This window comes from Tetrao urogallus, assembly GCF_951394365.1.
Source record: "Tetrao urogallus genome assembly, chromosome: 10".
NCBI classification, from domain to species: domain Eukaryota; kingdom Metazoa; phylum Chordata; class Aves; order Galliformes; family Phasianidae; genus Tetrao; species Tetrao urogallus.
Window position 1 is genome coordinate 4,619,049 of NC_136823.1, and position 72,089 is coordinate 4,691,137.

Genomic DNA, 72,089 nt, shown 5'->3' on the forward strand with positions numbered 1-72,089 from the left:
AAGAAGCTGTCACCTTTGCCAAGACCAATTCAGCATTTTACCAGAATATTATTTTGCACTAAACACTGACTGCTTCCAGATGAATGCAATTCACTACAGCAGAAGAACACGGACTTAGGCTTACTATTTTCAGATAAAATTTACTAAGTGCTCATACTACAAATTTTTGAGCTAAACGTGTAATGGAATTGGTTTCCAAATGCTATGTTATTTTTAGAATATTTGTGCTTCTACTTACAATTGAGCCCAACTCTTCTTACATGAAATTGATAAAGACGCACTATAACGAAGGGCTACAACACTGATCCTCAATCAGTCTACCATAATTTGAGTACACCTCCATTCCAACAGTAAAAACTCAGTTATTCATGTTTAAATTTAATAGCATTAGTACATTTTTAAAGCGATATGAAATGACTCTCACTTAGCTGTATCCATATGGTAAAATACACGTCTTGTTAAATACATACACTGTCACTATACATTTCTTATATGGCATTAAAAAAAATTCAAACTGAAGTATTCCCAGGCAACGTACATAATACTGTTTTTTCGCCTCCAATATACCTGCTTAAAGGGGGGCTTTCATAAAAAACATCATAGTGCTTTTTAATGCCTCACCTCCTCATTTCATTTCTTCTTCATATCATTTCTTCATTTCATTGAATTTCTTCTGCAATTTCACACTAGTTGAGCAATACAACAGAATCCCTGTCCTCGGATGCTTTTCAGACTTGGCCAACAGAGCCATGACCCATCACACCAAGGACTGGAATTAGCCCCGTTCTGAACAGAAGGCTTGACAATGTGACCTCCACGGGTTCTTTTCACCCCATATTTCTAGGATTTCTCTTTTCCAACTGTACATAGCACAGAAAGCAAACCTGGTGCCATCAGTCTGATTCTTACTGGCAAAAGCTGCTATTGAGAGACTAGGGTGCAATATTCAGTAGTTCAGTCAACTTATACTTGAAAATGAATGAGGAGTACAGGGTACAGACTTTTCTTGCTCTAGAAAGCTTTGGATGCTTGCAAGTCTTCTTGCTGGATAATTACATGTAACCTTTGCCTTCAATAGCATCTTTTCCTATTCCGGACTTTAAGGATCATTGGAGTCCTTTTTTTCTTCTTGTCATGGTTTTATGATTTTTGGTTATCAGTATTCCACACCATAACATCATGTAATGCACTGGGGGGTTTGACTTCTGTTGCTCGAGTTCCGAATGTTTGTCCAACGGAGAAGAACTACATTTCCCCAGGAGGCTTTGCGGTCAGCGAGGAGATATAACTCAGTGCAAGGTCACCTGATTCCTCTTCTTCTTCGCCTGCTCTTCATCGTCTGCTCTTCGCCATCTGTGCTTCACCATCTGCTTTTCTTCATTCACTCAACTGGACTGCACTTCTCACCTTAGCATTGTGGTGAGGCCTATCTACCATTCAGACCAACTCTCTCTCTCTCATTACACTTTGCTAATACTATATTTAGTAAATCATTTGTTCCACCTCAGATTATTGCCGTTGTTTTCAATTATTTTGGGGTCCCCTGTTTCCCTTTTCCAGAGGCACGGATCCGCAGGTCCCTCCTCCCTGCTGGTCACAGAACCAGGCCGAACCAGCCCATAAATCATTGACACTTTTTTTTTTTATGTCTGACATTTCAACTGTTGTGACATAATACAGCATTTTCTAGGGCTAGAAGCCTGTCTTTTATCTAGATTGTTTTATCTTTACTGCACAGTTTCTCTAACAACTTCGTTTTATCCAGTTCCAGAATAAATCATCTATCATAAGCATAAAGGAAAATTGAACTTATTTATAGAACAGAACTCATTTGCCCCTATCATGGAATGTGCCTGTCAAAGATACTGAATCTACAAGAGAAAAATCAGGCATTTTCAAGGATCTGCCAAGTTCTCAAGTGTTTTACAAAGTAGACCATTTTGAGATTTCCAGGGAAATGTCTTCACTACAAAGCTTGAAGACTGTACACATCACTATTGGCATTATTTTTTAGGTACCTGAAGCTATCTTTCTGATGAAAAAGTGCTTGGCCTATAGATGAAACAAGCTGATCCCAAACGGACAGGTAGGATTGCCATGCCTATCTCATTTTCCCTCAGCCATGAGCAAATGATGGAAAAGATATGGGTAGAAGAATTCCCAAGAATTTTCATGGAGAAGCATCTGTAGCTCCAATACAGGCCACACAGATGTTTCTGAAACTCAGATTTCTCTTGCATCAAATATGCCTAGCAAATATATGCAACTAAACTAAAACAGCCCATGCAAGTGTCTAGAATTTTTCAAGACACATTTACACCTCTGCTTTTGCTATGCAGCAGATGCTGCATTTAAGACTAGGGAATACAGGTTGAATTGTTCAGACCTAAATAGTAATTTTCATTTCACAAGCACGGCGTTTCAAGTTTATTGTGCCCTGTGAGGAATGGCCAAAGTTTCAAGCACTGGATTCCTTTGAAGCCAAAATTAGGCTTCATATGTCTACACCTTAAGTACATCCACACACATACAATGAATGAGCAACGTATTTTAACTATAACTTCCAAAATTTTTGTCTCTGACTATTGCTCATTATTTCAGGTTAGGATGCATGTAACTGAGTTCTGCCTTTCAAATGACAAGAGAAGCAAATTGTTGAGATAAATCAAGCAGAAATATTTTCACCTTTACAAGTCATGTTTAGGCCCTTAATCGCAGATGGGAGTACATGATGTCAGAGCCAACACAGTTCAGAAAGTAGAAACTTTGCAAACGGAGCACATCAGAGCTGACTTTGCAAATTTTGCTGATGACTAAAAAAAATACCTGCTCTGAATCAAAGTCAAGGTAGAACTTCCCTGTCAAGCTCATCTACATCTTCCCAAGGCCACTACAGACAAAAAGACAAATGTTCAAAGCAATTTTTTTCACAAGTTCACAGGAAGAACATGCTGTCTGATGCCACAAACAAGATATACAGACTATTACAGCTTCTCACATCCACTGAAAAACTTCTGTAATATCTGCAAACATTATCAGCTTACACACAAATTCCCCCATCATGTTCTTTCATCTGGATGAAATGGTCTAATATCTCTTCTTTGATTGTTGATAGTTTGTTGTTACCTGTGTAATTTTCACTTTCTGTCTGCTTTTGCTCATTCATTACTCATAATATTTCAAAACTGTAATTGCAGTGGTTACAAAATGAAACTTTTAGACTGATTATAAATGCATAAGTCCTTTCCCTTGGTAAAAGCTAACTGTTTCTAATTACTTGGCTTAATTCAATGCATCGTGACAGTGTTTTCTATCTGGTCAGAGTGAAACTTCAGTGTCATCTACCTGGACTTGTGCAAGGCCTTTGTCATGGTCTCACACCATATCTTTATCTCTAAATTGGAGAAATATGGATTTGAAGGGTGGACTGCTCAGTGGATAAAGAATTGGCTGGATGGCTGTAGCAAGAGGGTTGTTGTGAATGGCTCTATAATCAGACGAGCAGTGTCCCCCAGGGGTCCATCTTGGGATCAGTGCTGGTCAACATCTTTATCAATGACTTTGACTGCAGGATTTAGTGTACCCTCAGCAAATTTGCTGATGACACTAAGCTGAATGGTACAGTCAGTACAACAGAAGGAAGGGATGCCATCCAGAGGGACCGGGACAGGCTTGAAAAGTGGGCCCATGAGGACCTAGTGAGGTTCAAAAGCGCCATGTCCAAGATGTTGCATTTGGATCGGGGCAATCCTAGGTATGAGTACAGACTGAGAGACAAACCTGAGAGCAGCCCTGCTGAGAAGGATTTGGGGGTCATGGTAGATGAAAAGCTGGACATGAGCCAGCAGTGTGCTCCTGCGGCCCAGTAGGTCAGTGGTATCCAGAACTGCATTAAAAGAGGGGTGGCTAGTAGGGAGAGGGAGGTGATTTTTCCCCCTCTTCTGTGCTGTTGTGAGGACCCATCTCGAGTATGAATCCAGGCCTGGGGCCCCCAGCACAAGAATGATGCAGAGCTGTTGGAGCAAGTCCAGAAAAGGGCCACAAATGTATGCAGTACTTCTCCTATGAAGAAAAGTTAAGGGAACAGGTTGCCCAAGGGGGCTGTGGATGCCCCATCCCTGAAGACATTCAAGACAAGGCTGGATGTGGCTCTGGGCAGCCTGGTCTAGTGGTTGGCAACCCTGCACACAGCAGGAAGGTTGAAACTAGATGATCACTGTGGTCTTTTTCAACCCAGGTCATTCTGTGATTCTATGTTTCTATGATTCTATGAATTGGGATTGATTCACTGAAGGTGGTGATAGACTGGATTAGTTTAGTAGTTTATTCACTGGAATTAGTTTACTTGGCCTTAGTTGTCTAAGATAAACCTGAAAATGTTATAAGTTACATGAAATCTAATAATTTGTAGAATTAAAAAAAGAAAAGCAAAACCAGTTGTGGCTACTTAGCAGACACCTTTAAGTTAATTAAGAACTAATATAAAGATATGCTTGTGCAATTAGTAGGCTGTTGCTCAGTCTTCCCGAGTTAAAACTAATGTTGTTGCAAATCACTATTGTTCCATATCACAACAAATACCCACTTGGTTTATTTGAAATTCTATCTGTTTATTTGAAAGGCTGTCTCTAACAAGTCTTTGACAAAAATACTTTGAGAAATGTGTAATAACAGGAGGCTTGAAAAGCCTGCCAAGCTTTGGAAATTGTAGAGTCTTACATGTATTTTATGAAATTCTTCTTTTAAATATCCTTTCACTCCTGCCAACTTACTGGTAAACATATATTACTTATAACTTTTCCTAGCAAGAGAAGAGGTACAGTTTCAAACGAAGTACAGAGATATGCAGCATGATGCAACTGCAGCACATTCGCCAAGGTCCTTCTCTTGAAAATTCTAGTGCCCTCAATCATGGCATCTTGCTTGAGCAGCATCCTAGCCTCATTTTTCATCTGCAACACTACTTATAACAAGGGATAATTTATATTTAAATCCTTTTTTAAAAAATGACACGTTCTACCTTCAACATCAAAAAAGGCACAGAAATTCTATGAGAAGTTATTTAAGAACTGTTCAGAACAAAATAAATTTATTAGCTGGGAGACAGAAACATCATACAGTAATGCTGCTGCGGTACTTTAAGGCTCCCCCAGGCTACCTATGCAGGGAAAAAAAAATGTATAGCGGTGGTCAAAAGTAGGGTAATCACAGAGAAGAACTGCAACTGGGTGTTAAAAGGAATTATAAACATTTCTGACTTCTAGTGTTTTTCCAAAGGGAACAGCATCAAATCTATCTGCATATAACAAATTGGTCAAAACAACAGGGGACTGAATGTGAATTGCTGCTGATGCAAAACTGTTAGTAAGTAGGTTACGAGTAGCACATAAGTTGGTAGCCAAGAAACTGCTCTTTAAGTGCACAAGTGTGAGTATGAAAGGGCCTTGGTCTCCTGCAAAACTGTTTTCCAGCGGATAACCTCTCAGCATGTTCAGGTGCTGTCTGACACTAATGAGGTGACAATTCTTGCACAGGATTGCTCTGACCACCTGAAGGACTAAAATTCTACATGAGAGGAAAATTTTTAAAAGGCACAAGCATACATTTGTTAGGAAATTGTTTTTATCATAATGGAATATTAAAAAGATTCCTTTAGTAGCATCAAGAGGTTGCTTACACTTTATCTCTCACTGAGGTGTGCTTTTTTTGCTACTGATATTATCCTCCAAGACTTTGTGCAGGAATGTGGGTATTTCTTGCTGTTTTACTGGTAGTTGGTGGGGACTCCAAAATTATCAGCACTCTTCACCAGTTCTACAAACAAAACAGTTACTAAGTGCCTAACAATGCTGTTTGCAAAAACATCATTGCATGAATTCTTTATGACTTACACAAGATACAATAAAATATTCCTTTTGAATTCCTTACAGTTTTTTTGTGCAATACAATCACAAACAGGAAAATAATAAAGTGAGGAAAAACAGCACACTTTTAAAGAAGAGTGGAAATGGATAATTTACCTTCCACAGGTTGAGAGAGAGGGAAGGAAAAAAGAAAGAAGATGTGTATTATTAAGACAAAACAGATACAGTGGACACATGAAAGTCACAAAAAAGTCAGTCCAGCTAAGATATGCAAAAATGTGTTCTAAATTTGAGATTTTTCAGGTCTTAAACTGTTCCACTCAAAGCAGACTGTCCCATAGTGAGCTACTTAACACGCACTGGTTCTCAGAAGGAGAGCAATGACTGTGGCTAAAGCAAGCACGAGGGTGACTGCAAATATGGATTTGATTTCTGTTGCTCCAGAGTGCTGGCATTACTTCAGACAAATGAATCTCTTCACGTCTAAGAGCAGCTTTCCTTCCCACTGTAGATCACCGTAGACAACACGCCTCTCAATCTCCGCTTATACCTCAGGATTCACACCTACCAGCAAGGATCTTCAGTTTACGTCTGGGACGTCTTCTCGAGGGCTCAATATAAGTGGCCGGGGTTTCGTCTGCTCTTCTCGGGGTGGGGTACACCGATCGCACCGAGGTCCCGCTGCCCGCCTTGGGCAAGGCTTTCCTCGTGTTTTCATCGTCCAGAAAGACACGGCGAACCAGAATCAATTTGTTCTCGGTACGGTGCGAATTCCTGGCAACGACGCCTTACCGCCCGCTCCCGGCTGGGCGGACCCTACGCCGGGCTATTTCTCGGGGTACCAGCGCCCTCGGCCGGCACTCGGTCCGAGGACGGAAATGCCGTAGCGAACAGAGCTGCAGCGCGGAGCGCGACCCTTCCGAGCGGGGGCGGCCAGAGCCCAGCTCTTTCTCGGGCTACACCGGTCCTGAGGAAGGGCGAGCCTCGCTCCGCGGTGGGAAGGACCGCTGCCAGCTCCGCACCCCCGGGGCGGGACAGAGCATCCCACCCAAGGAGCGCGACAAGGAAAGGAGGAAAAAGGGGAGCCCCCTCCCCATCTGGCCTCGCGGTAAGCGAACCAGGGCACGGCAGCGGGCGGGGGAGAAGGGAGCGGCGGCACCCTGCGCTCGGGGCTGAATGGAAGGGATTGCAGCAGCGCTAGGAGGAGCGGCGTGCGGGTCGCGGCTCCTCGGCCAGCCAAAGAAAGCCACCGAAACACATGCCACCACTCTGGATCTTAAACTGCCCTTCTCGAGGCACTTAGCTGAAGTGGATACTCCTTATCCGATCTTCCCAGCCGGCAGCTGGTGGCGTTCCTCCCTCAGCACTGCAGCCTGGGCAGGCCGGAGTCCCCGGGCAGCGGAGCGCTTCCCGTACGAGCGGTATTTAGGCTGTACGCCGCTATCACTCAAACTGATTGTATCTTTTCGAGCAGAAAAGCGGGCAGCAATACCGGCAGCTCAGCCGGCCCTTCGTCTGCCATCAGCTGCCAGCCGGATGAAGAGCAATTTGTTCCTCAGTGTTACACCCCACAACTTTCTGACAGCAATCAAACTTTTTCAGGGAAAAATTCTAGATACGTTATTTTGTATCCAGAGCGTCCGGGTGGGGGGGGAGGGGGAGGATAGTGGAAATGGGGGTGTACTGGGGCCATAACTCACTGCAAACCTGTACTGTAAGCAGCTGTTCGTTTTGTCTCCCCAGCCCTTCCTGTGCAGACACTGAGTGGGAATGATGGAGAGGAACTGGGCTTCTTAGATGAGCTGCTCCTCATTTATTACGTTTATCTGCAAGACACCAGGCTCCCTAGCATTAAGAGGCCTTGGGCTCCACCAGTTCATTTTAACTATCTGTATAAGATCTAACAAGCAAATTATGACTGGAGAAGAGTGGGAGGTAGCTAAACTCAGTGCACCAGCTATGCATCACTGTCCCCCCATCCCCCAAACAAGGAAAAGGGGTGACTTTGAATGTTAAATGGGTTATTGCTAAACAACGAATTCCTTCATGTATTACTACAGTAAGGTTACAAGATGTTTAAAAAGATTAATAGCTCAATATCTATTCTGAATTGGAGGCTTCTCTACCCTCTCACCCTCTCCCCCTCCCACCTTTCCCTCCCCCCCCCCCGAAGGTACCCAAGTGAACTGAAACTTCGCCTTTCAGTAATAGGTTTTAGCTTAAAAGCACTAAAAGTTCATTTGAATTGCAATTTAAGATCATTTTGGTGAATCACTAAATACTGGGGGAGTGGGGAGGGGCAGGTGGTGCAGAGGAAGCGGTAGGAGGAAAATTCACGTTTTTCATCTGATGCCCTAAGGGATTCAGTCTCTTTTATAAAAAGTGTTAAGATCGCTACTCTGAGACCTTCTTTAAATAAAATAAAATGAATTATATGTACTATAAAGAAATTTCCTATTATGAATTGCAATATTGGCATGATCACAAACTTGACTCTTGTCTTCTGTCTTCACTTATCCTGACTAGAGCCTAGCTCTGATAAGAGAGGAATTCTAACACTTTTCTTGAAAAGGAGCAACATTAAATTCTTTGCTATGTATAGTAAAACTAGAGAAAGAAGAGAATGCCTCGAAGGATCTGGTTCAAGTAAATATTTCTCGGAATTTAGTGACTTCCCCGTAAATCAGTTCTCTCCTCATTTCCAGTATTTCCTCAGAACTCAGAGAAGTTATTCATAGATGTCTATTCATAGAGTCTTCACAAGCAGCTAACACTGTGTATCAGACAGTAGAGCTTCCTTTATCCAAACCTAATTCAGTTAACTTAATCCAGTTAGCTCTTCTGGTTTCAATGTTTGCAATGAAATATAGGCCCACTGCTAAAGAAGATTGATCAAGAATGCCAGCCAAAACTGGAAAAAATCTATCATCTCCTGATAATTTCAACCTAAGACACATAGACTTCAAAAATAATACATTCTTCTTCTTTTTTCCCCAAAGAAATATGTTTTATAGTATAATAGTATCTAGAAAATAAGTTGTTGTTTAGACTACTGAATGCATGTGTACATTGACTACTCATATTTGGGAAAGTTCAGTTTTACAATATAAAACTGAATGGTCAGTCATCAGAAGGCAGCAGCACTATGGAGCTGGGGGTGGTATAAAATAAAAACATCCAGACTTCCAATGGGTTTCCAGGTATTACTTCATGGACACGAATCATTTTAGATGTTTGATTATAATATTAAAAGTAACTTGATCACTTTCAATTTTATATGCTCTACACAAATTCACCATTTCATTTGTCAACTCAAGAACCATTCTCTGAAAAACAATACTGGTGTGCTTGAGTTTCCTCACCTTCTTTTGTTCAGTTAAGCATCTCCAGGGATAATTTCTTTGTTTTTTCTTTTTCTAAATTGTTTTCAGAATGTTCCTATGTCAACAGCACAGAAGCCACTGTATTCATTGGTTCTGCTGGTAAGTAATGAGCCTGCAACTGTGTTCCTGCAAATTAAGGGTCTCCAGACTATGAACCACATCCAGGCATTTTTTCTTTTTGAATAAGCAGTGTTTCCCTAGCCAAGTTTCTGTCAGTAATTGAATGCCAGGAGATGTTTAGCAATTAGTTCCTGATACTATTCCTGTAGCTCCTATTAACTGTACAGGCCAGTATTACTTATTTTCCCCTCTCCTAAAAAAGCAGGTAAGGAGCAGGTAAGCAGCAATCAGAAAAGATTGCTGAACCTCAGGGAAGCTGGGGTGAAAAAGGAGAATATAGTGGCTGTGGCACTAAGATGTATAGAAATGCACAGGAAAATACAATCCTGTACTCTTCCCCCGTTTTCAACTATTAAAATATATCTCTAAGCATTACAATATATGGTTTTATTTGCCTCAGTACTGAACAAAATGAGAATTCAGCAGAATGTGTTTTGAAATATACCAACTCCAGAGATAGCAAAGACGTATCTGCTCTGTCCTTAATTATGCATGGAGAAATAATGCTTTCAAAAAGTCAATCCTAAGTTAAATTGAAAATCCAAAATGGAGTTAAGAGCCCAGAAGAAGGTAATGAATTAACAGATACTGGGTAAGCCTCAGTAAAAACTCTAATTCTTGTAGGCTTTCAACACTGGATTTTAAGAGAAAGAAAAGATATGACTTTTAGTTAAGGAGTGTACCATAGTGTACCATAAGTACACTAGGGAAAACATTTAAGGGACTTACACATGAACACTGTGTGAAAGCACTGATAAAGTGTTTATAGGCACGAGCATTTAGAGAATAAGGCTTGCATGCCAGAAATTGTAACCATTCTTTACAGAATGAAATACTTTGCTCCTCCACTATTACTCATTAACTTTTGAGCAGTTACAGAATTTTAGAAGAGCATTTCAACCCATTCTATATAAGCCAAACCAAACTTCACAGGTCTGAATTTAGTTTTGTTTTCTAGCTTCTATTCTGGTATGGTCTCTTCATATTAAAAGTATTGATTAGTAGAAAATTATATGCTCATCTATGGAAATTAGTTAGGAAATACACCGGTTTTATGTTTGTACAATTGAATCCAACTACTGCCAGTATTTTCTGTTCACATAAGGATTTCTCCACTCAAGAAAGCATTTTAGATGTACATTAAACTTCAGTAATTTTCATAGGACATTTTACATTTTAAATTACTCATTATATAAAATATTGTAGAAATATGTTGTGTAGGGAAGACCTAAAAGGGAAAATGATAAGGACTGCAGAGATTGAGCGTATTTCTTTTCTTTTCCAGAGTTCCAGCATTAAAAATTACAAAGCAACCCAACACATTGTCACCCAGGAGTGTAAATCAAGATTGAGTTTCCAAGTCTGGGGCATCTTCTCTGATTTTCATTCTCTGCTGTTGTACAAAAGATGTCAAAAAACACAACAGAGAACTCAAATTACACTCACATAGTTCTTCTAGGTTTTTTCCTAGCTAGCATTTCACTGGTCACTGTTGTCATGAATGTATTAGTATTATGTGCTGTGAAAACTGAGAAGAAGCTGCAAACAGTTGGCAACTTATACATTGTTAGCCTCTCTATTGCAGATCTTATCGTTGGTGCAGCTGTTATGCCCCTTAATATTGTTTATCTCCTAAACCATGTGTGGACTCTGGGCTTAACAGCATGTTTGTTCTGGCTGTCAATGGATTATGTGGCCAGTACTGCATCTATTTTCAGTCTCTTCATACTATGCTTAGACCGTTACCATTCCATTCAACACCCCCTGAAATATCTCCAGTATAGAACAAAAATGAGAGCATCACTGGTGATTTTGGGAGCTTGGTTGCTCTCTTCCTTATGGATCATCCCAATCCTATGGTGGCGTGATTCTGCCAATGATGAGAAAAGGAAAGGAAAAACAAACTGCGAAACTGAGTTCTCTCATGTCACTTGGTTCAAAGTGTTGACAGCCATTGTCAATTTCTATCTGCCCTCTATCATAATGTTGTGGCTCTACTGTAAAATATTCAGAGCTGTTCGAAAACACTGCCAACAGAGAGAAGTCGTCAATGGATCATACTGCTCTTTCTCTGAAAACAAAAATGTAATTCATGATAAGGCAAAGGCCAAGCAAAGTATTTGCCTCCGAAAGCAAAGCATACATGAAAACACAACTCATAAAGACAAACAGATGTCGTCTGAGTGCAGAAGTATGGCAGCAAAACCGCTTTTCAGTAAGGCTGACAAGTCTTCAAAGGCTTTTGTTAGCAGCAGTAACAGCAAAGCCTTTAAATCCAGTTGTTTGCCTCCCACCACTGCCCAGTCTGAGCCAGATCTGGATAAAGCAGGAAAGAAGAGTATGTGTGTAGAAAAGGACAATAAACATGAAGAGGACCCTCACTCACAGGACAGCGACGTAAGTGCTGCATCAGACAGCGATACTTTCACAGACAACGTGCCTTCTGGAGAGCAGCCCAATCCTAATCCTGATAGAGCCTGCATTCCTCAGGAAAATACAGAGAACAGGGATTTCAGAGGACTGACTTACCTGAGGAAAACCTGGCAAACCCTACATACTCATTCCAGAATACATCTTCGAATACAGCACGTGAACAGGGAGTGGAAAGCAGCTAAGCAGTTAGGGGTCATAATGGCAGCCTTTATGCTGTGCTGGATTCCCTATTTTGTGTTATACATGGTAACTGTTTTCCAACACCGTGAACAGTTTTACAAATTACATATGTTCACTATATGGCTCGGCTATGTGAATTCCACCTTAAATCCATTCCTGTATCCTCTTTGTAATGAAAATTTCAAGAAGACATTCAAAAAGATCCTTCACATTCAGTAATATCACACTGGCTTTTTTTCTGAGCTAAAAAGCAACCCATAAAATCAATCAAATGAAATGTTCCAGTTTCAAAGGCAAATACTGTGATAAATTAGAAGGCTTTGGAAAACTAATTTATAAACAAGTGTTGGTAAAAGTGGGATATGTTCATATAACAGCTTCAGCACGTTTGAAGAATGAATTCTTATCAGGAATCCAAAAAGCTCATTAGCCAGTCTCAGATCTGTTACACTATTGTAAATATTTTATGATTTGAGATTCTCTCTTTTGTCATATAGAACTAACCTGAGTGTACAAAAAGAGATCATCAGGGATTATAAGTTATTCAGCTATGGAAAAGGCAGAAAGAGAACACTGTTTCTGTGACCGGTCAAAGATTTTTTTTCTTTTTTAACTTACTGCTTTGAACGGGGAACACACTGCTTGTGAAGAGAGGTCTTCTGCAGAAAGAGGTACTTTGCACAGTTAAAAAAGAAGCTTCTATTGTTTGAAGAAATCTACACTGTTTATTTATAGCTTTCTCCAAGTCATACACTTGTTTGGAAGTCATAGTTTAACCTACAGTATCTACTTAATATCAGGCTTGCTTCATTTATACCAGTACACTTCAACTTCACTGAAAAGAGAAGTATTGTTTGTCCTACACATTTTGCTAAGACGTTCCGAACTCAAGATAATATCAAGAAGGGTAGGCTGTTGTCTCTGACAACATATATTCTTTCAGAATATACCTGATTGTGGCCTATATGTATTTTATTCCTCCTATGACTTGGCAAATAGCCTAAGCATGCAGAAGCAATGCTAATGCATATTTTTATGACAGGCAAACTCTTCTCGCTACAGTGAGACAAAGTCATAAGCAGCAACTCAAGCTTGCAAAATAGGAAATAAAATACATGAAGTATTTTTACCTTTCCTGTCCTTTACTTACGTAAGTTGTGCTGTAAACACTGTTAAATATTTTAGAAGAAGCAGAATGATAGAATACTTATGGTTGCAAAGGGTCTCAAGAAGCCACTTAAATGCAGCCTACAACTCAAAGCTGTGCTTTTGCAGTATCCTCAGGGCCTCATCCATTCAACAACACATTAAAAGGGCTTCCTTTGAAAAAGCTGGAAGGCAGCTTTGACACAGAGGTTTGCAGGTTTCACCCTAGTAGCTCAAGTCATTCCCTTATTAAGCCATCCATTTCACTGTTTCTAAGTATGAACAGCGCAGTGAGGTAAACCCTACTTTCCAGTCAAAGGAAGAAAACATAGTTCCTTAGCAAAAGAAAGCAGTCACCTACATTACATGAGCTGATGATTTAACAGAACAGTTATATCAACATAAACCAAAGTCTGCAGATTGGGAAGAAAGATGCAGAATTGAGGCCAAGGAGATCTCTGGTCCTGTATGATCCAAACACGTCAAGACTGTACATTTGTGGTACACAAGTGAAGCATTCATTTCTGTACTGTAATGGAACTAAGCGAAAGAAACATTTTGAGCAAACACTAAATCTGACCTCTGGGGCAGAATTGCTATGGGACTCCAGTCAGTTTTAAGAAGACCAGAACCAGGGGGGCTGGACTCGATGATCTCTAAAAGTCCCTTCCAGCCCCTACAATTCTGTGATTCTGAGATTCTGTGATATCTTCAGCAGCAGATGTCATATTCGTATATAGTAATGAATTGCATTTAATGGTGAATGTTCCATACATTTTATGAAAGGTGACTGGTGAGGCATCCTGAAAGTTCACTGTGAAAAGAATATATTCTCCTTTGTGGGGGAAGATTAACTGTGAGCGAGTCACCAAAGAACTTACCAGACTCTTTGATAGACCTTATCACTGTGAAACCTCGGGAGACCAGTGTGTGACAGAGAGCAAACTGTCTTTTTGCCTACAAGGGTGAACAGGAGGTTCTTTTCTATGCCTTGTTAATCTTGTCACACTTAAGAAACCTTTCCTCCTTTATCACTGTTGTTTGGGAGAAGTTAGGGTCGATTAACTGATTAGAGGAACTGTTGGAGGAACAGGAATTTCTTGTTTGTAAATGAGTGGTATATAAGATGTATGTTGAACACAATAAAGTACAACTATTCTGATGCTAAAAGAAACTGTGAGAACTCTCTAACTTGACTGAGCACCGACACTCATTGTCCTTTTGCTGTGTTGATGTATTTACCACTCTTAGAATGTTTACTTGCTTCTGAGAACAGCAAAGGTCTGACAGAACCGGAGCTGTTTTAGCAGAGTGCTGTCACGTGTTTGGTGGGAAAAGTGAAATGGATGTGCTGTGTAATATCTTTTTGCATCAGAAGAGAAAAATGGGAACAGTTGCAGGAGCAATTCTCAATTCTATGTTCTTACTGATCTTGAGCTACTTAGAGTCTTTCTGTGCCACACATGCCTATTTTGCAAGTGAACGTGACAAAACTTAGAACAATTAAACACTTAAGACATTTGCATCATGCTTATAATTTTTGGATGCAGTACACTAAATAAATGCAAAGTATTATTATCCTTTCCGTTTTATATCTGTTAAATACCTGAGCGTCAATAGATTTTTTTTATAGTACTTAACATTAAATGAAGGCCTAGTATCCACAGTTTTCTAAGTGGTCAGCTCGATTTTGGAAAAATGCACTAAATTAATTAACGTAGTCAGTGTATCAAACAAGGTTCAGAGATTGATTAAATTTGGTCTTAAGTAGTATTCAGCAACGACTGCAATCAGAAAACTCTAATGTAGAAAAAAATATGCCAAAATATACAGATTGTGTGTGTGTGTATATATATATATAAATTAGTAACATTCATTCAGTAATTCTGGCAACTTTTGCACTGCAGGAACAGTGTCTGCGCAAGTAATAAAACAAACCTTTTAGACCACAGAGCAGCAAATTTTGGAACATACGCTCTGATTCAAAGCCATTCACAAACTATTCTTAAGATCAATAGCCATTCTGCTCTTTTTTTTCTTTTTTTTTTTTTCTATTATAATGTGCAACAGCAATTCTATATAAAATAGATGGTAATTCAGGTGTGCACTAGGGAAATAAAAAAAACAGGATAATGATTCAGCTGCAGTTACTAATGCATAGCAGTAGAACATGATAACCCAGGGGCTACCTAGATTATCAAAAAGCGTTGATTGTGACAATTGCCTTTTCTGACTTTACAGCGTGTTAATAAATGAAACAGCAACTATAACAAAACCAGTGAAATAAGATCACCATTAAAAATCAAAGCGTATTTCTGGTATGATTAAAAACTATTCAAGTACAAAAGAAAAAAAAATTAAACAAATAAGCTGCCTGGATGATGATGATGATGATGATGATGATGATGATGATGATTTAATGTCCTTTCAGTTTTATCCATAATCTAAATGTGCCAATTACAAAGATGGGGAAAGTTGTCATAGTAGACTTCTCTGATGTGATAAATAAAAAAATAACGAAACAGGAAAATTGGAGACTTCCTGTCTTAAGCTTCCAATTAGCAAAGTATGTAACAGGATTTATCAGTTTCTTCTACTGAGAAGCAGAGAAAAGCAAATCAGGGTAAGGAATGAAGAAACCTACTGCCACGTGGGGCCAAGCCTCCAGGCGTGGTTTCCTGCAAATATTTTCAACATTTTCCAGTTAATAATCAAGGTCAGAGGACTCACAGTTTTAAGTGGACATAATGAATTTCTTGGACTGAAGTTCTACTTTGTTGAGGGTGTGGTTAGAGCAACCAATTTTAAGAAGCAGAAAAATACACTCACCCTTCCACGTTTCTTTGTGTCAGTGAGGACATCTAGAGGGAAATGAGAAGAACTGTGGGATTCTGTGTCAAGTACGAAGTGGCATGCCAGTTTATTAAAGGAGGGGTGCAATTTGTAAGTGGATCCTGCCATCTAGTATATGTTTCATTCTCTGTATTATTTAACTCCTGCAAAGCTGCCATCCAGGGAGTCCCCAGCTCACAGTGATGTAGCTGGTGGCATGCACAGTTAGTCTCTTCCAGGTACAGATTTCCCATTTGACGTGTCCTTGCTGGCCTTGGTGAGCTCCTCTCAGCCACAGCAGGGTGTTGAGGCTCCTCGCAGAGCCCAGTCCTGCAGCATTTCAGCTGCTGCCCTCACTGTGGTGTCATCCAGCCTGGTAATAGGGGTGTTAAACATTACCAGCACAGGTCTCAACCTGCCTGAAAAACCAATAATCCTCTGCTGGCTGTTTTTTTCTACCTGTTGAGCACAGCATTCTGTGCCCAAAATCTGGGTTTTAAGAAGCTTATTGACCACCCATTGAATCCATTCCTTGCTCAGATTACTTCTCTTGCCAGGTCTCATTGAAGGTAAAGGCTTCAGAGACAATGCTTGTATCATGTTAGGGACTACATATAATGGCAACAGCTGCAGCACCGAGTGTCACAGATGGCATACCTGGGCTGAGGACATTTGCTGACATAAAACTGGGAACGTCTCCAGTATTCAGCCAGCATGCTTTTATATCGTTTATCATTCGTATGATTCAGCTGACTAAATATGCTTGATAAATCTGGAATCCTTCAACGCTTCACCAGCACATCAGCACCTACTCAAAGCATAGCTTCCTTGTGCAGGATGGTCAAACAGTCATAACCGCAGAGGAGAGGGTGGGTTGTAAGTCCGTATTACTTCACGAGCCGTAAAGCGAGCGCACTTTGTATCTTCTCGCCTATTCATGCAGTTGTTACAGCGTGTGCACTCTGGACGGCACAGAAAAGAACCTGCAGAATCGGTTTGGGCTGGGCTGCCGCGGGCACTACCCCGCACCACGCCGCGCCGCCACAAGGGAGCAGCGCTGCGCTGACTGACATTCCCGCCTCAGGCGGAGCCAACGGTCGGGCGCGTGCGCAATGGACGCTGCTCCGCTGCACGCCCGCTCCCTTCCCGCCCTCCTCGTCACGTGATAGAGGTACGGCACCGTCACGCTTCGCGTCAGCTGGTAATGCCGGAAGTACTGCGCGCTGGAGCCGGTGAGCGGCCGTGCGCGGTTGGGGACCGTCTGGCGTGAGGAGGCGGCGGTGGCTGAGGGGCACTGAGGGCGTCTGCTGCCTTCAGGCTCCCGGCTGCGTACCCCGAGCTCGCCGTGCTCCGGGCTGGTCTCGCTTCCAGAGCGGGAGTTAGGGTTCTGTCACGGAGGGCGGGAGGGAGTTCGTCCCTTGCGGTGCCGCATTGAGGAGGCGGCGTTCCATTGCGGGGCTGTGCGGGCGGCGCCTGCCGCGCTCAGGGCTGGCAGCTGGCGGGGCAGCTCGTCTGCAAGGCGAGACGGTAGTAATATTTCCTGGAGGTGCCCCAGGCCGTGGAGGAGCCCTGGGCAGCCGAGCTGGGGGGCAGCAAGCCCACAGCAGGGCTGGGGACTGCGAGGTGCCTTCCAACCCAACCCTGCTGTGATCCTGGAAATAAGGAAAGCTTTCCGTGCTCCAAAAATAGGCTTGATAACAAGCATCAGATAAGTTCAATGTCTGGCTCAGCTTTTCTGAAAAAGCACCTTAGGTAGTGCTTTGCCTTTGCTCATAGAAAGGAGGTCTTCAGAATATTCTCTGTTCTGTAACACAGAGTGGGGTTTTATAGAAAATGTGGGTTTTAAGGTGTTTTTGTGAATCTGGTTTAAAACCTGTAACATCATGATGGTTCCAGAGGATGCGTGACTGCTAATCGTGTTCTTATGGCAGATTACGTCCTCCCTCAAGGACAGGACAGGTGTTACTGAAACAGCTGCTCTGTGGTTTTCTGGACATATTTTGCAATTAGACTCATCTGAATACCTGTATGTTTAACTGCAGATGCAAGAACTTGTACTTTTTTTTCTGGCTGTTGTTGTTCATTGCACTTGTTAGATTTCCTGTCAGTTACAGAACTCAGGAGTTATCTCTAAAGTGTATTGGTAAACCTTCTTGCTTCAAGCTCACTTTGCAGCTGAACTCTTGTGAAATTCCAGATTTCTGATGTCTCTTTATTCCTCACATTCTCCTTGTGACTGTTAGAAGCCATGGGTTTCTATCTGCAAGTTCTACAAAATGTACCTACAACACATTTAAATGTAACTTGTTGCACAAAATTTAACGTACTGATCTTGTATAAAAAAGCGCTTGAGTATTTGCATGCAAATGCATAAAATTATATTTTCAAAAGTGTCAGTAGATCAGAAATGATTGTCTATTCTGTTCTGTTTACACATATATAGCATAGTGTTTCTTAACAACAGCTCTTTAGGTACAGGAATAGTGGAATTAAGTAGGGTCTTGAAGTTCATTTGCAGTGGATGCTTTTAGGCTAGTATTTTCAGCTCCTGGTACGTGGCTGCTTGGTGTTGGCGTCTGGGTTCTTGGTCATTTAAAATATTCGACAGTACAGTTTGTTGGGTGTGTCACGTCCCTGTAGTTAAATAAAATGGAGAAGGAGGATAAAATGAAAGCTTATTCCAAAGGCTGAAAAAGAACAAATAATTAAAAATGAGTAGATCTCTCGTTATAATAAAGCTTGTCTGGTGGAGTAGGCATTGACTTCATGTTGCTTTTTGTTATAAATTGGAAGAAGTGCTAATTAATACTTTCCTGAACTTGCTTCTGAAAACAAACCAGTAGGAGGAGAAGAGAGTGTTTATGGATTGGTTTCACTAGCTGCCTAATCAAAACTCATTAAAAGTTTTATTATAAGCATTTTGGCATGACATGCATTGCAACCTGACTCAGTTGTTGCTAGTGCCTTTGTGATGCGTGACTGTTTGCTTGTCTTATGATGAGCAATCTGTATTTTTTTTCCTAGTATTTTTTCTTGAAAAACAAATGCTGTAGGGTTTAATATTTATTTATTTATTTAGTAGTGAAATTTAAACTAGCTGGTTATTAATACGTAAGTATATGTGACTTTTACATCTTCAGTGCAGGAAAAGCAAGTCTTATTAAAATGATCAGAAAATGCCATGCAGCTAGCTCTACTTTGTACAGCCATTGTATAGTCAAGTTTTCAAGAAAACTTTCCTTATGCAAATAGAAGTGATATGAGAAGATATTTTTAAACAAGCTGTGAAAAATTTATGATGTCAAAATTCTAGTTATTAAAAATAAAAAACTGGAAAAAAAAAAAAGAAAAATGAAGTGAAATTAAGCAAGAAGAAATGTCACCTACTCTGTTTAAAAGAAGACATTGTGACAGAACCATGTATCTACCATGATGGAACACATCAAACGTGTAACAGAAAAATACATTTCACAATTTACCCAGAAATAAGGAAAGTCTTTAAGGTAGGAAAAGGAGATCATGTCTATACTCTTAGAAACAGTAACATGGATTACGTCCAAATAATTTGCTTGAGGAAATATTGTGAAAGGAAAAATGTTACTGTGTCTTTCTGATTAATTTGAGAAATTCTTTCAAAGAAGAAGCTGGTCATTTGGTTTGGCAGTTATTAAGAAATTAAAAACATCGTTTTCTTTTCCCCTGTTCCAAAAAGCATGAAGAAAATCTGTGAAAGCTGTTTTCATTGCACCAAGCTTCTTAAATTTTCAAGGAATAACAGTTTTTTTTATACTTCACATAAAGTGTGTGTAGTACATAAGTGTATTTAAAAGAAACTTGAAGTAGTTAAGTGTGACATGGTCATTGGAGAATATACTCAGACAGCTTATCTGCTTTTACAGAATTCTCTTTGCCTGTATGTTTAATAGTGAACTACAGTCATGGCAGCAGTCAGCAATGAGTCCCACCATCCTGTGGATCCTGGAAGTTCGAAGCTGCAGTTTGCTCCCTTCAGTAGTGCCTTGAACGTAGGATTCTGGCACGAACTAACCCAGAAGAAGCTCAATGAGTACCGATTAGATGAGACTCCAAAGGTTATCAAAGGGTACTACTACAATGGTAGGTAGAAACTGAATGTCTCTCTTAGTAGTTTGGGTTTCTCCTGTTGTTCCTCTGAATATTCATTTAATGTGTATAAGGTATTTTGCTGAGACATTGCTAGGATTAGGAGCACTGCTGAATGAGATGGGAATTCTGGTGTGTCCATGGGTGTCTTATAACCCTAGATTAGTTTCTCTAACTTTAAAACATATGTATTGTAGTTTAAAAGATGCATGTTGCTTCTTTTTGGCCAGGCGATCCATCAGGTTTCCCAGCTCGTTTGACGTTGGAATTTAGTGCCTTTGACATGTAAGTATGTATTATGCTTTACCCTAATTCATATGTGGAGAAGCTTTCCTTGCATAACAGTAATGCTTTTCCAAGTATGACTTGGAAAAATTCTATAAGAGATCAATTCATTTTCTCATGAACTTTATAACTGCGGAAAGAGTATTTGTGCCTTGGAGTACTACTCCCTGTTTTTGAAGCAGTGTATTCATCTGAAGGGTCAAGCTTAAAATACACTGACAAGTCTCAGTTTCACTTAGTGTTTATATGTGTTTATATAATACCCTTTTTTCCCACATTTCATAGACACTTTTGTCTAAATAATGATTTCAGTCATCTGATTTCTGGTTAAAGCTTTCTTAATATCTTTATAAACTAAATATTCTTCCTTAGAATTAAGATCTCAAAATAGCTTTTACAATCCTGGTTGTTACATTGTAATATCTTTGAAAGCAATATTTAACCTTTGACTGAAATTTCCTAATTTTGCTTTTACTCCCAAGGTGAAGCTTGAACAAAGTTGTTCTGTGTACACAACAAAAGTGAGATGAGAGGAAATCTTTTTTTCCATCCAGTTTTCACTTTGAGTTAATTGCCTAAATTAGTATAACTAACATAGGATCTGGATAAATGCCTTCATAGTCAATGCTGCTTTTCTTTTTTTTTTTTTTTTTTTTTAGTTGATGGATCACAAAGTTGGAATCTCAGAATCTCAGAAGCGAATTCTCAGGATCTTAGGAGTTCTAGCAAGGCATAGTGTTTTTTGAGATAATTTCACAGGACACAATTTTTATCTAAGAACTTTTTGATGTTATACTGAAAGTGTTTTCAGCAAAGTGCATTTGGAAGAAGGCTGTGATATGGAAACATCAAAATGATCAGTTTGGAAGAATGATGTTAAAGGAGTTAAATTAATCAGGTCTATAAAATTAGCTACAAAAAATTTTCCATTATAAAATAATGGAAAATAATCCAGCTACAAATCCAGCTGATGTTACAAACTAGGAAAGACACTCAGGCATCTGTCCAGATTAGACTTCCTTTGTGGTGTCCTTTTCAACTTAGTTTTTTTAACTGAGTATTTCTTTATGTGTATGAAGTATTGACGTGTAAAGTTCAGTCTTAATTCTTTCTTAGTGTAAATCACGTTCATCATTAATTGTTTGAATTCACTTTTTAAAAGTTTTCCTTCAACCTAATTCAGTACTGCCTTGCTAGAAAAACCCAGATTCCTCATGAATTTTGAAAGCATAATGTGGATGCTCTCTTCCACAGGTTCTTATGACAATCCATATTTAACAAAGCATTATGATCAGAAAAATGTTTTCAGTGTTGCTTTCATTAGCTTTTGTTACTATGCCTCATTGTTTTCCAGTTTCTGGACAATTTTTCCCCATAGGAGAGCAGTTGTTACTACTATTGATCATGCTGAAGACGTTAGTACACAATTCCCAGTGTTCTTTTGTTTTTAATTCAGGAATGCTGCAATACCAGCACGTTGCTGTCCTGCTTTTGGAACATTGTATAATACCAACACTTTCGAGGCTTTCAAGTCCTGTGATAAAAAATCACTTTTGGAAAAAGAAGCAAATGAGGTAATGTTAAAATCAAATCAGCTGGTTGAATGGTAATTGTTGAGTCAAAGCCTGAGCCACTGATTGAGCACCTGGGGAAGGGGTCTGATGAGCCCTGGGAGCACAGGTGAAGGCAATTCAGCTGTGTGTCAGGAAGGGGTGGAGCCTGGCTGCACCTCTCTTAGACCTCACTGAAGGGCTAACTGCCACTGGGGAGGGACCTCTGGTAGGAGACCTCTTCCTTGTGGGGTTTTCCCTGTGAGCCTGGATCTTCAGACATGGGTGAGCACTTTTCCTTTCTTTTTGTAACGCATTTTCATTCACACTAGTCCCTTTGTCATTACACCTTCTGTATCACCATTCCATGGGGTTGATCTTTCTGATTGTTACATTGGTAAAGAGATGGTTTGGAAATAGCCGGTGAATTGCTTTACAGTCTCTGACCCAAATATTAGAGAGTCTGTCCAAATTCACCCATGTGGTTTGGATTTAACTTATTATGGTGGGAGTTTGATACTTGCTTTTTTACCATTCTTCGCAAGAGAATAGCAAGTTGATAATTATGCTTGGAGATCTTTTTTTTTTTTTTTTTTTTTCAGGCTTCTACAAAGCTGTGCTTTAAATGCAGTATGTACTAGAGCTGCCAGTGACTTGCATTCTATAGATCCAGTTTTTGATTTGTTACAGCATCCAGAAATCAGGAAGTGTCTAGTTTAAACTGAATTACTGTAGTTCATCTATCAATGTGACAAAGTGATGGGAAACAGCCAGAAGTTTGAGATAAGGCAAGAGAAAGGTGACTGCCAAAGGAAGGGGCTTATCTGCTTGTTCTGTAACCAACTAATTTAAATGTTATGGTTTAGGGAGAAGAGCAAGTCTAACAAAGGCAACCTTTTTATTTTTGAGGTGCTATACTTTGACTGGTCTTTGATTCCTTGGATTAGATTTATTGGCTGCCTGCTGTCTGTGGGTAACAAAGCTTTCATGTATATCTTTGCTCAAGGCCTGGTGTGGTGTAGTACTTCCAATTAATGACAGGCACAATGCAGTTACTTTAACTGTGTTCAGAGAGTTGAGGAACTCTTAGAGGTCTTATACTCTTTTTCTGTTTGTTTCTCAGTCCTTTCTCTTCTTTCTATCAACTATCAATTACAGATATGGGAATCAATAAAATCTGGAGCTGCACTTGAAAACCCTCTGCTCTTGAACAGGTTCCTGCTGTTGACATTCGCAGTGAGTAATGATAATGTATCTCAGAGCATTGAAATGGAAATGTAGTAGTTTCTTCTTAGGAGAACTTGTGTATTTGTAATACCATATTCACGTTATCAGGGTCATTCTCAGACATTTTAAAATATCTCAGAACATTTAAAAAAATTCTGAGGCCTTTCTCATGTACACATGTAAAAGATTTTGTAGTGTATTCTTTAAAAAATGCAGGTATCATCTCAGATTGCAAAATGTATCTGAATATGACTGCCTTGCAAGTATTAGTAAAAGCAGAGCAGCTCTCACATTTAACATATTTGCAATTTTAGTGCACAAAGCTCTAACACTGAAGTATTGTACACAAATTGTCTGCTGAAGTCCTGATTAGAAGGATATGTAGAGGAAAGAAGTCTAGTATGCTCGGTTTTCTTTCAATTCATGACAGTGACTTGTCAAGTAAGAACTATGGTTAGTACAAATAGAAATTTCCTTTAATTTGTTTGTTATCTAATCTTGGTTTTTTGTTTTTGTTTTTTTTCCAAGGATCTGAAAAAATATCATTTCTATTACTGGTTTTGCTACCCTGCTCTCTGCTTCCCTGATGGAATACATATAGTTCAGAAACCGGTGTGTCTTGGTGACCGGTTCTCTTTAAATCAGGTATTCTAAATACCAAGTGTTATGAACTCTGTAGCACTGAGTAGATTTCTTGCCATAAAGCTTAGTGTTTTTATTAGCATGTACTGGATTTTTAAATCTAATTCCTTTTTAAAATCTTCTCTTTTCTTATTCTCACTTGTAGTTTACCCCGTTTTTTTTCTGTACAAAATCTCAACATTGCCTCAGCTTTAAGTTAGATGCAGGCATGGCAGACAGCTCTTGAGGGGAGGTAGTTACATGGCTGTGTGTATGGGAACTTCTGAATCATGGCCTGAACCACTGATTGAGCACCTGGGCAAAAGACCCTGGGAGCACAGGTGAAGGCAATTCAGCTGTGTGACTGAAAGGGCTGGAGCCTTGCTGCACCTCTCTTAGACCTTGTTGAGGGGCTGACTGCCACTGGGGATGGATCTCTTTCTGGAGATCCCTCCTTGGTGAAGCTTTCCCCTGTGACCTGGAATCTTCTGATCCAGGTGAGCAATCTTCTTTTCTTTTATAGCACCTTTCTATTGTGCTGGTCCTTCTGTCATTGCACCTTTGTTGTAAGGCCTTTTCCATCGTATTTATCTGTCCAATTGCTACACAGTATTTTTGAAACTGACCATTGTTTAATGAAAGGTTTTAAAAGAAACATTCTGTGAGTGATCAGGAGAAATGACAAAATTCTTAATAAAATGCATGATTTGACAAGAAAAATGTTGATAGGGAATAGTTTAGAGCATCTGATGATGTTTTGCAGTTTGTTTCTTATTTCATTGTGAGAGGACAAAAAGTCAAATTTTTCCAAATACCTTTTTTGACTGTGACAGGAGTTGATGTGAAATTTGGAGTGTTTTTTTGATGTTGTAGTAGTCCATGAGAAACAGTTTTCAGTTCTTTTTTTCTCCAGTGGAAAATACTTGCCTCATTCCCAGAATGCCCTTATGTTACTTCTGTAGTAATAAGTACTGTAACAGTATTGTCATTTTCCAAAAAAATTTGGCTAAATGTTGGAAATGGATAACAAAATAAACAGGGTGGTGAAGTCTCTATGGTGTAATAGTGTGATTGATGTTTGCTAACACACAAGACTGCAAGAGTACAGGTCTTCTACTTTGGAAACAAATCAGAGAACTTTTGCTAATAATAGAGGGGGTAGACTTACTTGCTTATCAAGCTGTTGTAACTATTAGAATGAGCTTTCATTTTATGGTTCTGTTTTTTTTTCTGTTGGTAGATCAGTTTGCTGCAATGGTTACAGTGTACCTGTTTCAAATTTGCGTTGACAATTGCAGCTTTAGCAACTCACTTTTTAATCTATTATTGTGGTAATGATAGACTTTAAAATTTCAGAATACACTGTATTCTGTAATAACTTGGGTGAGATAGCATTCCTGAATTCTGTAGCAATTGCACCGAATCATAGAATGAATCACAGAATGCTCTGGCCTGGCTTTGAACGCTTCCAGAGACGGAGCATAAGGATACATGTCAGTGTTTCCTTATAGGAGCGTTACAACTATTGGTTTCAATTCTTTTTGCTTTTAGATTCAAGCACTTCAGAAAGCGTATGATGAACTTTGCCAGTCAGAAGGGGTTACAGCCTTTCCTTATTTTTTAATCAAGTATCATGACAATTCAGTGGTTGTATCTCCACTCAAAAAATGGGATGGTTTCTTTCAAGACCAAGAGGGAAAGGTAATGAGTATTTTGCATCTGTTTATAACTTGCACGTACTTAATTTACAAGTGATTTGAAACATACATGTAATACTGAATTGGGCACGCTTGTTGGCCAATAAATGCACTGGGTAAACAGCTGATGACTGGCAGCTTGGCTTGACTTCTGTGTCAAGAGTTAGGTGTTTACATCCTTATCCAGAAGCCAAGTTGTATCAAATTAATGAGCAGCTTTAAGTCTGAGTTCTGCGTGCTCTTTTTACTAAAAACTGAGGTTTTAAAAAGTAGTGTAAGTGCAGTAGTGGGTCACAGGCAAGCGAGCACTTAATTAATATAGGGATAGTTTAATGCAAGATAAATCTGTAATCATTTGGAACGCATTTCTTTGTTAATGTTCTTTTTTGAAGAGATCTGCCAAAGAGCTATCAGATGCAGTTTCTTGAATGAGGTGACTCTGAAATTTGTCAGTATTTCCATGAGCCAGCTGAACTTGCTCCCCTAGAAGAAAAATGTATTTGTACTGCTAGTTTATTAAACAAGGTCAGCTTTTTAACAGGTCTCATGCCTTCTTGAGTCAGCAAGTGCAAAGCAGCAGCAGTGTATGGCTGGAGGAGGGACAGGGGAATGGACCCTTGCCTCCCCTGTGTTTATGCATTAGATTTTGTCTAATTCATTTCAGACTGTTCCTAGAGGCACCTCACTGATGTAGAAGAGTTGCTGTAAGTTTATCAATAGGTGAAGCAAGAACTGGGAAAGAAGAGCTCTGTAGATATGAGAGAGACGGGTAGCTCTAGTGATGAACGAGTTCAAATTTTCAGCATATCTAAAGGTAGTGGCATCTTCCTGACTTCTGGTTATGTTTTAGTTCTGCACTGAATGTAAAGTAATCAAGTTTAAGTGCATCGATTAAGTGCGTGGTATTACACCAGTTGAAGATGAGACAGAACATCCAGTTCCTTATATATTATATCTCATCTTGAAGGATTGGCTTTATGCGTTATTTTTATGTTGTTTTTTTCTCCTTTATTTCATGCTGGATTGACCCCTTTCAGTTTTGGGTCATACCAAAATCGATGCAGAATTTTGTTTAAGGAACAAGGCTTCTGTTATTGGGCTTTCCTCACAATGCCTTATTTAAAGCAAGCTAATATACTGTAGTGAAATGTGTGAATGCTCATGAAGAAGCTGAAGTGAGAGCTTTGAAAGCTCTAGCAAATGTTTTCCTGAAATCTAGTGGGACCATGCAGAAAATGTATGTAAAATATGTATGTAGTACAAATATTTTGCGTTAAAAATGCCAGGTATGCTTTAGTGTGAACTGAGTATCAGTATTGATAGATGACTTCTCAGAGCACTTTCATTTGCAGGTGACAGTTGGAGTTTATGATCCATGTAATTTATCTCACTATCCAGGATGGCCACTGCGAAATTTCCTGATCTTGGCATCACATAAATGGTATCTCTTCTATTATTTTCCACAGAGATATATGCTATTGATTTGTATCAAATGAAGCATTTTTTCATCCATGGCAATTTACTTGCATCATGCACCTGAAGCTTAACTTTAGTCTCAAAAATATGCAAAAAAATATATGAAGGAAAATAAACAAAAACGCACAAAAAAGGCAAAAACCAACTAGTTTTGACTTCGACATTCCTTGTGTTCAGTGATTCTGGATTTGCATGTTACTGTTGTAGTGGAACTGTTATGGCATGGCACGTGGTGAAGGGGGTGGCTGGCCCAGGAAGAACAGGTGCAGGTGGTTCACTTGTGCTTCCTGTGTGACCAGGAGCGGACCCTGGGTCCACCCATCCCTGGGTTCATCTAAGGGCCAGCCTCCAAAGTGAGGACATCATCTGGATAAAGGCCACTTCCTGAGAAGGAGTGTTCTTTAGCCAGAGACTCTGGTCATCGATTGGGCAAGTCATTATTTTCCTGTCCATGATTACTGGTATTCCTAACAATACTTTGCCTGCTATCAGAAACAGCTTCAGTATCACAAACACTAGAAGCAGTTTCAGGGAAGCAAATCAGGAAGTAGAAAAGCTCAGGTACAGAATTTTCTGGACTGAAGGATGTATAAGTACCCAGAGTGCTTTATACATTCTAAGGTTCGTTGGTTTTTAGGCACTGAAGCTCTAATTCTTTGACTTTTGGAGTTGAATTGTGAGGGGGAACAAGGTTATTACATCAAGAACTGAAAATAATTCTTACTTTTGCCTTGGGGAAGTGCAGGTATATGTCGTGTTGCTTGATATGTTTACTGATATGGTTTGTCCAGCAGCACTGAATAAGTGACAGAGGACATACTGTTTAGTGTCAGTTCATTGGAGTTGTCTCAGCAGAGTGTGATCGTTTACGTGTGCTAAACAAGTGTGTTTATAGCCAGTGAGAGCAGTAGTGTTCCACTTAGTCAGAATCTACAAAAGACTGAAACTGTGTAGTAGAGTTAAAATAAGTTCCTTTTTTATGGGGGGAAAAAAAAATTCATGTCTCTTTGTATGTTTTTTTTTTTTAATTGCCAGGGGCAATATTCTCCAGTCAATTGAAGTGCTCTGCTTCAGAGACAGGACCATGCAAGGGGTGAGAGACATAACACACAGCATTATCTTTGAAATAAAACTTCCACAAGGAGCATTTGGCCCAGGTAACCCATTTAAAAGAGGAAAATAAATCCCTTTTCTGTTTCTTTCTCCCCAGTCACCATGAAGATAGGAAAAACAACATGGTGAAATCACTGCTTACACTAAGTTATTTCAAATAAATTGAAAATTATTTGAATGTTCTTTAAAAAACAAGGGTGAATAGGCTTCCTTATTGAATTAGTAACAGGATTTGCAGGATTTAAGGAGAACATCTGAGGAAAAAGTTATTGTGGAGATATGGAAGTCAGGTAGCAATTTGTAGTATCTTATATAAAGTGATTTTAAAAAGTCTTAAATTTCTACACGGTCCCTCTGCAAATGCTTATGATAGTGAATCTGTGTGTATTTTTCTGTTTACTTATAAAACAGTGGAATTCAGTCCCATTATGAAGTAGACAGATGTATTTTAAAGCAATCAGTTTGTCACGTTAGAACAAACTCAGACTAAATTTCTGTCTGCTGAACAGTCTGAACTATTTTTCTACCTTGCCTAAGAAGTTCTGGGTGCTTTACATGCAATAGCTGTGAAGTGTTTAATTATTGTAGAAATAGCATGTGTAATTCTCTACTGAATTTACAGTTAGAGCCTAGGGATCATGAGGTGATTGAACTACATGAAACTTAGTAGCGAATTCTGAATTTACTGAGAGCTAAACATGCTGATCTGTTTGACATTCAGGATCAGTAGGCTTGGTAAGGATGATATAAGGATGATAAGGATGATGATATTTCCACCTTAGATATAAAGCAAGCTAAGCAGGCAAAAGCAGCACATTACACATCTGGTATTAAATCCAGCAACACTTGCGTAGCTGCATAAACTAGGTTAAGGTGCAGCTTGTTTCCCTAAAGGCTTAATTTTTTTCCAGTAAGTTTAAATCAAACAGAATCTTCTTTTCCTATCCTGTGGTATTAAGGGTTTAATTTCTTTTTCCTTCTTTCTTCATGAAACAGATTGTCCAAAAGCTGTTGGATGGGAGAAAAACCAGAAGGGAGGCATGGGTCCAAGGGTGGTCAATCTCAGTGAGTGTATGGATCCAAAAAGGTTTGGTTTTCATTTTCTGAATTTCTGTAGTTTCTTTTCTTGGGTTTTAGTGATAACAAGTTGAAATGTGGAATGCAAGAATTCTCTCAATCAAGGCAGTGGTGCATACACTAAATGTTTTGAAGATTATGCAGTAATATACATATTGTGTGATCTTTGGTTCTAGTGCGGATTTGCATCTTGTTAGAGCAGAGTGCTCTGTAAACAGCAGACATTTCTGCAGTTTGTGACTCTAGCTTATGTGGAAGCATATATGGAGCAGGGGGGTATAGCTGAATTCTTCCATGTAGGAAAAAATGGCATCCACTAGCATTTATTGATGCTTGCTGAACGTTTATGGAGACCAAAGGTGGTTATTATTGCAGTCAAGCTGCGGGTGGTATGTTTCTGCAGTTTTGACAGCAGTGTGAAAGGGAAATAGGGTAGAGAGATGGGCCTAAAAGAACAGCAGCAACAATCTGATGAGAAACAAACTAAATTAGAAATCGGAATGCAAGGAATGCAACGTACAATAGTATAATATAAATAGAATTGGAGCTAATAAATCAAATGAGTGTCTGAAAGCTGAAGGCCTTACTCTGATGGTGAGGTGAGATGATCTAGGGAGCTCACATGTTGCTGAGATCAAAAGGGAAGGTCAAGTGACCTGTGAATGTCTTTTATATTTTGCTCTGACTAGAAGTGGTAACGGAACATCAAACAGTCCTGTTTGGGGGATGTATCACTTCTCGGGCAGGTACCCAGAACTGGAGCATTAGGTCTTTAACTCCCCAAGTACTACGTGATGTTATGATGTGGAACACCGATAACCAAGAATCATAAAACCACAGCTGTGTCTTAATCAACTCATCCATGTGAATTGGAAGATTATGACCAGGGAACTGCTTACAGAACTGAATAACATCTTCAGTGTGTTGGAAGCAGTGGTGATAATGTTGAAATATTGTAAAGTTTGTGCCAGGTGGATCCCATAAGTACTTAGGAACAGGAAAAACACCATATACATGTTTCTCAGGACTTATGAGGCTGGATTGCATTCTTACTGGTGAGATTTGGTGTCACCATTTTGAACCAAAGTCAAAGCATCAGTCCCTGGAGTGGCAGATAAAGTAAAGTGGTGATCCTTCCAGATTTCCTGGAACCCCGGTAAAGCATCATCTCTGATGGCTGCATCACCATGCTGACTAAGCTGAAGGCTTGAACTTACGGAATCGGGCCAGAAAAGACAACCTGAACAGATAATATCTATTCAGGCTGATGAAATATGGTCTATGTGGCCAATGTTCTCCTAGCAATAATGCCATCACAGCAGCTATGAAACAGTGGATCATATCTGCTGGTGCAGATCTTGACGAGCACAGCATGCAGGCTCTTGTTCATTGCTTGCAGACTTCTCCTATGGCTGTTATGGTAGTGATTTGCTATTCTTTTTTAAGCAGTGCAGAGTTTTTACAAGAACGTTGTTAAGAGATGTTTAGCCAACGCATTCCTTACAAGAGAAAGTTTCAAAGAATATATCTGGTATATTTAATAGCTAGTAAGCAATCTGGCAAAAGAGTAATTGTGTTATGTATGTACCTAAATATCTCAATGGCAGAACGGTTAGAAGAATTTATAGCTAGTGCTCTTCGGAACATAGCATTGTGTTGTCTCACAAGTGGATGAACAACAGAGAAAGTTGTTTCAAATGTCTTTTGATCTCCACCTTAAGTGGAGATGAGCCTTTCAGACTAATTCTTTCACATTATTTAACACATTGAATTGTTTAGGCAATGTACTGATGCTCTTGCTGGCATGATATATTCTGTTCTAAGCTGAGATATGCTTCACTCTTCACAAGAAAGTACAAGTATTCCTTTATTCTCTCTATATATGTAACAATGTTTTATGTACATTCTTTTGCAGAAGGAAAAGCTCAAATTAGATATGTCAGCCTAATAATTTCTATTTCTTATTAGGAAAATAAAGCAGTCCCTTCTCTTGGCCCATTCTTCTCCACAAGTTGTATATTCTTGTTGCACCCAAATGCCTTCATATAATGGAAAGATGGTAGAACAGTAGATCTCAGAGTTAGTGAGTTTGACCTGAATAGGAAAAATAGAGATCCAGAATAATAACTTAGGAGACCAAATAAAAACACGGCTCTGTTGTCACGAACAGCAAAATTGAGAGAAAGGCAAAAGGCAGCTGAAATCAAGGTGAGAAGGTGTTATGAGAACTACTGGCATGTGCCTTGAGGGAATGGTCTATTCCACTTCTTTCTTTCCTTTTGGGGGAAAAAAAAAAACCCAAACAGTTGAAATAGGTCTTTGCTTTGTTTGGGGGGGGAAAAAAAAAAAAAGAAAAACAAAACCCCATAATATTCATCAGTGTTACTATTTATTTTGTGGTATAGGTTAGCAGAATCATCGGTGGATCTTAATTTGAAATTGATGTGCTGGCGATTGGTCCCTACTCTTGATTTGGAAAAAATTGTGTCTGCCAAGTGTCTGCTGCTAGGAGCTGGTACGCTGGGTTGTAGTGTGGCAAGGACTTTGATGGTAAGTCTTGAGTTAATCGTAAAAATCTGCTGTTTATCAATAGTTCTACCACTTTTTGAGCAGCTGCCATGGCACATAAGGAAAAAGTTGTAGTCCTGTCTATTAATGTATGCATTATAATTTACATTACAAATTGCAGGGAACATCTGTAGGGAATGGAAATGGCTTGGAGTTCTGCTTATAGTAGAACAGTAAGAGAAACTTAGCATGATAAGAATAGATACTGAATTTACATTTAAAGCATTGAAAAATTCTGGAACAAATTAACAAGCTTATAAAATCAAATTCACAATGAAGCATGGGAAGTAGCTGTGTTGATCCTTACTTCCAGGAATCCTTACCACATCTCACTTAATGAAGTTTTGAGGTTACTGCAGAGTAATAAATTTAGACAGATGAAGTTACCTGTTCTCTTAATTAAGTGCAAGTACGGAGCCATTGCTGTGAATAGCTTCAAAAGCTGATCTTTGTAGAAAAATTGAGCAAAGTGCCTTTTAAGTTTCTGTCGTTGGAGACTCGAAATTGTTTGACTAAACCCATTGTATTTAATATATTAATTAGTTTCTTGCTTAGGGTTGGGGAGTCAGGAAGATTACATTTGTTGACAACGCAAGGATTTCATACTCCAACCCAGTGCGACAGCCGCTGTATGAATTTGAAGACTGTCTCAGTGGTGGGAAGCCTAAGGCACTTGCAGCTGCAGAAAGACTTCAGAAAATCTTCCCAGGAGTGGTAAGATCAATATTTAAAATCTCCTAATAAGAGAGCAGTAGTGACTTTAACTGTACGGAGTTCATTTTATCATTATTAAGACCTTCATGTTGATGTGGTAGCAGACCCATCAACTGTTTGTATTTTTTTTTTTTTGCTTTGGAATTGAGATTGCCTTGGATAGAGTGGTTATGCTTGGCAGAGCTTAACTAACAAGCAGTATCTTGACCACTGACATGAACAAGTAAATGGGTAGTGCATATTTACTCTGCAATTCTGTATTTAAAATACCCCTGACTATGTTACTAATCAGAGTGCTGTTGATCTCTAGATAGTGAAACACAGACTGGTTATGCTCCTGGTGGTTAGTGTTATGAACAAGCTTTACAGAAGATCCATTCCAGAGATTTGAGGTTCATTTAGTTTGACCCAAGGATTGCTCTGTTTTTGTTTTGCTTTTATCTGTGGTGATCCTATTGTTACCATTACTTTGAATGTCAGTACTAGTACTAAGCAATCGTTCAATGAATGTTGGATTATCAAACAATGATCTTTAATATGAAAATATGCTAGGCATTTCACTTCCAGAACTTCTGATAAGTCATGAAAGAATATGTAACACCTCACAGATTTTAACTTTGTTGTGCTACAGTACCACTGTTTCTTGGTGATACTCAGTTACAGAAATATTTAATTGATTCTGCAGCAGGAACAAGCTTTTTGAGTGGCTGTGTAATGGAAGCCTCCAGTTATCCAAAGCCTGGAGTCACAAGCCTCAGAAGTTACTTCCTTATATATAAAGGTCGCATATGGATTTAATTACATGAATTACATGAAAATCACTCAAGACTATTGTTTAGAGAGAAGAATGAGCAATAATTCTTATTTATCATATTGTAACCGAGTTGGTAGTTGGTATCAGAGAAATCTAGTAGTTGTGTGTCAAGTAGCTGCAAAGATAATCCAGGATAATGATTTTGTATAACTTAACAGCACAATCTTAATTGTGAGCAAGACCTTTCTGCTTGCTTCGTTGTTGTTTGTTCCCTTTGGGACTAGAAGCAGTTCAGCTGTCTTCTGGAGCTGATTTGCTAGACCTAACAAGCCTCCTGATGAGAGATGCAAAGAGTGAAGTTGCCTTTCTGCCATACTGTAGCACTTTAGAATAATTCTGTTAAGCCAAAAGTTTGTTTTAACATGCTGCTGTTTTTCTCTGCCTCCATCCAGAATTCAGAAGGCTATAACATGAGCATCCCTATGCCAGGCCATCCAGTGAATTTTTCAGAAGTAACAATGGCACAGGCTCGGAAGGATGTGGCTACACTTGAAGAGCTTATTGATGCTCATGATGTTGTTTTCCTACTAATGGACACTAGAGAGAGTCGATGGCTTCCTGCTGTTATTGCAGCCAGCAAGAGGAAGGTATTGTAGCAAATATTGCTAATAATCTTGTCACTGCATTTCAGCTGTTGCATATAAATCAGCTGTGTATACCTAAAGAACTGTATGGGAAAGCAAAATGAATGACCAGCTTGTTATGGCTATACAGAAATTTCTCTTGTTTTCTGTAACCTCAAAGATTCTGTATATGACAAAAAGAGAATGTTGAAGGGAAAAAAAAAAATAGAAACCTGAAACATGGGATGATACACATCAGAAGGGTACCTCTGAAGGCTATGTGATCCAAATGATTGTTTGGTCTGGGACCAAATTACAGCATGTTGCTTAGGGTCTTCTCTCCTCAGTGTCCTTTAAGAATCTCCAAATGTAATTTCATGTAAGAGAAGCAGAGTAGTGTGGTTTAACCCAGCAGGTGGCCCAGCACCACACAGTCATTTGCATACTTCCTCCCTTTCCCAATGGGATGGAGAAGAGTGTGTATAAAAAACAATTAGAACTCATGGATTGAGTTAAAACTATTTACTAAGATAGAGAAAAGAAAGGATATTTTATGTATAAATATTATAAATTAAAAAGTAAAAACTATTTATTTGTATAAATATATTCCTATGTAACAAGTGATGCATAAGCAATAGCTCAGCACCCCCAGCCAATGCCCAGCTAGCACCCTGAGCAGTGGAAGAGGATCACACCAACTCCCATCCCCTTCAAAACTCCTTTCATTTGATATAATAAGGTATGGAGTATTCCTTTGGCCAGTTTAAGTCAGCTGTTCTCATCCTGAGAATGGCCTTGACTCTGTTGCAGCATTGCTTAGCAAGCAACTATATAAATGTTGGTGAAACTGAGACAAGTAAGGAGGACTGAAAACATTCAAATGTCACTCTTTCAAAATCCCCAAAATGAAAAATGGGAATGTGCTTTCTGAATTTAAAAAGCATGTCAGTGGGGTTTTTTCTGGCCAAAAGTTAACTTTTTTTTTTTGTCATTACTTTTTTGGAAAATAAACTGTTGTGCTGAGCCAATACTTCCAGTATTGCAGTGAGAACATTCGGTTGAGAAAAGAATAAACTACAATCAGAATGAAAATGGGTATTCATAAATTATTTGGAATGCCGAGGAAGATCTTAAAAAATTATTAAGTTAACGTGGCTAATTCTTGAGAGCTTCCTCAAAGTCTTGTCTTTATAAATTCCTGTTTGTAAGAGAGAGGAATGATGAAGTGTTGTACTCAAATTTTCTATCTGAAAATATCTGCATGTTAAGCAATGTATTATCTTTTATATTTTACTTGCTAGAGTCATTATTTCTGTTTTTTTTCCTTTGTATCTTGGTAAAATCTACTAGTTTAAGGATGACTTTATGATATTCTGGTCACAACAGAACTTTCTCAGTATCTGCTTATTTTTCATATAGAACTTCAGATTACTCCCAACACTTCTCATACTGAAGAAAAATGGGAAAATGATGACAAAGTAATTTTATATCATGGCTGCTTTTACTCCCCATGTGACTAAACAGATACATATGAAGACCATAAGTAATAATTACATGCTTTCCTCACTGAGCAAAGAGTTTTTTGAATAACAGATGTGTTGCTTTGTCACATAGGAGTTATTTCAGACCACAGTGAAGTGAACAGATTGCTTATGGTATCTCAAAGGACATGAAAAGTTATTCTTGATCATCACTGTTGTATTTAAGTGGCATTTGGAATATTTTAACACTGAGAGCTTCAATGTTTGGTACAGATTATGCAGCAAACTTAGAAATAAACTGAGCTGGAAATAACAAGTTATTCCAATAGCAGTACTAATTAATGTATGAATATTAGGCCAAATATAAATACGGGGATGTTGATTCAAATCGGTGCTTAACAATTTCAGTCGCTTAAGTGAGAAGCTGTGTGTTGGCTTGAAGTTGTCTTCAAATGCAAACTAGAACCTGCTTTTGGAGTTTGTGTTCTGGTGTTGTCTACAGGCATGCCTAAATTTGTGCAAAAAAAGAAGTCATTTTTATCAGTTCCCAGAAAGAAAGGAAAAAAAATGTTCTGAAACATTTTTATGTTCTTTTAATGCTTGACAACTGGGATTTGCCACATATCAGAAAATCTGGGTTTTGTTACGGCTAGGGTGATAAATAGCTAGTTATTAGGTTATTCATCTGACTAAAGATTGTGTGGGCTTTTCTGTATGATATTTACAGTGAAGAAAACCATGTGGTCTTTTTTCCCCTCTCCTTTTGGCTCACTTCAGGTTTGTTCTCTATATTGTCCATAGCTGGTCATCAATGCTGCCCTGGGGTTTGACACGTTTGTCGTTATGAGACATGGACTGAAGAAACCCAAACAGCAAGAAACTGGCAGCGCATGTTTCAGCACTGCCCCTGGTCCTTCTGACCTTTTGGGCTCATCGCTCTTTTCAAATATCCCTGGCTACAAGCTGGGCTGCTATTTCTGCAATGATGTTGTGGCACCAGGGGATGTGAGTACAGTGTTATGCAAATGGTGACCATTGTGTATCTCTTGTTGAATTGAATTTTTATTTCCTTTAAATAGCATTTCATCAAGGATTCCTCTTACATTGATTTGCACAGGATTAAGAAATACTTTATCTTTTATTTGGAAGTTAAAAAACAAAAATGAAATGAATTGCAAGTCACTAAAGATATATTGTTTAGAAGAACAGCAAAATCACTTATTTAAAATCATATATCTTTCTAGTCCACCAGGGATCGAACCCTGGATCAGCAGTGTACAGTCAGTCGACCTGGATTAGCCATGATAGCTGGAGCTCTTGCAGTGGAATTAATGGTTTCTGTTTTACAGCATCCAGAAGGGTGAGTCATTTCAGAGAGGAGTGGTGTTTAAGAGATGTTCCTTGAGAAATCAGTTACTTTATATAATCTTTTGGGAGAAGAAGGAGGGGCTATGCATTAAGTAGGGGAGTTCTGTAATGCATTATGTTGCCTATAAATTAATGTGATGTATGGATCATGTATTATGTTTTACTGTAGTGTAACGGTATTTAAGAGAGAACTAAATGATCAAATCAAAGTTTTGTCTTGGAGATTGGCAAGTTTTTTTTTCTCTGACTTTAAAGGTATGAAAGTATTGAGAATATTTCAAAAGAAAGTGTTTTCTGTGAATAGATCCCTTACTCAAGAGAGCATTTGAATGTAATGATGAGCTGTCATAACTATTTTTGTCACAAGAAAGGCGTTAAGATAAGCTAAATATTTCAAAATCATAATTAAAACTAAGTGCATGTGATGCACAAATATCTATGGAATTTTCTAATCTGAAATTTAGGTTTATTTTCTGTCTTTAAAAGCAGTGAAAGAGGAAGTGAATTAAAATTTGAATGCAAGTGACTTACAAGTGTCTGACTGGTTCTGAAGATTCTTGAATTCCCATGCTGGAGCTTAGTTACTGTGAAGCAAACTTTCCAGATAGCTTACTTTCCAGATTCTAAATTGCAAGCTGAAATGAAATGCCTTGTAGCTTACTGGAAACTTTGACTGTTCAGTATGTTGTCTTGTTCTAATTTTCCTTCTTGGATTTTTGTCAGTGGTTATGCTGTGGCCAGCAGTAGTGATGATAGAATGAATGAGCCACCTACTTCTCTTGGGCTTGTTCCTCATCAGGTAAGAAATCTGTGAGAAAATGATTTCATCTAAAATCTTGGTACTGATATAAGACACACATCACAGCTTGCCTCCTTAAAAATGTACTGTATGCTGATCTGATTCCATTCCCAGAAGGGACTGAGTCTACATATTTGGATTAAGAATAATTAAGAGTAATGCAAGCCAAGGTTATAGTGTTGCTGGCAGTGCTTCTATCCCAACACTGCCTACTTACCAGGAATTTATTTGGAGACAGAGCCACTAGCAGGCAGCATGAATATTACAACCTCTGCTTTTTTCTCATCAGAGCTAAGAATGAGCATCTCAAAGTTGCTCGTATTCTTCTTTTCAACCCTAGTACAGATTAAAAAAAAAAAAAAAAATCAGATCCAACCAACTCATAACTGTTACAGTTCTCTAAAATACCCATGATTTTCTGATGCAGCACGGAAGTCTTTATGATGTACTGATCCCAAGCTGCAGCTATAAATTTGTGTTTAGGATACCATTTTTCACAGTGATGGATAGACTGACTTCATTAGTTATATCGACAGGGTCTTTAAAAAAGCTATCTACTGAACTTAATGTAATCATATACCCTGGGATGCATCACTGGGTATTTGAAGTTCTACACTCCTCTTGCTTTATATTGCTTATTCATGTTTTACTCTGAGTAAAAAAAAAAAAAAAAAAAAAAAAACCACCAACAAAAAACATTTTTATTCTCAAGTAAGTGGAATTTTGGAGTTCTGTTAGCTTTTTGTGTGATCAAGATGAATTTTGATTCAGAAAAGCCTAAAAGTGCTGCTGTGGTTTTTTTTGTGATCTCCAAGTAATCACAGCAATAAGTAAAACTAGTCTGTTTTTGTTTTCTTATAGTGTTGTGTAGTAAGCAGTAACATGGGGATCATCACATGAAGTGGGGTCCTTGAGGTTCGCTTGTGGTCCTTTCTGTTAATTGGAGCCTCTCCAGGTCACTTTCAGGTGTTTGTCTCCTCACACCCATGGAGTTTTTTGGTTTTGCTTGTTACAGTGGATGTAGGGGGTGGTTCTGCAAATGCTACTACAAGAAATGGTCTAGAATTTTAAAATCGCATGTTAGCGTGTTGTATCAATGGCAAAATCTAGGAATGAGCAGCAGTTAATTTTGTCCACCTCTAACGTATAATCTGAAATGATTTAACTTCTTACACCACGACTTGTCACTTAGTTTTGCAGTCTGATAGCTCAAACGCCAGGTGGTGCTGTGCCTCTATCCTTAAATAATCTGGTGCTCGGATAGTTGTATCATTATTTCTTTATAGAAGTGTAATATATGCAGGTATAAATTTAATACAGCTCTTAGTGGTGATCTTCGCTGTATTAAACTGTATTACCCTAAATATTCAGTAAAAAGATAAAGAATAGCTATAATTATGTCCAACTCATAATGTTCTGGGAACCTGTTTTTTATAGTTGTAATTTTTTTCACCTTCCAGATCCGTGGTTTTTTATCAAGATTTGATAATGTTCTTCCAGTCAGTTTGGCATTTGATAAGTGCACAGCCTGTTCCCCCAAAGTAAGTCTGAGTTTTTGTTGTACTTGATCTGTGTACAGAATGTCTTTGCTCTAGGGTCACTTATAAGATGTTATAATCTGCTTTATGTTTGACATTTTCTTAAGGCTTGGAATCTATGTTCTCACTTTAGCTAAAGCTCTGTTGCCCTTGTATTCTTTTTTTAGCTGCTTTCTGGTTTTTTTTTTTGTTTTGTTTTGTTTTTTGACACAACCTATTAGCATGCTATCTCAACAAAGATTTTGCTCACAACTGGAAAAAAAAACTCCCAGCAGATTAGGGACAGTGCATTTCTGAAATGTTTTGTCTTGTAAATACTGGTAAATGTTTCTAGCTTTATAGCAGGGAATAAAATTGGTTCTGTTTTTTTAAGAAACTATTTTTGGTGCCCAGTGAATAAACTTAAATTTACCTGCCTTGAATTTAGTGTCATTACAAATATATTGTCTAAATTTGTATTTTATGGTATGAAACAACATACAAAGAACATGTCAAAAAAAACTAACAACTTCAGTAACATTTCTTTATTAAGAAAACTGCTTCATTTTTATGCTAGTGTTGACAGTCCTGAGTCACCTAATGGATTTACAGCTGTTGCTAGAATCTGACCTATGTCCTGCCAGAACACTGGGGCAGCTCACTAAATGTGTCTGTGTGAGGCCTCCTTTTTAGTCTTGGATTGTTTTCCTGTATTGTGGCCTTGAAAAGTCCTTCTGGCAGGTTTTCTATGGCCATGTAGTGGAAGGCTCAAAAACTTTGGGATAACTCGATATGAAGATTCAGAAGTTTTGACTCATTATTTGGCCTGCTTGCAAGTGCCATTAATTTAGTTAGCTTTTATGCACCTAGAGACTGACTGCAATAATTTCTTTTCATTGTTTCCACTGTGCTTATCCTTCCTGTTTCAAATAGCTATCAAAAACTCTTGAGGGACTATCCTTTCTTTTTTTTGAGATCTTAAGATGTTTTGCAGAAACTATTTTTGTACAGTATTCCTGTTATTTTTTCAGGCTGTCTTGGTGTGTTTGACAAGTTTTGATGGAATTTTTATGTCCATTTTCTCCTCAAAAGTTCAGGCACAGAACTTAAATCTGCTGTTATTTTTAGGAACGTGTTTACTGTCTTAAGTAGTTGAAAGCATAGCAGTAGTTAAAAAAGAGTATTTTCTCTCTGTTCCAGAAGTATGATTGGCAATTTCTGCTGCTTTCATAAAGAAAATATTTATATGTAGAAATGGGAAAAACTGTATGATGTTGGAGTCTCTGAAGTTGAAGTTTTAGAACAAGCTTTTCCTTTTTTGTCTTTATCTCTGACCCAGGACATTGATTTATCATAACATACATTGATGTAGATAAATTAAATGCAGGTATCAATTTTTTGTTAGCAAATCATTTCCTCTTGGAGGTCATTTTAAGAGAGTTCTGTTTTACATAAACAGACTTGATGATTTAATAAAAAGTGACTTGGATTTTAGCAGCTGTGCTATTCCCAGAGAGATCACTTTTCATGTGGTTTGAGGATTAAATTACTTTTGTGCTGAAAAAGTTGCTTCATTGGCGCACATATTTCCTTACAGTAGAAACACAGCATTTGTTTACTTTGCTAACTTTGTTTATTAGTGTAAGAGTATGTCACCCTGTATTATCTGGACATCTGATGCTAATACCTTGAAATGACAAATCCAGTTTAATTATAGCCTGTATGATGACTTTTGTTTGTTTAAATGCATTTATGCCAGCTTTACTATAAATTCAAATGTATGGAACTAGGTTCTTTCTGATACGATTGGATTTGCTGCTAACTCATTCTGTTTGTTCTTATGTCAGCATTCTTGTTCTTAAGCACTTGTCACTCTTCAAACACAAAGCTAATGACTGAGGAGCTCTTTAAAAAATGTAGTAGTACAGCTGGATGACTTGGGAGAAGCTGCTAATGGTCTGTGTGTTTAGAGATTACGTTCCACTTCGTTTTGACTCACAGTCATGACTTAGTTTTTTCTGTTTCTGAAACTGAAGAACTCAGACACCCTAGCAGCCAGTGGTTCCTTACCCAGTATTGTCCTAACCAGGCTGCATGCCAGAGGAGTTTCCCACAGGCAATTGTTGAGGAATTTTGGGATGATCACAGCATCTGGGCCAAATTTTCTGTGTGTGATTTTCCCCCTCTCTCTTGTGTTGAACTAGAAAAATTGTGTTCTTGAAAGCATCTTCTTTCAAACTAACAGCACTGCACTTAGCCTGCTTCATAGTAGGTCTGAGGAGCACTGTAAGCTTTCCTTTTGCACTTCTCTATCCATGGTGAAGTTATTTCTCTGAGGGGAGAGAGTCCAAAGTTCTTTGGTTATGGATACTTGATTTTACTAACTGCTCTCTTAAACAACAAACATCTCTGACTTATTACTTAGTGTGCTAATTAAGCTGCCCCTTTACCCGTTGGGAGTGAAATAAAGTTACTTTCTCATAATATTATGGTGAAAACCATATTCCATGTGAAAATAGAGTGGTCTTGATCCTTCCAGGCATCTGGCTAATGCCTTGAAACATGGATGTTAGAATATTTATCTTACTGTATTAACATTAGCAGTTTATTATTTTTTACTTAGGATAATGAAAATTTGCCTGTTCTTGCTCCTCCTGGTGCATCCTGAAATGAACTGTAGATTCATGAGTTTTCCTCGTGAATTCCCAGAGTTGAATGTCAGAAAAGAGTGCTGATTCCGCCCAATTTGGATTTGCTTATCCTCTGTTCTCTTGTATAGCGTACAGATATTTTCTCTCACGTTCAGATTTATAGTCAGTGTTTTGATAAGCACTGTAATTTTCCTGTAAGATATTTTTCTACTTCCCTTACTGATTTTTAGCACTCAGTAATGTTACTGACTCTACCTTTAAAGGCTTCCCCAGTTTTGCTGCATTTCATGAAGGGACAGACACCAGGATCAGGGATGGCATACCAGGCACTGTTTGTTTCCAGTCAAGATGTTTTCCTGCCCTTGTAGATGTTTTCCCTTTTTAACATCCTCACAATAGATTAAACGCTATTGCTGTGACATTTGCTAAGTGCTTGCATTGCATAAGTTATTTATGAGTGTCTCAATTTTGAAATCTACCATCATGCAGACATAATAATGTGTTTGTTTTCATCTGCTAACTGCTTTGCGTGCATTTTTACTTTATAAAGTTCAGATCAGCAATGGCAGTAACCTGCATTTTTCAGAGACTTTGAGTTGATATAATTTTAATTTCAGCAATGCCAATGGTACTTGCTTTAGCTGCATTGAGGAAAGGTTTTCTCTTTCTCCCAGTAATAACCTGCATATTTCTCAATTAAAATATTGCTTTGATGTGTAAGTCCTGGGGGAGAAAAGGTTTTCTTTATTCTTAACAAAAGAAGCTAACTCTTGCATGGCTTACAGGGAGAAATGTTTGTCATTCAAGAATGAACACTGCAAAAACTTACAAGAATGTAAAGAATTATTTCTGTCACTGTCCTGTGATGTTGAGATTGAATCTATTTATAACTTATTTCCTGAACTTAAATATATTAACGTTTGACACTTCTGTGCACAGTGCAGCCTGAGTATGAATACTGGATAGATTACATTCAGGCTTAAAGAATCCATCACTCATACATCTAAGCGTGTTTTGAGTATGCTGAGTTAAATGTAATACTATTTTGCTCTTAAGGTAACATAGGAAATTGCTATTTGATAAGTGATATACAGAAATGTATCAAGTCTTTTTATCCTGCTCCTCAACAATGGACAGGAGGAGAAATCAGGATTGTTTTGCCCAAAATCTGTGAAACTTCAGGCTGCCCTTTAGCTCTTTGGATGTTGATTTTAAGAGAATTGAAATAATGTATTTTAAAACTAGTTGCCACGAGGATGGTTTTTTTCCTCCCAATTGCATGGAAGGTGCATGTTCTTGAAAATATTGCTTGGTCTTATTATTTCAAAACTAACAGACTTCAATTATAAAGTCAACTTATGCTACATTTTGTTATCTCAAGCAAAAGGATATTAACAGAAGTAAGCTATGGTGCTTGCAAGGAGTGCTGCATCGCACACTAAAATGATCCATGGGTGCGTCCATTGTAATCAAACTTTGTTCCTTTAGAGGAGAGCAATATGATCAAACACAAATCTAAGAGGTATTAACTTTTATCCTTATTTTGCGAACAAAGAAGGGTGAGGAATCAGAGATGTGATCTTTTGTACATGGGGTGGGTGGAGGAGGTGTCTCTACAGACAGCATGGATGAGAATTAGAAAATGGATCTTAGGAAAGCACTGGAGACCTAATGAGTTTGGAGATTGAGCTCCTTATCTGTCGTATACCTGAAACTATACGTGACATTATGAATTATTTGTAAGTAGAACTGCACATGACAACAGTGTCTGACAAACCTTCTTGGGCATAATGATGCCACGTTGGGAAAGGTAGAAAATACTTCTGCTCAATCTTAAATCATATCATTTACAAAAACTCAAAAAGCAGACAGATTCTGATGTGTTATTGCTAGAATATAAGAGTTAAAAGTGATTTGTACTGTTTTTCAGAGTTCTGAGGTGCAGGCTGATTGACATTTAGGGAGAAGATAGCTCCAAACAGACTCCCAGAGAGTCTGCAGAGAGAGGATTGAAACCAAAATCTTGCTGATGTGTCATATGGTACTAAATAGAAAGGAGGCTGTCTGAAAAATTGTCAGGTCGTGAGAAGGATGGTTCAAACTTTAATGAATACTGCTGCTGGCAGGCTCACTTGTTGTCTTCTCCCTACCCCCAGGCACCACGATGCTAACGATCTGTAATGAGCCATTGCTCTTAGCCCTTCTGTTATGTCTTCCTTGTAACTTTCAGCATGTCTGCTAAAGAAAAAAGCTTCTTTAATCAATTTGTTTGTTTTCTTCAACTAAGACAAATGTAGCAAGCATATAATAATTGAGGAGATGTTTCAAATTAAAAGCTCTAGTTGGAGAGTTGTTTTCCGAAAACTAATGATGTTTAAGAAGAAAAAATTTGCTCACTTTTTTTCTTTTTGATCATCCTCCCATGGTCTATTGTAACTAATTCAGAGTTACAACAGAGACTGGTTTGTTTCTATTAGTACTTATATTTGGAGGGGGAAACCTGTGTCCCTTTTTACATACCAGTCAGACACTATCTTAGCTTATGTTGTTAGCATATTAAGAGCTGACATGGCTTACAGCAAGTTAAAATCGGTGTTTTGAGACTAAACCACTCATCCAAATATTTTCCTGTGGGTGAGGACTTGTTTTGGGCTCAGGCCTCTCAGCACTGAGAGGAGGATGCATTTTCAAAACTTCTGACTTCAGGACAAGTAAATCTTAGCATCTCAGAGGCTAGCAGCTGTGTGTGCAGTGCCAAAATGTTTGTCTTGTGTGTGGGTGTCTGCAACTGTGTTTAAATGTTGAGAACTGGAGATTTGCAACTTTTATGTTTTGCTGAGTAGAAGCAGCTTTTATTGCCCAGACCTCTGTCCTAAGTTGTCTTTTTTCTTTCCTAGCCAGTCCATTTGTCTTCATCATGCGGAAGCTTTGCTCCCTGGGTGGCAGATGCAACCATTAGATAACTTGGGGAGTTTAAATGCTACATGGCATAAAATAAATGTTTAAACAATGTAAAACAGCATTCCTTCTCTCGTTATTATGGTTTGGGATCTTGTCTTTGAGGCACAAGGGAGAAAAGAGCAAGGCCTGTTGCAGAGCGTGTTTAGAAGCTGCTCTCTTGTATTGTGTTCTTTGCAATGGAAGTTTTGTTTGAATGATTATAATGGTTTCTCCAGGAGAAGGGACAAAAAGGAACAAGAAGAGAACATAACACTCAAACTTGTCTTATTCCTTCTTTCTTCTGCTCTAGAAAATCAGTAATTGTACTGTTAGTACTGTTGGTTTAGGAGCAGTAGAGCTGCTGGATTAAGAATCCCTTTCTAGCAGTAACATGCTTTCTCTCTTCAGAGAAGAAAACAATTTTATTATCCTCTTTCTTTTATTTGTTGAATTTAAGTGGTTCCTGATGTTTAAGTGAAATAACATGTTGATTTTATGTGGGCCTAGCAAAGTAATATGTTGGATAGAAGAAACAAAGTGGTGTTGCAAAGAATCATAAAATTTGGCCTAAGCAGCAGCTTGTGTGGCTGTCTATATCATGGAGTTAACTAGTTTCCTTGTTCTTGTGTTAAACAACATGAAAATATTTTTTGAAAAAACATTTTTCAGTGATCCAAAATGAATGCAGAACATCATTCTAAGCAGTTGTAACATGGTTAAGGATTTCATTAACCATTTTCTCTCCTGTCAAAACAGAAATCTTTGTCATCTGAACAAAAGATGAAGCTTCCTTTTTAAATATTAACTCACATTAAAATAGTGTTTTGAAGAGGAGGAAGAAATCTGGCAGTGTTAAAAATAATTGATTTCTGCTTCTGGCTGGTTGTGTTTCTGCTGCGTTCCAAATACATTCTTGGAGTTTTTTTCTTCCTCCAACTTGATTCAATTTTGATTATAATCAGTAAAATGTAAGAAGATTGTCAGTAAGTAGGAAAGAAATGGCGTCACCATCATTTTCTGGTATTGATGTGTTGTTCAGTATTTGTGTCCAGAATACAGTTTGAAATTATTCTAATGGCAACTTAATGGTTTTGTCATCTTTCTGTAGAGTTCTTACAGTGCGTCACTAAAACCAAAACTGAACTAAACTAAAACTGAACTAAAATAATTTTGAATTAAAAGTAATGATCCTGACAGGCTTTGTGTAAGACTTGCAGAAACAAAGTTGGGTGATATTGAACCAGATAAAACTGGGAGCACTGAGAGTGCTGGTATGATGGTGATGTCAGGCCTCCTACCATTGTTAAACGTAGATGTAGTTCAAATAATTCTGTGGGTTTCTTTCTGGAACTGAAAAGGGCAGTTGTACATTTTGCTGGATATGAATATTTGCAGTTTTTACTTCCATACATTTTTGCATACTCACAGCCAAATGTATTTTATTCATTATTATTCAGTTATACCAAGGATTCAGTGTGTATTCACCAAAGAAAATCTGGACACAGTAAGATGAGGGATGCCTTAAAACAAACAAGAAAACCATAAACAAAGAAGGATTGGGGGAGGGCAGGATCTCAAATGCTGCTGTCTGGAACATATCTACCTCAATATTAGTGACTATTTTACAGAGTCTTTTACTGTGTTGGCATATTTAGTGCAATGAGGCAAAATACGTATTCATATCAGTTATGTACTGAGTGTTAATTATCAGCAGATCCATTTTTCTTATATACATCCTAACCTTAAAAATTGGCAGGGTTGAATGGAAATTTGATTCTAAATGTATGAAAATATTAAGGAATGCAGGTGGTTGTCCAAAGCATCCTTTTGCACTGATAATTCTGATAGACATGCACTTCACTTTTATCTGGTACAGCACATGGGGCATTTGCAATTTGGGCTACAGTTCTTCTTTTGCATGCCAAAAAGTAACAGCAACATGCTTTGAAAGAACAAAAATATACCTGTTTTCCTCTATTCCATGGTCAGCTCTTGCAACACTTGTCTCATGGAAGTGGGTGATCATGTGAGAGTCTGTTTGTATTTTTCTACTATCCTTTATGTCATATTACAACTTGCTTTGTTATTCTATCATATTCAAATAGTATTTAAATGTGTAGATTTTAATATTGGAATGATGTACGATGAAAATAAAAGCAAATTATATATTGCAATTTTATGAGATTAAAGAGGTAGGGACTATATCTTTTCCTAGATAATTTTATTTTTTAGTGCCTTCATTTTTTTTATCTGTTGCAACTTCTTTTCTTGCATGCTTCTCCAGCATTCTTCTCATTACACTCTGACAGGAGGCTGTCTTCATCTCTGCCTATTTTCTGTTGTTAAACTTAACAAGTTGTGAGCCTCATTTCGTTGGGCAACTGTTGCTTCGTTTGCAAATGCTCATTTAGGCATGTTTCAACAGTTAAAACTTAATAAAGATTTAATTTTAATACATTTTTAATCTTTCCATCTATCTCTGACTTTGCCAAAATTCTTCCAAGATACATTTTTGTATTTTCTTTGGAATTGGAAAAGAGTGAAGAAAATTGAATTTTGGATGATAGTAAAATGACTGAAACTGATGAAATCCAGTGAGTTTGGTCTAAACGCTATCCTCCTTCTGATTGCTGTATTGTATAGGTAGTGTAGTGCATCCAGATGAAAAAATAAATCTGCTCTTCAGTGATCTGTAAGATTCTGATTTTTAAGTTAGAGATCTGGTTTTAGGAGCTACTGGGCAAGAGCAAGTTTTAATTAAGCAGTAGTTTTGAGTCCTTGGTGCCTGACAGGTCAGGCCTCACTCCTGGATTGCTGATGGCAGGGAGGGGCTGGATGAAATAAGTAACTTCATTTGTAGGACTCAGTCTGCACTGACTTCTTGCTTTTGTAAGCACTTCAGAGATGAACCATCTCATCTTTATAAAATGTTATTGTATGGAGAACCAAAACAATATTCAGTGCAAGTGAATTTGCTTTTCTGTCAGAAGAACATTTAGTTCATCTGGGGATGTGCCCTTATTTCACTTCCAGCTTTTAGGTCTTGTGTGAGGAAAACGAATACAGTTTCAGAACTGTTTCTTCAAGTCAGCAATTAGAACTGTGGTACTGCTGTCTCTCCTTACATATAGATAACAAGAATACATTATCCTGCCACAGTTCACCTGTAACCTCAGGCATTATGGGGCAAAAATGAGGACCTCGTGCAGTTTCTATGCACAAGATAGTGACTAATGCTAGTATGGACTGGAACCAAATATGTTGTTAAGTGCTGATGGGCTGATCAGCGTAAATTTTGAACAGGAAGCAGAATGGGTATAAAAGTAAAACTGTAAGTATGCATCAAGTGCAAAATGTGGAGCAAGCAGGAGGTGCCTCTTAGGTGACTGAATAATATGCATCCTAATTTAAATAGATCAAGATCTAATAATATTGTCTACTTGAAAAATTCTTCTATTTCTGTTTTCCGTATCTAAGTTGATGGTGTTCTCTTCTACTTTTCACCCTCACTACTATCTCTTCACTTGTATTTGCTAATGCTTCCAGACAGGGGATGTCTTAAGTGTTTGTACATTATTCAGTAGAAAGGGTTTAGAAGGTGTCATTGTTTCAAACAGTTTGCAAGAAATAGTTTAGAAAATAAAATAGCTAAAATAAAATTCTAAGTGCTTTACGTATTATATTGGTCTATCAAATTGTGTCAGGAAAATGGTATATGTACGTTGCTCTGAAAGTAATTCCTCCCATTTACATCTGTGGAAACTAAGAGCACAATGGCACTATTTGATAGAGCTAATTCTCAGCTTAAAAACAGTTTTTTTCAGCATAGACACCACCACTAGCTGTGCATTTTCATCAGCAATGACCAAGAGCCTGCATGCTGTGCTTGTACAAATCTGCACTATTGGAGGTGACCACTGTTGGTGTCACCACTGCTGAAATGCACCACTCCCTGTGCTCACATCCTTGATTTGGTTGCTATGAACATTCAGTAAGTGTGAGTTAATGTCAGTGAGTGCCTTTTTTTTCCCCACATGGAGAAATTCAAGGGCACCACTTTGCTCTGTACTCACTTCTGTGTGAGATACCATTCTGTCTGACTGCCCCTCTGCTGCCATCTGTCATACAGCAACAAAATGTGACAATATTGATGGGATGGTTCAATCTCTACTGCTGTTCCACCAACATCTGCTGCTGTCATCGTGGGCTAATGTAATAAAATACAAAGCATTGCTTTCAGAGCAGCCCTTGAATAAAACATGTCAAGGTTATTGCAGAAAATCTCAGAACACATGTAATTTTGGGAATTCAGTTTGGACAAAATTGAGTTTAAACTGAGATCTCTTACATTTTAAAGAATGCTCCTTTCCACTTCATTATTTAAAAGAATAAAGTGAAAATCCAAGGTTAAAAAAATCCTGTTGAGGCCTTTTGGGTCTGGCTGTTCTTCAATAAGCTAATGCTCCCATCTTCCATCAGTTGTAATTCAAATCAGCGCAGGTAACAGCAACAGACAAAACACATTTGTGTCACCATGTTTCTACTCTAATTTAAATCAGCAATTTCTTAAGTTTTCAACATAAAATTGCACTTTAATTACCGTTAGGGTTTTCTACTGATATGCTTTCATTTTCAGTAGTGATTATGAGAAGGTAAGAGGAAAGCTGTGCGTGCAGAAAGAGTTTTAATTATTTGAACATCAGCCAAAAATGATGTCAACCTTGCCTTGCGGTTTATAACCTTCCACTGTTTTCAGAATACCCTTCTTCAGCTTGCACCTGGAATAAAGCTTTTCGCAGAACTTTGTTTTATGATCTGGATTTTAAAAGTACATTGTGTGTGGATGTCCAAGTATGGATGGCCATTAATATGCACATTAAGGTAATACTCAATGCAGTATTACCAGAAGATCCATCTTTAGTCATCTTTGTGTTCATAATAACTCTGTAGACTTTCCTCTTTCAAATCATGAACTGAGTCTCTTAAAAATCATATGGTCCTCAGAAAAATTCAGTTTTCTTGTGGTGTTTGTCATGGATGGATGACCTTATTAGGCTGTGCATTTTTAGAATGGATCACAGGATTGCTTTATTGGGCTTTTTTTTCTTTTTTACAACTTCTAAGGACTAAATGGCAGGAAAAATTGAGACCCTCATGAAACAGCAGGACTCTAGGAGCCAAGGAAATATACATATATATTTTTAGGAAACCAATTTACGGGTCTCCTGGTAAAAATACTGAGATTTTAGCACTGTCGCCTTTGCAACTGCCTGCACCCATTGTGATGGCTCTTGTACTTCATCGTACTGCCTTCTCACTTAAGAGAATTCTCCACAGCTTTATAGTCTTCTGCTAAATTTTCTGTTTTAACTGCAGTTATATCCGGCTTTGAAAAGTTTGAAATCCGGCAACTTGTTTTTATCTAATTTTCCAGGCAGATGTTGAAACCAAAATTTCTGTTTTCAGCGTGCTGAGATTCACTCTGATGTTCTACTTGTTCTCCACTGTCTCTGATAGATAGATAACAGTCTGCAGAGATATATCTGGGTTTGTACTTGTTTGTTACCTTTGAGAGGGAGGCTTTGAAAGCTGAGTTAAACACAGCAGCCTTGTTGTTTTTGAGGTATGTTATCCATGGTTTTTTGTTCTTTTTTTTTTTTTTTTTTTTTTTTTTACAATAATTATACTAATATTAACCTGAAACTTTTTTTGTGGAAGCAAAGCAATACCTAGGCTCTAAATATGCTTGATACTTAAATACTGGGTTTCTTTAAAACAAAACAAAACAAAAAACAAAACAAAAAAAAACACTAAAAATTTGTGACAGAACTAAGCCAGTATTACATGAGTCGTCAGCCTGTTGTGATTAAGGGTTTTCGTATGCTTCTGTAGCTATATAGTAACGTTCATCCTGCAAAGCATTCCTGGAGCCAGATTCTCTTTTTTGAATGCCGTTTTACTGAGCAATTCTTTGTAAAGAATGCTATTAAAAAGAATATAACACCAAAGCTGTACATCTGTTTCTCATTTTGGAATAAGTTTTTACTCTCAGGCCTTCCGTTTCTTTCTCCTACCATGAGATTCTCTTTTTTTCTTCCCCATTGGTAAACAGACAAGAATAAAATGACTGCTAAGAAAATGTAACTGATACATATCGACTCAGAAAAGTCTTTAGGAATGCTTTGTGAAGAAGTGTGTCCACACCTATTACAGTGCCACTGTGTATGAAATAATAATAACTGTAGCCCTGATTCTGTGAAATGGAGACTGAAATCAAGGCTGTGGTGTCAACAGGGGAGGGGATTTAAATGTGGTAGAGAAGGTGATGTTAAAATTTGTTGGGTCCTCCTGAGAGTAGTTTTCACAGACATAATGCACGTAAGGTTTGCTACTGTCTAATTCTCCTCTTGATCTTTGAAAAGTGACTTGCAAGTGAGAAAAAGATGAGGGTTCTGTAATAAATCTGTATTGTTCCAGCTGGCCTTGCTCAGCAGAAGAATTACTACTTCTAGTTCTTTTTGTTGCTGCTTTGCAGTTTTTTCTGCTTGAGAAAATTTATTGTTACATGGTGACACATCAGCGTTATGACTGGACAGTGATACATTTATTCCCAGAAAAAAATCCTAAGGGTTTTTATTTCATTTTTGCTGTCATAGAGTCACTACTTTGAGATCAATAATAATAAAAATAACATCTCTCAAGTGTCTGTCCTTCTGGAAAGCAGTTATTCAGATGGTAACTGGTACCAAGTATGCTGTTAGCAGTGAAGTGAAGAATTAAAAAGCAAACTCATGCTAATCAGGAGTTTGGGCCTTTGGACTGTGCTGGGCGTGATTAAGGAGGAGAAATTTTCCTTTCCACACAGCTCCAAATAGGGCGTCGATTAAGCCTGGAAATGTTTTAAGTTTTTTGGTTTTTTTTTTTTTTTTTTTAATTTTTTTTTTTTTTGCTACTTGATGTCTAGACTGGCTTTATTCCTGACAACCTGCAGTGTGTGCCTGTGTGGTCTTCTGGCACATGAATTTGAGATGAGTTGTATTTTACTCTGTTCTTTTCTCCTTTTGAGGTATGTTCAGTGACGACTGGACAAACCAATGCCGTGTTACATTCATCAGATGACAGGTGTCACTGAACTTGCATACTAAAGGCTAGACATGGGCAGGTTAATGTTTATTCCTTCTATGGTATTTATTGTAAAGTTTTAATCATCTGAATTCGGAAATAAAGTCCCTGAAGATGGCAGAAATGTTGTTTCAATTGCTGCCTACATTAAGACTATTTCATTACAGTGTATGCTACTTTTAATGGTGCAGCTCCTGTTCAGGTGGCATGCTGAATGATGCTGCCTGGTTGTTCTTTGGCTCCCCGATAGCTTTTTCTCTGAGTCACATGGCTGGAATTTCCATTTTAAAGCTAATTAGCAGTTATTCTATTCAGCAGACCATTCCCACTGTAAAAATGTTCAACAGCAAGTACATTTTTTTAGTAAAGTTTTTCAGGCTTCTTCAGGTTCTTGCTAACACAAGAAAAATACTCTTTGTTGTCATAGGCTTAGATTTTTGAGATAGCATCTTTCCTCAGCCAGACTTGTTACCTTAACCCAAGTTTGCCGTCATAATGCTATAGGAAGTCTAGAACGTGATTTAATGAAGTTTCTTTTTTGTGGGGAGGTAAAGTAAATTTTCAGATCTTTCCATAATGCAAAACTTCGGGCACGTAAAATATTCCTGTATAACTGTCACGGAGTTGACCAGATCAATCTATGTCCGTGACAGGGGCATGACAATAACTTCTTAAAAACAAAACCCAAAAACCCAAAGATTCAATTCACTGGGTACAAAAATTATACTCCTTTGACTCATAGTTTTGTGATCTTATTGATGTTTTCCTAATATGCATTTTGAAAGACACTTCATGAGAGACTTCCTAGCCTCTTCCGCAGTAATTACAATACTAGGATTGAAGAAAAAAATTCCAGTTGATTCATCCAAAACTCACCTTAAACATCTTAAATGTCGGTGCAGTCATGCGGCCTGCTTTATTTGAGTATGTGAGAATTCATTTACAGCTGTGGCAAGGAATGCAGAAAGGTTATGCATATTTATGTCATAAACCAGAGCAGTTTATACGGAGGACCCTGGCAGACTGAAGCAATGTACTCACTGAGGAAGCAATCCCTGGAAATTTGTGCTTCAGGCTTGAGTCACGGCTCTTTGGAAATGAGGATCAAGGCATGTTTACCTGAGTAACAATAAACAAGATTGGAGGGCTATTCAATAGACATATGTAATGGTATATAGTATGGTTGCACTCCATTTCCCGTTCCATTCTGTTTGTTTGCATATCCCAACAGTGTATGCCTTTTCTAGGTTTTTACCTTTGGGGAGAGACTATTACATGCTATAATGTTTTAGAATGTGACTATGGTTTCATTTCTGTATATTGTTTTAATATGCCATTAAACCTGGCATAAAACCTTTAATATGCCTGTAACCCGGCCAACATCATTAAAAAGATGCCTCCTGAGTTCTGTATTGTGGTTCCAACAAATATCAGTAATAGCAACACATTTGATAATGCTGCTAGCTTCACAAATTTCAAACAGGTAAGACTGTGAACGTAACCAAAGTTTTATAAGCTGTGGTGTGTATGCAGCGTTTCACAAAGAGCCAAATGCAAGAGACCTCAGCACATCTGGTATCATAGAGTTTTGGAACATGAAATAGTCATCAAAATATATATACTTACCTATACTGTAATTTCACGGTGTGTATAGTGGATATTAGGAGGATGCTTATCAAGTGGATACTGCAGTTTTTGAAATCTCTGCATTGCATCACGTGCAGTTTGTCTTAGCGTGTTTGTCTCAGGAATATGCAAACAAAAAAAATGCAATCCCATGAAATACAGCTAAGCATTTTTTTCTGTTTATTGTTTTTTCACTTCTGGTCACATGCATTGGTCATTGCACAAATGCACAAAAAGCTATTCGAATAGAGTAAAAAGAATCTTTATAAGGAGCAGTTTCTCCAGATGTAGTACAAGAACTCAAAGTGCAGTTTTATTGTAATATTTTTTTCAGATGCGTATATCATGTTTAAGAACATGCCCAACATTTGTCACAGTTGCTTACATCTGACTTCTTACTCTTTATGGTTATTTCTATTGATTCTGTTAGTACATTTTGGAACCTAAGTATGGAATAGGTGCTTTTGCTCTTAAGTGGACATTTTGACTGACTGAATGAGGAGCCCACTCTTTTTCACCTATATATATTGTTTATATTATATAGACATTTTTTCATATAAATATACATATATTTTATATATATACTCTAACAATTCTATCAGCAAAATGGAAGTGGTTTTTTGAGACAAGCCCGAATTCCTGTAGGACTTGGGGAAGAGCTCACTGGACCTGTTTTTCTGAAGAATGCTGTTGACTGTGCAAGTTCCCACAGTTTTAAGATTATGTGAGGCCTTTAGGAGTTGTTAAATTACAAGAGAGTGAGATTGTTGAGTGTAAGTTGTAATTCTGGTTGAGATAAATGAATACATACCAAAACCATTTTCTTGTCCACCACCATTCCCTTCAATTTTTTTACTTATTGTCTGAAGAATAAATGATTTGGGGGCCAGGAGGACAGGGATTGCCTGTTTGTTTCAAACCTTGGAATAAAGCTTCCTTGGTTAGGTTGTGTATTAGAAGTGCAGTGCTTACAGTTGCTCTTTTTCTTTCTTTTCTGGAGGAAGTGAGTTCCACCAGTTGCAGGGAACTTGTCCATCCAGCGAGAGTGGATATCTTTAAGGAATACGTTAGCTGTGCAACTTTCTGCTTCTCTCACAAAATAATGGAGATAGAATATATACTGTGAAAGAATGGACATCTGCATTCTCTGCAGCGGTGTTCTGTATAAATGCATATTTGGTGTTTTACGCAGAATTGTTCTGCTAGAGCCTTGCCTTTTAGTTAAGTGATACGTTGGAACAATCTTTTGCTGTGTTTTATGTAACTCAAATCCTTTCATGACATTGGAACACAATTTTGTTTTTTCTGTGTCATCTGTTTTGTTACACACTTAAAAATACCTTTAAAGCAGGAAACGGTAAACATCACGTTTCTTCCTTCTTACCTCCACTTTTCCCACACTTAGAAACTGAAGTGAAATAAATGATCATTCTTTCTTCAGTAATTTTTACCTGTGTGCAGTGTGTATTAATCTTCCAAATGCTCAGAAAACATTTACTTTTATTCTGTGATGAAAACAAGATGATGAATCATTTATTTTAAATCCTCTTCTGTTTGTCTGTTCATTTGTTTTTTGACAGGTCCTCGACCAATATGAACGTGAAGGATTTAATTTCCTAGCTAAAGTTTTTAATTCCTCGCATTCCTTCTTAGAAGACTTGACAGGTCTAACTTTATTACATCAAGAGACGCAGGCTGCTGAGGTAAGAAAACATGCTTTGGATATTAAAGGAAAACCAGGTGGTTATTTTCAGCCGTGCAACCATGAGTAAATGAATCACTGGTAGAATCAACCATTAATGTTTGATTTACAGGATGATTTACATGAGCCATGTGTGTATTCCATACAGTGAGTTAGGAGGTGTCCTTTAAGTGTTGTAGAACGAGAAATGCTGATGTAAGAATCTTTTCTTTTTTCCTTTAAGGGCAGATGATGTACAGTATGGATGCATTTTAACAGCCAGTTAGAAATGTGTAGCACTGTTGATAAAGTATACCAGCAGTAGGTAGTCATGATAGCACAGAGCCCACTTTGAACTTATAGCCACAGCATTTATGCAAGTTGCCAGGTGGTTTTTGCTACTGGTTGTGACTGAAGATTAGACATTTTTGAAAATTAATCAGAACTTTTTAATATCAGAATTTGTAAGTGTTTATTTTGAAGAAAAGAGTTGACTTGTAGTATGTGGTGTAAGAAAATCAGTTATCATTTTAACTTGGTCTAAGTTACAATAGCTGTGCTCCTTCATGGATTGCAGTGTGAGGAATACAGTGCTGTTCATTTATTCATTTAGTGACAGAAGTTGTAATGTGGAGTTAAATGCATGTTCTGCTTTTACGAGAGATATACCCTGTCTTAAAAGTTGTGATATTGAGTCTCTTCAATCAAAAAGGGTATCTGTCTTAAAGTTGCATTTAATAATATTTATAATCCTTCCTCCATCTGTGAAAGTCTATACTCCTCAGTATAATTTGTGGTGCAACAGTATCACATGGATGTTTCCAGAGTTGGCTTTAAAAAGTGATTATTTAGTTACTGTAGCCTGTGCAAATGCTATAACTGTTTTTTCAGCTGCAATTGGCTCAACGCTTTTACTTAATAAGGTTTGCAGGAGTAATAGTGACTTGACTCCCTGTTTCATGTTTTAACCTTTTAAAATAATTGGAGCAGATGCTGGAGACGTTAAACCATAAAATACTTGATGCACTCTTAAATCAGACTGGTGATGCCTACAGAAACTTAGCATATATGAGGGAGATTCAGCAAAGCAAAACAAATACTCTTTACCAGGTGCAACCCATTAGCAATAAGAGTGATTGTAGTCTGCCATACAGGACTTGTAGGATGCTTAGAAGTCAGCTAATGACAGTATTAAAAAGAATTATTTCTGCCCTAGTTAGTAATAAATTGTTTTGCAGGTATTAATTTTTTAATTCTGCTGCTTCATACTGCATGCATGTGTATGTGTTTCTTTTATAAAGTTTTAGCCACTCTTTACAGAATGTGGAATCTGCTGGAAGTTTATTTTGTAAAGTAACTTTGTAAAGTTCAAGGTTTATCACAAATAGATGGAATTAGAGTACTTTCAAAAATCTTTGAGTTCAGTAATGAGGTTATGTAGCGAAGTCATTGCTCATAGATGGAAAGACAGAGTAGTTCTATATAATAAAACATAGTATAATTTTGTTTTCAGATAAAGTAAAAATAAAATCCTGCTCAATAGAATGATGATTCCTCAAAATCTATGAACAGTTTATACAGCTGAGTTGGAAGATTGCTAGATGACTTCTCTGGCTACTTTTGGGCTGCTCACAGCAGAAAGAATACTCTAAAATTTAGATGTTATTGATTTAAGATCAGTGCTCTCTAGAACAATTTAAGATGTTCTTGATACCTGGCATTCTAATGAGTGCAACAAAAGTAATAAGCCATACTACTTAGTAGTAATCCCATAAAATGTCTTTTATGGGATACCAAGTATACTGAGAGTTTGATTAGGTGCTCTTTAACCCCAAGGTGAGGCAGGTTTCAAGAGACACGTATGGCCAACTTTGATTATTAGAGTATTGAGTGTTGGCTGTTCTACTGTTCTGGTGAGAAATTACTTGCCTTTCTGCACTTTCATTCTTCAAAGAGATTTCGAATTGTAGTTTGGTTTCTAATAATTGGAGATTTCCTTTCTTTCTATTGAATAGAATTTCACCCAACGATAAGTTTATTCCTGTGATGCAAGAGTTCTTTTTGCAATTCGTTGTATAGTCACTGATTTGGATGAAATGATTTGTTGATTACATTTGGCTAATAAATTTGCATCAAACATGGAAGCATACATCTCTTTATTTTTTTTTAAAAAAGGAACTCTCTTAAAATCTTGATTCATCATGAGCATTTGAAGAGGTGTTTTACTCAGGCAGTTGTCAGAAGGGTTGGAACTTTTGTTACTCTTGTCCTGCGCTTCAGCAAATTGCACCTGAAGTTATATCATTGGCATTTTATTTACCTAAGCAAAGCTGCTTTCATGAAGTATGTTTGTATAAATACTTCAATGTGCAAATTTTTAAACTGGTCTTGAGGTGCTCAATAGAGGCCCTGAATGTGCCATGCATGTTCTGTAAGAGAGGCTGACCACATTAAGGAAAGCATTTTTGGATGATCTTAAGTTTCTATGAAAACATTACCTTCCCTACATGCTTGGTATAGACTGTGTTTGCCCAGACTGAAGCAATACAATTTGCAGTAAGATATGCAAGATATGCAGTAAGATATGCGGGACTTTTCACATACTAAATACCTTTATAACTTGCAGTGTTCAGTTTCCTCTTCCAGTGCTGTGCTGTTGACCCAAGTATTAACAGCATATTAAAATTACTGTATATGTTTTAAATGATTGGTATCTGTATAGCCATAATTCAGTGTTCAACAGAAGAATCATAATGCAAATGAAGGTTTGGTTCTAATTTGGTACTAATCTCAAAATAATGGAGCACCTGTTTCTTTAACGTAAGATGCATCAGGAAATCACAAATGTTCTGCATGGTTTCCTTAGTATTACAATTTACTGAGTAAATATTATTAGCAAATGCTTTCATTCTGTCTTAAAATGACAGTAAATTTCAGGCTTCTGCTTTCTCCACATCTGACTTCAATTGAGGTTCCGTGGAACATTTTTTATCTTTTTATACCAGTTAGATATTTATGTATGGCTTCATTAAGAGACACTGATGACACATGTGGCTTTGAAAGCCAAAAGAAGCTGTGGGAAACTCACATCAGCACTTAGGCCTTGTTTCCACAGCATACAGTTCTTGTTGGGATCTACCTGAGCTCACTTAAGAATTGTACTCCTGTTTTCCAGGTCACTTTGTTTCCTTGCTGCAAACCTGAACTTGCAAATGTAAGAATTAATACTTTGAGGGGAAAAAAAAACTGACAAAAACCACGAAAAGGAATGGAATAGTTGATGATTGACTCATACCAATATGTGGGTTAGCAACAGCTGCTAACTTATCTCATTTATACATGGATTTTATTTAAACTGTGAATTACTGCCATAGTGCCAAAACATTGATAGAGTTTAAATCTCTATATAAATTTTCACCATAAGCCTTGATTAGCTGTAAAATGGGAAGTACTGCTCTGGGTGAACTCAGTCTCGTTGGTTTTCATGTAAGGGGGAGAAGGCTATGCAACAAATAGCAGTCAGTGCCTCATTTTATGAGTTGCAATAAAAATTAGCTGTAGTAATATAGCACTGTTCAACGTGCTATGAAACTGCTGTATTATTGGTATATATAGTCTGTGTTCCTCATAATACGTGCATAGCATTTGAGCACAAATGAGCATAAACAGCACTGATCAGTGGACATTAGTACTGTTGTATGTCAGGCATTTTCTATGAAGAGAGATCAAGGTTGTTTGTCTTGCTCATGTTTCCTGTTTTAACATGGGGAATTGGAAATTCAAGCATGGGAAATACAGTTGCAAACATACTCTAATTTTCTTTTTTATGAATTAATTTAATTGCTCTCACCAGATCTGAACTTATAATGAGTACTCGAATTGACAAAGTAACGCTATAAGATGCTAGAATATTCTTAGTTAGTAATTAATTGTAATTGAAAATGCACAAGAAATTTTTTCTGAACTGCTGTAACTAAGCTGTAAAATCTGAAGAAGTGATGGATTTGATGTCTGTAGAAACTAGTAGTGCCTCTAGAAAACTCTTTATGCTTAATCACATTCTTTCCTACTGTGTTTCATAAGACAGAAGGAGATGTACCTCAGTTTTCGCCTGTAATGGTCCATCACAGTGGATTAGTGTGATTTCATTCAATTTTTCATAATTTCAACATTCTGATATCATTTCTGTGCTAGCTCCTGACGTTGCTGAGCTAGTTAGCACCAACTGTCACATGTGACAGAAGAAGACTGAAAGAGCAGTTCTTGGAGTTAACCAGTGATAGGGTATGAAGTTTGTGCAAGTACAGCAGAACACCTGCACCACGATAAATATCCCATCCCAAATACTCTTTGGCTTTGGCCTAGAGGTGAAAAGTAGGTGTTACATAGGGAAAACTTTTTTCTTTGGGAACTTCTGATGCTTGACTGAGGCAGAAATGTTGTACGTCTCTGTTGCACGCTGTCTTGTTTCCATTCTCTGTTTCCATTTCACCTACCTGGTATTTTGGTGAGGAATTTTTGATGAGTGGTGACTTGCTTGCTTTGACTGCTTTGTTATCAGCTGTAGACAAAAAAAAAAAAAAAGAAAAAAAAAAAGAAATCTACAAATCCAGAGATAAAATTCAACTAGATTTCTAGATTTCCCGTGGAGGTAGACTTTGGAAAGTGCTTTTGCTCCGTATTCCTAGAGATTACTTAGAGTGTTAGCATAAAGCAGTTCTGAACACCATGCCTAAAAACTGGTATGGAGTCATACCAGTGATGTGTCACTTCGAAACATCGAAGCTATGTACATGAATTTCCTTTAAATTCTCATTTGCTACATCTGGCAACTTGCAATTTGTGGGAAGTTGCACACTGAGATTGTAAAATCTTTCTTCATAATTGAATCCAGATGTTTTTGGCTTATTTGTTCTCTCCTTGTACTCTGTTTCCACTTCTCCCTGTTGAGAGGGCACTGTTACCTCACAACAGTAACCGTGTGTTTGTGAGAGATACTTAAATGACTAGGAAGAGACACTAACAACTTTAAACCTGTGATAGATCTTACACTCTATCTTCTTATTCTGCTTAAAATGGTAAAATTCTGCATGTTGTCAGATAACAAGTATGCAAATCTCCATTTTTCTACTCATTCATTACTCTATATTTACAGCAGAGAGGCTTTAGCCAATGGCAAGCTGATGGACATGTATATAATGTACTGTACCTAGAGCTTTCATGTTCTGTTTGCAATGATTCAGGTAGCCTTTGATTCCTGTCAGTACTTGCTATGCTAGATTTATAATGAAGACAGCAGTCCTGATGAGATTTAATGAAATTAAATGCCACTGAGGTCACACTGTTTAGTGAAGGCAGTAACAACAACATAGAAATGAAAAATGAAAACCCAGGAAGTGTCAGAGTGCTCTTTGTCTCATGATAATTGGGTTCAGAAATCCCTGGTTTTTAGTGAATAACCTTTTAAAATCTTGATAATCTGCACTAAATAGATGTTATTTTGTGCTTTTATTTAAAAGAATCACGTAACTGTGATTGGAATCTGTTTTTCTCTGTAACTGCAACGCTATCTATAAACGTATGATAAAGTTCCCAGATCTCCTTCATGTGAGATCCAGCCAAATGATCTTGCATACATACAGATATGTCATGTGATAGTGTCTAAAAATTACTATTTATTTTTTTTTTCTGCTGCCATAACTCTTACTTCCTACTGTCTTGCTATAAGGAAGCCCAGAAGCCCCTCTTGAGATACAAGAGATTAAGAAGTGTTCATAATTCTTGAAGTAACCTCAGAAAATTGTATCTGTTTTAAGAACACAGTTCCTCTGCTGGAAATCTAGTGAATGCGGGATAGTTACAGTGAGCAAGAAACTGAAGTACTGAGCCAGAAGCGAGTGTGTAACAGGAGAAGTAGCCACGGTCCTGTAGGTGCGGTGCTTTCAGCCTCCTTCCTTTTCCTTCTCAGGATGCTGATTTTTCTTGGCTCATGCTGTAATCAGCTTTCCTTCCTTGTGAGTATGGGAATTAGATGTTGGCAATGAAAGGAAGAGTTGTGTTTTCCAAAATATCCAGCCAGTTTTTTGCAGAGGTGGCTTTATAAAAACAACGCTTTCTTTTGGGCTAGACCTCAATTTTGAACTTGGTAATATCATTGCTAAAATAATAGTTGGCAAATTAGGATTATAATCTGTTTGGTTCCTTTTAGGGGAGTGGTGATAATTATTCCAGAAAGGTTTTTGAATTCTGTTGATTCCTTTTTCTCTACAAGAAAAATCTCCAGTAAAGAAGGGAGAAGTGATATAATTTAGGAATTAAATATCTTCCATTCCAATATGTTTTGCTACAATGAGGGATGAATAGACTGTTCAAGATGCATTCTATTATTCTCATGCGAAGAATAAGAAATTACACAACACAGACAAACATGCTGATAAACTTTGTTTTATAATTAAGAACATAAATTATACAATGTGCATCTTAGTGCAAATGAACAGTTGCTGAGTATATGGGCCCCTCTAGGTTACTTGAGTGAAAAAAAAGAAAAAAGTTTGCTGCTAGACAAATTACTACCAGATGCAGATTTCAATAAACACAGGCTGTTGTAGCCTTACCCAAAGGTGCTATGAATTTCTTGAGGCGAGTCTGCCTCTGCACTCACTAAACTGTTGAATGTTTGAATGGTAATGGAGTTACTGTATTATGTGTGAATTCACCCATCCCCCATTCTTTAATGTACTTTGTCTTGTAGGCCTTTAAATGTTGTCCTTAAGAGTATATAATCATTAACTATGTTTGCATTCTTTTGACAACCTATATATTCTCTGTGTCTCTAAGCCTTCTCTTATGACATTTGTTTTAGAGAGTTGTACAAGAGAACTTGTGCACTTACGTATATACAAATTAATTCTACAAAATACAAATTAACATACCACGTACACAAAGTGCAATGCTATTCTATTATTGTCATCATCTGGTTTGACTGCAGGACCTTTCTGTATGAACAGCAGTAGCTTTTTCAGCTTTATAAGCTACTTTAAATACATCTGGAACTATTAATTCATAATAAATGAAGTTGATGATGATAATGTTAGGAGTTGTTGAAAAATGGTGCAGATTTACCACAATTTCTCTTCAATGCTAGTGATTGTTGATTCATATGACAATCAGAGACAAAGTTAAGGAAGTTAAGTATCATGCATTTTAATAAGAAACCATCAACATAAGACTTAGTCTTTTGTGGTAATCTTCTATGGAAAAATCCTTGTATACTACTTCTCAACTTAAATTTTCAGAAGTTATTAGTTTTTTCTTTTTATGAAGTATGGAATAATTATATCAATGTGCTTATTTGAAGCTTTGCATCTTTACTGCTACTATAATGCAAATATTGTTGGCTAAAGTTGACACTAATTTTGCTGAGATTTATCAAACAGACATGGATCAGTAACAGTGAATTTTAATAGCCCTTAAAATGAACATTGACCATAGCTCTTACAGTTCTGAGTTATCTTCCTATTTGGTTCTGAATACTTTCCAGGTATTCACCCTTTAATGAGTGTCTCTATGAATGCTGGTATTTCCTTTGCTTTATTCTAATTCAGGTTCTAGTAAAGTTTCTTTTTTAAAGTCTCTTTTCTTGAACACATTATAACTTGGCTTCTAGCTGATATTCACTTTCTAGCAAACTTATTTTGTATTTGTGGAGTTGGCTGGAGTCCTGGAGAGGCCACCTGATACCTTAGTAGCGATAGCAAACAACAAATTTCATAGTTAAAACCTGAATTTGATTCCAAGGTTAGTCATTTTGTGCCTGTGAAGATATGGATCACTTAACTGATGGTGTTTTTCCCACCAGTGACTTCAGTTAATTGATTTAGGGGCAAATTGATGGAAAGTTCTCTCCTTGAAACTGAAAGTTATACCTGACCTGAAGAGGCACTAAAAGTATTCACAAAATATGCATTTGGATAGCATAAAGTTAAAAAGAAAAAAAAAGATATAGGATGAGTTTATTGTCCCTGTCTTTTAAACTTTGCCAGAAAAACCCATCCTAAAAATTAATATTAATTACTGTGCTTCAATTAGCAATGAGTTGTAGCACTTCCTAGATTCTGAGTGAGCATTGGGCACTGAAGTTTTTAAATCAGGTAGACATACATGTCAGTCATTCTGTAAGCTCAGGGGACTATAAGGCTGTGCTTAACTGATATCCTGAAGTCTTTGTTTTTGAAGATATATGTGCAGCTCTTGTCGTAGGGTATAGAATGTTGCAAAAGGATTGTTGAAAGACTTGTGATTCTTTCATAGCAAATTAGGATGAGAAGTGAATCGTTCCAGTTAATGCGAAGGCAAGTATAATAAAAGTAGTCTGTTTGGAATTTAATGAATGCAGTATTATTATGGAAATAATTCTAGAGAAATATTCAGTTGCAAATGTATTAGCACTTTGTCATCTTACTATAATGATTCTGTTTAGATACTTTTACTGTATGTGAAATGAGCGCACTGATTTTTTTAAGCGCTGTCTCAAGCTTGTCTGACAATAAGTTTGATCCTCTGCTAGCTGTGACATCATGTAGATTAATGGGAAACACAAAAAATACATAGTTAAGGAAATGATACAACCTATTACTTAAAGATGACATCTAAGATACTTATTTTGATATAACTATTGCAACAAGAAAAGTCAAAGAAATAGAGAAGGGATGCACAAATAAACTTGTAAAGGATTTAATCATTGTTTTTCAGCATCTCAAGGGATGAGGGTTAAGAGATTCAGTTTTAAAAGGCTCTGTGTAGTTGAAAAATTTATTTATCTAGTGTCTACTGAAATAGAGTGCCAACAATAGCAAATCCAAAATGAAAGTTAAAAAGAGAGAAAACCACTACTGGAAGAGAATATGAAGGCATAACAGAGCTATTTAAAATTATTATAGTGCAACAGCTGTTTTTGCTAATGTTTCTTGGTTATTAAAAAAAAAATCTTGTAAGTTCTAATTCCCTTTGTCTTTTCACTTTGAGTAACTATAGCGTATGAAGTTTGCTGTGACTCATTCTTCCCACAAATACTGTTTCTTTAAATAGCCCTTGTAAAAACATGCATTTCACATTAATTATCTTAGTTGGCAAACGTGTAGCCTTTTTTTTCTTCCTGGGTGAGTGATTTATATGTCCTAATCTGTGGATCTGCCTCTGCTACACATGGCACATACCAAACTAGTGGTAATGCGATGCTGTATGCTACCTATGGTAACTGTACGTGTGTCTTGGAAGGGTGGAGTTGGCTGGTAGAATATATCAATCATTAGTTTCATCTCTTTCGTGACAGGCAAATAACCTTGTATGTAATAAATTTATATTGTTGTTGGTGTTGTATTTATTTTGGGGGGATGACACTCGTGACATTTAGGCTTCATTTTAATTCTCAGTAACATTTATGATAATGGACAAAGATGGGGCAAGTGGAAAATAAGATGTTATTTCCAGTCCCCAAAAGAAATCCTCGTATGAGTTTTGCTCAATGTAGGAAATTTTGTAAAGAACTGTAAAGGGAGTTAAATGATGGAAGTTCATTCATATAAAGAATTATTGTGAATCTGTTGTAGCTGTCATATGTGAGTGACTGCTGAGTACTGTATTTCAACTTTGTAGGCAGTCATGGCATTATTTTAAAGAGCAGTCATGGTTGTAGGCTTTCTTACTGCTTTTATAATACCTTACATTTTCTCTGATGGCACAGTGTATCTTTCATGTTCCTACAGCAGAGTTCTATACTGAATCACATATACTCATTAAGTTTGTCCAGTTGTGCTAGCATACGTTCATGGCAGCAGCACATATGGATACTGCTATGGTCATCGTCTACTCCAGCTGTCTTGCACTGCCCAAAGTGAGGAATGGAACAACTGAGAACAACCTTTGGAATGAGTTCAAACTGTGAAACTCAAGTTCACTCTTTTTAGATATGTAATGAAATGCTTAGAACGTTGATTTTGCTGGACTTTCAGGTTTTGTGTGAGTTGGAGCTGGTGATTTATAAGCAATAGTTGGAGGATGATGTGAGAGCTCTCAGGACAGTATTAGATATAGGTTATTGTGTTTGGAGAATTGCTAGGGATTGTTAGAGTTAGCTAGCTTACTCATGAAAGAGAATTATTGTTTTCATGAAGACATTTATAAACTGAATGAATATTATGACTGTTGTAAGTTTTGCTTTCAAAGAAGTGTGATTTTTACCAGCTTTAGCAAAAAATCTACTATTCTTCATTCTGATTATAAAGTGAGATTTTGATTCTCTCCTATTTAAGAGGAAAACAAAGAACTTACATGGTGGAGAAAATTGCTCATAGAATAGACTGCCTATTTAAAAGGATAATTTTAATGTGAAGGGATAAGGTAAGTTAGCAAAACAGCACCCAGAAAGTTACAATCTGATTCCAGTATCAAAAACACTTTCACAGTCTAGATCTTCATTGTATTTTCTTTTTTTTCTTCATTTTGGGTGGGGCTCTGTTTAGCTAATCTGTTTCAGAAAGAGTATCAAGAGTACTCTGATTTCATATTTAATATGAGATCTGATTAATACTTCAGGCATGCAAGAGAGCTATAACATTAATACCGTTGCTACTATAGTGAGATGCTATTACAGACATCACAGGACTTGTTATACTAGGAAACATGATTACTTTGGATTAAAGAAGTTGGCAAAGTCTGGAAGGATTTTATAGATGTTGATGCTTTTAGTTGTACGTAGTTTTACTATTTTGTTCAAAACATTTAGATCTAGAATTAGTGAAGCATAATAAATGAATGAAATATGAAATGAATCAGTGGATTTGACAGTCTTTAGCTGATGTTGAGCTGATGATGAATTTTACTGTGGTATTACTTAAGCCTTCAAATTACTAGGTACTTAAGGAAAGTAATAAATTAAGCACTTACATGGAGAAACCAGCATTCTTTATAACTGGAATGATTTGTCTGATAAGACACAAAGAAATGCTAGGGGGCATTTAGACTGAATATCAGTAGGAATTTCTTCATGGAGAGAGTGGTCAAGCATTCGAACGGGCTGCAAAGGAAGGTGATGGAGTCCCCATTGCTGGAGGTGTTCAAGGGACATGTGGACATGGCACTAAGGGACGTGGCTGCGTGGTGGACTTGGCAGTGCTTGGTTGATGGTTGGACATGGTAATCTTAGAGGTCTTTTCTAACCTAGATGATTCTACGATTCTGTGACATGCATGAGAATTTAAACATATATCTTAAAGGATTTGTTGTTCCAATGCGTGTGAGAGAGGAGCTCTCCTTCCTGGACAAGGTGTCTGTGGTCTGATTCTTGAAGGGAGAAGATGGAGAGAGCAGTCAGGAAGCACAGTTATGAGAGACAATGTCAGTGCTACGTGTGTCTAAGCAAGGCAAGCATTGAGTGCCCTTGAAAACCCTGTCCTGGGGACAGAGAAAGGAATTGGCAACTGTTGCAGTTTGGAAGGAGTCTGGAGCTTGTTGAAATGCTAGGTAAGCCAATTGAGTTAGCTATAAATGTTCTGCAATTAAGAGGGACACAAAGAGTATTGAACGTAGTTTTCAAACACAAGGCAAAAAGAAAGTGGGAAAATACGAGTTTAGAAACAAAAGGACTGAGTGTTGGCATTTTTCTGCAGCATCTCCAAAATTTAGTCACGGTGTCAGTGTAACTGGAAGGGACGATGAAGCAGAAATTCCAAACAGCACTGTGGTGTGTTGAATTGCTTCAAGGTCCCTTTTTTATGTGAATTAAGCATTCCATGTATGCATATCCTGTCAATTTGATCACTCCATTAATCTCAGCTGTATAAAATTGGCTGTATTTTAAAAATGCTTTATTACCAGAGCTTAGAAACTGGTGTGACATACAGCAACTTGCTGCAGAAAGTGGCATCCCATTCCATTATGTGAAGTCTGTAATACTGTGGAGATGTTACAAAACAATTTTTAACATCTGGTTAATTTCAGAATATTCATTGGGATCTTGGATTTAGTCAAGCAGTCATCATTTGCTTGTTACCATGATGCAGAATTAGTGTTTCATGTCTTAATGTCAGTGTTAAGTAAGTTTAAATGAGAAAGGAGCAGTAACCAATGATGAAAGGGTTTTCAATTTTGAAATAGTCTTGCTCCTTTTGTCACAGGCTGGACTAGAAAAGCAAAATATTTAATGACTGAAATTGTTCTTCAGTTTCAGTTGATATTTGCTCTGTAATGTGAATCAGGAATTTACTTCTGTAAAAATATTACTAAATCCCTTTTCCTTTGAGCTATAGACCTGGATTAAATCCTGTATGTGATTGGATTTCAGCAAATTGTAAAAGTCCTTTCTCAGTCCTTTTTAATTTTGCACTTAGGATAAAACTACATCAAAAGCCAGAGTAGATTTCTCATATAACTATTCCATGATCAGGTTGGTTTTTTTTTCCCCTTTACATAGGGTCTCATTACTAAATTAAGCATTAATAAAACATTGCCCTGCAGAATAAAGCCTATAATTTTTCTTATATGTTATCTTCTGTTCCTTTTGAAGTATTCAGTTTTATGGCATTAAAGTGCTTTGCGGGATAGAAGAGAGAATTAAAAAAAAGGAATCTGGGTGCATGTAGTAGAGTTTCTTAGGGTGACATGCTTGACGTATTCCGGAGTGTTTGATAGTGATGTATCAACTCCTGTTTACAGTAGCCTATATGTGGGTGGGTTTTTTAATGTTATGAACAGATAGTGTTCTCCCTGTCATCGTCTGCCCAAGTGACTGTTTTCAGAAGTCTACTACAGTCTGTGGTGTAATATATTTGAGACACACCAGTGCATTGTGGGTTTTTTGTACTGACAGTAAGTAGGAAGAGGAGCGTGGAGAGGATCATTCTGAACTACATGAGCACTGTTCAAAGTAAACCAACCAACCCAGCTGACTGGCCCAGTCCACTTTGGCATTGTAACTTTGAGAGTAAAGAAGCATTTGCAGAGCCAGCCATGTGGAGAACATTTTCTGGAATGAAATTTTGTATACTCACTAGCAGAACCTACATTCCATATTGCATTGGAATACATTAACTTTTCATTTTTTGCTTCATTCAATACGGGATATTGTGCACTGAAAATCTTAAAGACAGTCTGTTTTGTTTATATTTATCTAGAGATGGAGGCGTAGAAATTGTCTCTTGCCAATGTTATATATTAGTGGCAATTAGGAAAAGTTCTGTTAGGAACAACAGCTGGAATTTAACTTGTCTTATGAGCTTTCAGCTAATTTTTCTTAGAGTGTCCCACCCAAAGGTATTTTTTGAACTGTTTGGGCTGAAATCTTTTTCTTGTGCCTATATTGACAGTCACAGATGTTGTTACTATGCAAGCCACTGTTATTATGATTATTATTTTCCGTAAATACTTTCTGAGTTCCCTTTAACTGTGACAGTTTTGTTGCTGTTGGGTGGTGGAGCTATTTCATTCAGGGCAACAAGTGTTTTCTTTTAAGTATGCAGAGCGTCTCATCCTCGTGTTGTGTTTTTCCAGTGCACTTTAAAATGCCAAAGTCCTATTCCAATACAGTTTTGTAGAAGCCTTCCATTTCAGTTATTATGTTTTAAATTTGCACAGTATTGCTTAGTTTTTCAAGATGTGTCATCGCTGTCATTTTAGTGGTGAAATTCTACTTTCTCATTCACTTACTTTAATCCCATGTGTTGCTAACTGACTGGCTCATAACACTTTTTCTCATGTCCTGTCATACATAATTTCTCTATTTGGTTTACACTTCCCAGCACTGTCTTCACATTTCTGCTTTATATCATCTGTATGTTTTATTTTAAGTTTTAAGTTAAGTTTTAAGTGTTTTATTTTAAGTTTTATTTTAAGCATGATTTGAAATTAAAAGTTAACCTTTTCAGCTTCCAGATTTACAAAATTGCTTGATGTACTTTATGGTAAACTCTGAAAAAAAACAGTTGTAGACTTGTGTTGTTTGCTATTGTAAAGTAGTATATTGACACAGGAATACTTCTCAATGGCAGATTTGATTCTCTGTCAGAATCACGTACAGAAAACTTGTTCCAATTCTGTTTATGTTCACAAAAGTTTTGCGTTTCAACATCTGCTTTATTAATTACATGAATTGCATTAGTAGTTACTGTGAAGCTATTGACTGGTTTATCTTTAAGTTTATTTCTATTTTAAATTTTGCTTTCTGAAGACCAATACTTAAGGTTAGGATCGATTACCACATTTGGTATTTCATGTATTTTCTTGATCTGCTGTATTTGGGTTGGGTTTGCTGTGGATTCACAGCAAACTTACCTTGCCTCATCTTTTTTTTTTTTCTTTAGCCTATAAAGCCAATTTAGAGGTCTGTAACACAGATTGATTTCCCTTTCTTCCTGTACAAACATGTGTCTTCCAATAATTATATTCTCATTGAGCAATCAGAAATTGCAGGTACCTGTTTTTCATGTTTGTTAAGTGTCAGGTTTAACTTAACCAGTCATTTTGGAGAAGTGTTTGTCAAGCCCCTTGCCCCATGTCAGCAACCTTCCTCACCTGTGCAACAGCTTGTGCCTAGAGTATTATTCTAATACCTGTTGCTAAGACATGTTACTTCATAGGTTCAAACTTCAAATTTACATTTTAAAGACGAATGTTCATAGAGAAAAAGCTTGAAGAAGCTTTCTTCTTTTTGCTTGTTTGTTTAATTAGCCTTCTCTTGGTTCTCCCTGCCAGAGACTAGTTTCTGATGTAATGTAATTTCATGGGTTTCTAGAGGAAAAGGAGTGCTATATGTCTAAAGATGTGCTGCCCCAGATGCAGAGCAACCTCTATCTTTTCCTTTAAATATTATGTATGCATGGTCAAAAATACTCTGCCCTCAAATTTGGGCTAGTATTTGGCTCCGACATGAGGCAGTCCTTCCATTTTAGCTCATACATTTTCTTTTAGGCTTTTCTAGTAGAATTCTCAATACTTTTTATTAGATTTTTTAAAATTGTGTTATTTTTTATGTCTCTTATAAATAATGATATAATTTCTCCAGAATCCTGGAAAAAGAGAGCACTTGAAAAAGCAGGATTTAATCTGTTGTGTTGTTCTTACGTGTCCTTTTGTATTGAAGCTGTTGTTGGCCTGGTAGGTCACATTTAGTTCATTTAAGAGCCTGAGTACACTGAATCTCCTAAGTAGAATTCCCACGTATAAGCATACGTGCAGCATACTTCCATACGTACAAGAAGGAAAGAGGAGCCTCTTCTGTTACTGAATGTTCACGTGTTCAACTGAGATCTCCGTGCATCTTTGTTTACCGAACAGAATAGCCAAGTAAGTGAAGTACCAGAGAGAGGTTTGTCAGTGTTGTACTCACCATTCATTTAAGCACATTTTAAGACTAGCTTTTATCTCTGGCAAGTGAGGGTCTATTCACAGAAGAATACTGGAAGTTCTTGGAATTACAAAGATGCCGAGTTGCTAGCCAAATTTTCCCTGGCTAAGCAGTGACAAAAGCTGCCAGATGACCTGAGTTTTATGTGCTGATTTTTTTTCTGTTGAGAACTACTGTTCTCTCTGAGATCATCAATACCGGCATTCAACATTGGGATAGAATTGCTGTTTCCAGAGTTAGAATGTGAATTTACAGTTACAGAACAGCAATCAGATCATAGCTGAAGTCGTTCTCCATGAAATTTTGTAATTAAATAAAATCCCAGTATATTAGTAATTTTAGCAGCATGTTCTAATCCAAAATGAAAATCAGATGTTCTTCATGGAAATAAGGAAGTCCAGACAATGGGCATTGTATTTAGGTTAGAAGACTTGTGGTCTGTATTTTTTTTAATTTTCATTGTTTATGTTTGAGGCAAGTTTTTGCTCAGTTTAAGGAAAAAAAGCATTAATTTTAAATCTTTTTTTTTAATTGTATCTGAAAATATTTCTCTTGAGTTGTATAAAAAATCAGATCCTCTGGAAGTTCATTGCCCTTATGAATGGAGGCCTGGTGAGTGTGGAATTTTTATGACTCCCTTAAAAAACAATTGCGAGCATTCCACAAATAAACAATACAATGATTTGAGACAACATTTCAATGTTTATTTTACAATAATTTGTTCTCCAGTGTTTATTTCAGTATGGTATTTCGTAACTTCTAATTATACAAAGATTTCTTTTGTAGCAGTAGAGAGAGAGTAGGACTTTGGACCACGAGTAAATGCAGTTCCAACAACAACTGCAGATGTGGGACCGAGTGTGCTATTGGTTCAGAAGGTTCTGGAAGGAGAGCCAAAATAGTCGTGTTGCACAGGCCAGCTGCTTTCTACTACTCTGTGCATTTTGCAGTTATTTTAGCTAGTTTAATTCTTTGTTTCTCTCAATTAGTGTTTTTGGGGTTTTTTTCTGTATTTTTCATTAATAAATTTTTTTTCCTCTCTTCTTTCTGAGTTGTTTTTGATAAATAGTTAACTGTAGTAGAAGTTATGTCAGTATTGGCTTTTCCAGCTCTGTGTATAAGCTCCTGCAAGTTATAGTTAATATTTTACTGGCAAAATTAACCAGTGCAGTTAGTGTGACAGAAGCAGTTCTCGGTGCAGTAGAAGTCATAACATTGTTGATACTGCAGAAGAGTTTTATTTGAAAAGCTTGGAGAGGCAGGGAAGTCAACATCATTGGGTTGTTCATTGCCCAAGAGATAGCAGTCATGTGCCTATGAAAGCTCTCCTTGTTGCTTTTGGACAGGATTTACTTTCTACTGCACAATCTGCAAACAATCCAAGAGATTCCATTATCACCAGAAGTTCCGTTTGAATCCAGAACGTGTTCAGCTGCTGCAATATTTTTTCTGATTCATATCAATAACATTAAACTAACCCTGATTGAGCTCACAGGGAAAATTACAGCATTTAGAAATGAGAAGATGTTATGCAGTCAGTATGAACGTGTTGCCTGGGGTTTTAGACAGACACCTCAGCCTTAGTTTCCACTCTTCTGTCAAACTTATGTATCACTTACGTTCACAGCTCCTTTAAACTGTCAGCGGGGAGAACTACAGAAGAGTTGCTGCCCTGTGTGTGCAAGTGGATGTTGTTCAGTAGCTGGGAGCAGGAGATGGGTT

The 72,089-nt window shown here is 37.5% G+C and overlaps 2 protein-coding genes across 2 annotated transcripts; both read left to right on the forward strand.

Annotated features, from left to right (window-relative positions):
- Nucleotides 1-10,774: 10,774 nt before the first annotated feature.
- Nucleotides 10,775-12,199, forward strand: HRH1 (histamine receptor H1; the record flags this gene model as incomplete). Its single annotated transcript, XM_079540493.1, has 1 exon — nucleotides 10,775-12,199. One exon carries the CDS (start codon nucleotides 10,775-10,777, stop codon nucleotides 12,197-12,199), a length of 1,425 nt encoding a protein of 474 aa, XP_079396619.1.
- Nucleotides 12,200-19,896: 7,697 nt separating this feature from the next.
- Nucleotides 19,897-55,061, forward strand: ATG7 (autophagy related 7; the record flags this gene model as incomplete). Its single annotated transcript, XM_079540588.1, has 17 exons — nucleotides 19,897-20,074; nucleotides 20,311-20,365; nucleotides 21,822-21,939; nucleotides 23,074-23,151; nucleotides 23,671-23,787; nucleotides 25,315-25,464; nucleotides 26,813-26,901; nucleotides 27,972-28,093; nucleotides 29,046-29,136; nucleotides 31,532-31,676; nucleotides 32,250-32,408; nucleotides 33,615-33,809; nucleotides 36,068-36,271; nucleotides 36,511-36,626; nucleotides 37,358-37,433; nucleotides 38,894-38,974; nucleotides 54,870-55,061. 17 exons carry the CDS (start codon nucleotides 19,897-19,899, stop codon nucleotides 55,059-55,061), a joined length of 2,166 nt encoding a protein of 721 aa, XP_079396714.1.
- Nucleotides 55,062-72,089: the final 17,028 nt, after the last annotated feature.